This window comes from Symphalangus syndactylus, chromosome X (assembly GCF_028878055.3).
Source record: "Symphalangus syndactylus isolate Jambi chromosome X, NHGRI_mSymSyn1-v2.1_pri, whole genome shotgun sequence".
In the NCBI taxonomy this organism is placed as follows: Eukaryota; Metazoa; Chordata; class Mammalia; order Primates; family Hylobatidae; genus Symphalangus; species Symphalangus syndactylus.
The window spans coordinates 149,292,892-149,364,980 of NC_072447.2; positions in this window are offsets into that span (position 1 = coordinate 149,292,892).

Genomic DNA, 72,089 nt, shown 5'->3' on the forward strand with positions numbered 1-72,089 from the left:
CCAAGACTCTGAGACGAAAGAGTGAATAAAAACTAAAAGTTTCCATAGTTTCTGGAAAAATGGCTGATTCCAGGGATGAAACAGGAAAAAATAAAAGATGGTCCAGGAGCATTTTGTAGTGCCTGAAAGCGATAAAAACAACTGAGGGTAAGACAAAGTGGCACAGGGACAAACTGAAGGAGCGCCCAACGTCCAAACCAGAAGAATTTCAGCAAAAAAATTAATAAATTAAATAAACTAATATTGGATTATAACCCAAAATATAAAATGAGTAGCCATAAGTTCCTACTGATACATATTAATTTTTGAAGGAAGGAAGGAAGGATGGAAGGATGGATGGCTAGAAACTGTCACAGCCAAGAGGAGTTTAAGGAGACATGGTGACTAAATGTAATGTTGTATCCTGTTGTATCAGATTCATATTAATGTTTGAGGGAAGGAAGGAAGGAAGGAAGGAAGGAAGGAAGGAAGGAAGGAAGGAAGGAAGGAAGGAAGGAAGGAAATCTTCTGTAAAGAAAAATTTCAAATAATTTAGGTAGATACTTCCCACTCCAATGAGGGAGATCAGCATGACTTCTCACCCTTAACTGTGGACTGTGCATATACTTCCAAAAAGTGTAACATGCCAAGGAGGGGGAAAAGAGTGGGGTAACCTGACAAACAGCTATCTCAGCCAGGTGATTAATATCAACTTCAATAGTGATATTATATTCTTATTATATTCTTAGTATGTATGTACCTTTTTTTTTTTTTTTTTTTTTTTGATGGAGTCTCGCTCTGTCACCCAGGCTGGAGTGCAGTGGTGCAGTCTCAGCTCACTGCAACCTCTGCCTCCCGGGTTCAAACAATTTTCCTGTCTCAGCCTCCAGAGTAGCTGGGACTACAGGCACATGCCATAACACCAGCTAATTTTTTTGTATTTTTAGTAGAGGCAGAGTTTCACCATATTGGTCAGGCTGGTCTCAAACTCCTGACCTCAGGTGATCTGCCCGCCCCAGCCTCCCAAAGTGCTGGGATTACAGGCGTGAGCCACTGTGCCTGGCCTACGTATGTACCTTTGATATGATGTAATGTTAGTGGTGTTTTGCCTCTGTATTCTTCCTCCTCAAAATTCATAAGGCCAATGTAATCATGAGCATAACATCAGAAAAACTCCAGTTGAGAGACATTCTGCAAAATACCTGACCAGTACTTCTCAAAACTGTCAAGGTCTTCAAAGACAAGAGAACACTTGGAAATTGTCACAGCCAAGAGGAGTTTAAGGAGACATGATGACTAAATGTAATGTTCTATCCTGCATGGGATCCCAAAACATAAAAAGTACATTAGATAAAAACTACGAATATATGAATAAAATATGTGCTGTACTTAATAATAATATATCAATATTGGCCCACTGGATGTGACATTTACCATACTAATGTGAGATATTAGGAATAATGGAAACTGGACATGATGTGTACAGGGACTCTGTGTTACCTTTGCAACTTTTCTGTAAATCTAAAACACTGAAAATTTTTCTCATAGCTTTTCAATAGTAAATTTGCTGTCAACAGAAAGAAATCGAGGAAAAGGAAAAAATATTAAAGAACAAGCCGAAAAGGAAATGAAAAAAATAAAATACTGTTGGTGATAATGTAAAATGATGCAGCTGCTATGGAAACAGGATGTAAAATGATGCAACTGCTTTGGAAACAGGACGGGCGTTGCTCGAAAAAATAACAGAATTATCATATGATCCAGAAATTCCACATTTAAATATACATTAAAGAGAATTGAAAGCAAAATCTTGAAGAGATATTTGCACATCCATATTCAAAACAGTATTATTCACAATAGGCAATATGAAGCAATCCATATGCCCATCGACAGATGAATGGATAAATGAAGTGTGGCATGTACATATACATACATTGCATATTATTCAGCCTTAACAACAAAAGGAAATCTTGTCACGTGCTACAACATGGATGAATCTTGAGGACCTTATTCTAAGTAAAGTAAGTCAGGCACAAAAAGAAAAATGTTTCATGATGCCCTTTACATGGAGTATCTAAAGTGGTCAAATTTATAGAGACTGAAGTAGAATGGTGGTTGGCAGAGGGCAAACCATGACGGGGGTTTAATGGATGCATGTTTCAGCTTTGCAAGATAAAAAGGTTCTGGAGATCTGCTGCATAACAAAATAAATATATGTAACACCAGCAAACATTACATTTAAAAATGGTTGGCCGGGCGCCGTGGCTCAGGCCTGTAATCCCAGCCCTTTGGGAGTCCGAGGCGGGTGGATCACAAGGTCAGGAGTTCGAGACCAGCCTAGCCAATATGGTGAAACCCTGTCTCTACTAAAAAATACAAAATATTAACCAGGCGTGGTGGCACACGCCTCTAGTCCCAGCTACTTGGGAGGCTGAGGCAGGAGAATCACTTGAATCCGGGAGGTGGAGGTTGCAGTGAGCTGAGATCGTGCCACTGCACTCCAGCCTGAGCAACAGAGCGAGACTCTCTCTCTCAAAAAAAAAAAAAAAGGTTAAGATGGTGGATTTTATGCTATGTGTTTTTTATCATAATTTCATAATTTTAAATCCATTTCAAAATAAAATAAAATGGATCACTGCAAGGGCAAACGCTATGACCAAATGTTATGAAAGAAAATTGTAAAAAGTCTTCTGAGTGACATAAACAATAAATATAAAAGGAAGCAATACTCTGTGGCCTTGGCTGGGAAATTGCAATGTTGTTAAAGCGTGTTTTCTTCAAAAATAATGTAAACAACAAAAGTATAAAAGTCAAAATTTATTCTGATTTACGGGGAGAGGAAGGACTCGACAAAACATTCTAAAATTCATTTGAAATGATAAAGATTGAAGGATATGCAGAAAGTACTAAAAATAAATAACGAGGCAACACATATTTTAATGCATGTGTTTGGGTGTGTATATGTGTGTGTACATATGTATATATGTAAATATATGAGAAAATGTGATTTACTGTCTGGCTACTGACTTATTTTTGATACTGTGCTGATTTTAACAGAAATACTTAAGAGGCATTTCAATATGAGATATGTACTTTTTACTCTATTAAATAGCCATTCATCTATCTCCTTTTTATTAACAATTTAAAAGTAAGAGATTTTGAATTTTATCACAAATGCCTTTGGCATCTGTAAAGATACAAATTATCATGATTGCATCATCTTTGGTCTCTCAATTCAAATATAGTGTAGCTAGATTTTCTTTATTTCTTGATTATATCTGCTAGTTACTTACCTGCTTTTATTTTTTAACAGCAAAGTATGAATTCTTGTATATTTTCATTTTTATTACTCTTAAAAATAAATAGTTCTTACTTTTATGTTGATTAAAGCAAGCCGATCTTCTGTTTCTTGAGTTAGTATATTTTTATTTTTCCAACTTCTTGAAGCAAATGTATAATTTATTCCTCTTCATATTTTCGTTTGGAAATCTTTAAAACTATTTTTCCAAGATTGTCCTTGCAGCTCATATTATATACACTGTGTTGTTTCAATCACTATTATTTTCAAGCCATTTAGCAACGGCGGTTTTGATTTCCTTTTTAATTCTATTAACATGGGGGAGATATTTTAACTTTCCAAGTGGTTGTATTTTGTTGCCATTAATTTCCAAATTTTTTCAATATGTCATTAATTAATATTTACATGTTGGCCTAATATAAGATCAATGTTTGTAAATTCTTTGTGACTCCTGAAGGAATAAGTATTTACTATTTGTGACTTAGAGTGGTAAATATATATTTAATAAATTGCATCATTTTTCATATTAGTTACATTCCTTTTGCCTGCATTTTGTTGTCAGACATGAAATTATCTATGTTTATGAGTCTCCCAACAGTATATATATATATATATATACACATATATATATATACACACATATATATACACATATATATATACACATATATATATACACATATATATATACACATATATATATACACATATATATATACACATATATATATACACATATATATATACACATATATATATATACACATGTATATACACATATATATATATACACATATATATACACATATATATATATACACATATATATATAGTGTTTTGATCAATTTACTCTTATGTAGTTTTGCTTTGTATTTTTTGATATTGTGTTTTGTTTATTACAAATATAAAATGCCTATAAAATGTCCTTTGTGAATTTATTTTTCTATCGTTAAAATAACCAGTAAATTCCCATTAATTTTTATTTATATTTATTTTTTCAACTTTTATTTTATTTTATTTTATTTTTTGTTTTTTGAGACGGAGTTTCGTTCTTGTTGCCCAGGCTGGAGTGCAATGGTGCAATCTTGACTCACTGCAACCTCCGCCTCCCGGGTTCAAGCAATTCTCCTGCTTTAGCCTCCCAAGTAGCTGGGATTACAGGTGTGTGCCACCACGCCAGGCTAATTTTGTATTTTTAGTAGAGATGAGGTTTCACTATGTTGGTCTCAAACTCCTGACCTCACATGATCCACTCGCCCCAGCCTCCCAAAGTGCTGGGATTACAGGTGTGAGCCACCGTGCCTGGCCTGAACTTTTATTTTGGATTTAGGGGGCACATGTGCAAGCTTGTTACATGTGTATATGGAATGATACTGTAGTTGGGGTTCCAAATGATCCCATCATCCAGGTACTGATCATAGTACTCAATAGTTTTTCAACCCTTGCCCCCGTCCCTACACCCTCTAGTAGTCTACAGTTTGTATTTTGCTCATTATGTCCATGGGTACCCAGTGTTTAGCTCTCACTTACATGTAAGAATATGCAGTATTTGGCTTTCTGCTACTGTGGCATTTTGCTTAGGAAAATGGCTGCTAGCTCCATCCATGCTGCTGTGAATGACATGATCATGTTTCTTTTTATGGCTGCATAGTGTTCCATGGTGTATATGTACCACATTTTCATTGTCCAATTCACAGTGGATGGGCACCTAGGTTGATTCCATGTCTTTGTTATTGTGAATAGTGCTGTGATGAACATATGAGTTCATGTGTCTTTTTGGTAGAACAATTTGTTTCCTTTTTGGTATATACCCAGTAATGGGATTGCTGAATCAAATGGTAGTTCTAAATTTTTTGAGATATCTCCAAATTGCTTTCCACAGTGGCTGAACTAATTTACGTTGACACCGACAGTGTATAAGTGTTTACTTTTCTTCACAGCCTGGCCAGCATATGTCATTTTCTGACTTTTTAATAATAGCTATTCTGCCTGGTGTGAGATGTTATCTCATTTTGGTTTTTATTTGCATTTCTCTGATGATGAGTGATGTGGAGCATTATTTCAAATGCTTGTTGGCTGCTTACATGTCTTCTTTTGAGAAATGTCTGTTCATTGATTTTGCCTTTTTTTTTTTTTTCCCGAGATGGAGTCTTGCTCTGTCATCCAGGCTGGAGTGCAGTGGCGTGATCTCAGCTCACTGCAACCTCCGCCTCCCAGGTTCAAGTGATTCTCCTGCCTCAGCCTCCCGAGTAGCTGGGATTACAGGCACCTGCCAGCATGCCCAGCTGATTTTGCCCATTTTTAATGTCTTTTATTTGCTTATTCAATTTTTTAAGTTTTATATAGATCTGGATATTAGACATTTGACAAATGCACAGTTGGCAAATGTTTTCTCCCATTCTGTAAGTTATCTGTTTACTCTGTCAACAGTTTCTTTTGCTGTGAAGAAGGATTTTAGTTCAAATATGTACTACTTGTCAATTTTTTTTTCTTTGCAACTGCTTTTAAAGACTTTGTCATAAATTATTTCCCAAGTTTGGTGTACAGAGTTATGTTTCCTAGGTTTCCTTCTAGGGTCCTCATATTTTGAGATCTTACATGTAAATCTTTAATCCATCTTGAGTTGATTTTTGTATATGGTGAAAGGTAGTAGTCCAGTTTCATTCTTTAGCATATAGCTAGCCAGCCATACCAGCATCATTTATCGATTAGTAAGTCCTTTCCTCATTTCTTGTTTTTGTCAACTTTGTTGAAGATCAGATGGTTGTAGGTGTGTGGCTTTATTTCTAGGTTCTACTCTGTTCTTTTTGTCTTTGTGTCTGTTTTTGTAGCAGTACTGTGCTGTTTTGGATACTGTAGCCTTGTAGTATAGTTTGAAGTCAGGTAATGTGATGCCTCTGGCTTTGTGCTTTTTGCTTAGGATTGCTTTGGCTATTCTGTCTCTTTTTTGGTTCCATAAAAATTTTAATAGAGTTTTCTTTTCTAGTTCTGTGAAAGATGACATTGGCAGTTTGATAGGAATAGTGGTGAAACTATAGATTGCTTTGGGTATTATGGCCATTTAAATAATACTGATTTTTCCAATCCATGAGCATGTGTTTTTTTTTTTATTTGTTTGTGTCATGTATGACTTTTTAAGTAGCATTTTGTAGTTCTTCTTTTAGAGATATTTTACCTCCTTGGTTATATGTACTTTTTCTAGTAACTATTGGGAATAACATTGTATTCTTGATTTGGCTCTCAGCTTGAATGTTCTTGGTATAGAAAAATGTTACTGATTTTTGTACATTGATTTTGCATTCTGAAACTTTACTGAAGTAATTGGTCAGTTCGAGGAGGCTTTGGAAGAGTCTTTTTTTTTTTTTTTTTTGAAACAGGGTCTTGCTCTGCTGCCCAGGCTGGAGTTCAGTGGTGTGATCTTGGCTCACTGCAACCTCTGCCTCCCAGGTTCAAGCGATTCTCATACCTCAGCCTCCTGAGTAGCTAGGACTACAGGTGCGTGCCACCATGCCCAGCTAATTTTTGCATTTTTAGTAGAGATGGGGTTTCCCCATGTTGGCCAGACCAGTCTCAAACTCCTGACCTGAAGTGATCCACCTGAGCTGGCCTCCCAAAGTGCTGGATTTATGGGCGTGAGCCACCATGCCCAGCCACGGCAGAGTCTTTATGGTTTTCTAGGTGTAGAATCGTATGGTTCATGAAGAAAGACAGTTTGACTTCTTCTTTTCCTATTTGAATGTGTTTCCTTTCTTTCTCTTGCCTGATTTCTATAGCTAGCACTTTCAATAGCATCTTCAATAGAAGTGGTGAGCATGCGCATCCTGTCTTGTTCAAGTTTTCAAGGGAAATGCAACCAGATTTTGCTCGTTCAATATGAGGTCGGGTGTGGATTTGTCATCAATGGTATTATTTTGAGGTATGCTTCTTCTTTGCCTAAATTTTTGAAGGTTTTTATCATGAAGGAATATTGAATTTTATTAATAACTTTTTGGGATTCCATTGAGATTATCATATGGTTTTTGTTTTTAATTCTACTTATGTGGTGAATCACATTTATTCATTGGTGTATGTTGAACCATGCTTGCATCTCAGGAATGAAGCATACATGATAATTGTGGTGAATTAACTTTGATGTGTTGCTGGATTCAGTTTGCTAGTATTTTTATGAGGACATTCGTGTCTGTGATCAACAGGGGTAGTTGCCGGTATTTTTCTTTTTTCATTGTGTCTTCTTTACCAGGTTTTGGTAGCAGGGTGATGCTGACTTCTTAGAATGAGTTAGGAAGGAGTCTCTCCTCCTTGGTTTTTTTTGAAGTTTCAGTAGAAATGGTGACAGCTCTTCTTTGTATATCTGGTAGAATTTGGCTGTGAATCCATCTGGTCCTGGACTGTGATTGGTTGGCGGAGTTTTTTTTTTTATTACTAATTTAATTTCAGAACTCAATATTGGTCTGTTCATGGTCTCAATTTCTTGCTAATTCAATCTTGGGGGATTGTGTGTTTCCAGGAATTCAGCCATGTTCTCTAGATTTTCTAGTTGGTGTGTTTAGAGATGTTCATAGCAGTTTCTGAGGATCTTTTGTGTTTCTATGGGATCAGTTGCAATGTCACCTTTGTAATTTCTGATTGTGCTAATTTAGATCTTCTCTCTTTTTTTCTTTTTAAATATAGCTAGTGGCCTATCAATCTTGTTTATTTTTAAAAAGAAGCAACTTTTGTTTTCCTTGATTCTTTGCATGGATTTCTGGATCTCAATGTCATTCAGTTCCACTTTGATGTTAGTTATTTATTTTCCTCTTTAAGCTTTGGGGGTTACTTTGTTCTTGTTTTTTAGTTTATCTGGGTTTTATATTAAATTTTTAATTTGAGATATTTTTAACTTTTTGAGGTAGGCATTTAGCTGTATACACTTTTCTGTTGATTCTGCTTTTGTTGCATCCCAGAGGTTGGTATGTTGTGTTTCTGTCTTCATTTATTTCAAATAATTTTCTGATTTCTGCTTTCATTTCATTTTTTACCCAAAAATCATTCAGGAGCAAGTAGTTTAATTTTTATGTAATCGTGTGGTTTTGGATCTCTTCTTGATATTTATTTCTATTTGTATTCCGCTGTGGTCTGAGAGCATAGTTGGTGTGATATGGGGTTTTCTTTTTATTAATTTATTGAGACTTGCTCTATTACCACCAAGCATGTGGTCAGTCTTGGAGTGTGTTCTGTATGCAGGTAAATAGAATGTATATTCTATAATTGATGAATCAAGTATTCTGTAGGTATCTATTAGGTCCAATTGGTCAAGTGATGAATTTAAGTTTAGAAATTTGTTAGTTTTCTGCCTCAATAGTTTTACATATGTTGACAGTGGGGTGTTGAAATCTCTCGGTATTATTGTGTAGCTGTCTATTTCTATTCTTAGGACTAGAAGTACTTGTTTAATGACTCTGGGTGCTCCAATGTTGAGTGCATATATATTTAGTATAGGTAAGTATTTTTGTTGAATTGAGTTTTTTATCATTATGTAATGCCCTTCTTTGTCCTTTCTTACTGTTGTTGGTTTAAAGTCTGCTTTATCTGATATAAGAATAACAACCTCTGCTTTTTTTTTTATTTTCCATTTGCATAGTTGCTCATTCTCAAACTTTTTATTTTGATCCTACGGGTTTCATTATGTGTGAGATTTGTCTCTTGGAGACATCAGATGGATGGGTTTTGTTTTCCTATCCAACTTGCCACACTGCACCTTTTAAGAGGGGAGTTTAGACCATTAACATTAAAGGTTCATGTTGATATGTGAAGTTCTGATTCTGTCATAAAGTTGTCAGCTCCCAATCTCTGCTGCCTTGAAAAGCTTATACTGGGAAATCTGCTGTTAGCCTAATGGAGTTCCCTTTGTATGTGATCTGTCCTTTTTCTGTAGCTGCCTTTAAGATTTTTTCTTTAGTGTTGACCTTTAACAGTCTAGAGACTATACACCTTGGTGATGTTCATTTTGTATAATAATTCACAGATGTTCTCTGGATTTCTTGTATCTAAGTATCTGCGTGTCTGGCAAAATTAGGGAAATTTTCTTGAATTATTCCATTAAGTATGTTCTCCAGGTTGTTTGCTTTTTCTCCTTCTCTCTCAAGAATACCAATAATGACTAAGGTTGGTGTCTTTATATTATGTCATACATCTCAAAGTCTTTGTTCATTTTTTAAAAAATTCTCTTTTCTTTATTTTGTCTGACTAGGTTTTTTTTTTCAAAAAACTGGTCTTCTAGCTCCAACATTCTTTCTTCTACTTGATTCACTATATTGAAAAATCTTTTTAAATTGTATTTTGAAATTCCTTAAGTGAGTGTTTTAATTCCAGAAGCTCTGATTGATTTCTTTTTAGGATGTTTATCTCTTCCTTTATTGTTTGTGTTGCTTTAGAAGTTTCTTTGTGTTGATTTTCCACCTTCTCTTGCACCTTGTTGAGCTTCCTTGCAGCCCTTGCTTTGATTTCTTTATCTGTCAGTCATTTCTGAGCTGTTATTTTCATTTTAGTTAGGCATTATTGCTGGAGAGCTGGTGGTATTCTTTGTTGGTGTCACTACATTTAAATGTTTCATACTGCCAGAAGTTTTGTGCTGGTTCTTCCTCATCTGAAGATGCTGGCTTTTCTTATTTTCTAGATTTTGTAACTATTTTATGTTGATGAAATTTTTTCTATTTTTTCTTTCTCTCTAATATTTTTGTGTTTTTTTCTTACCCTTTTCCTCCATCCCTAGGGAGTGCGACTATAAAGAATGCTGGGGAGGGTGTTTTGCCTTTGCTTCTGTAGTCCTATGCACTTCTTTCAGCAGATTTTATATTGGCTGTATATAGTTCAGCCTACAAGTCAGTAGATGGTGCTTATAGTAAGAGTCAATGCTACTGAATGTACGTGTGATTTTTGTTTACTTGAGGAAGCCCTCTGTTGCCTCAGGCAATGGGCTGACTCTTGGAATGCACAGTCCTCTGAGCTCCCTGCTTAGCCCCAGGGGGTGGGAGTCATGATGAATGGGCTGGATGGGGCAGCTAGCCTACAAGTCCCCCAGCGGCCGGCCTAAGCACCTGCACTGAAGGAGAATTTAGTGGATGGCAAACAAGCAGCCAAAGTTTTGCCTAGTCATGGAGCTGGAAAACCTCCTCATCTTTAAGTTCTCTGCATGGGTGTGGCAGCGGTCCTCTGGTAGGGGCACCAGCTGCAGGGAGTCTGTCCCTTGCAGACCTCTTACCCTGTGACAGATGAATAAAGTACACTGACACACAGATATTCTGCTCTGCTAGTCCAGCTGAGGGTCCAAGCCACTTACAGGCTCCCTGCTGAGTCCTGTAAACAGTTGCCACTGGGCCCAGATCAGCTGTCAGACTCACATGTAATCAGTAAGATTAATTAACAAAAGCTTGAGTCAACACCATTAGAGGGTAAATGATATTGTGGACTTCCCGAGTAAAAAGCACTTAAGCACCTGCAGTACATCAAAGATTAGTTTTAAGATTATATGAGTAAACAAGCTAGCTAGGTAAACCACTCTGTCTTTCTATATTACTGTTTTCATTTGTTTAAAGGTAAAGGGATCAGGCCGCCTTCAGCCAGATCTATTACCGAAGTTATGCAAACTTCTCGGCCTTCCAAGAAGATTTGTGTCTATTTCTATAACTATCTCTAATATTTTTCCCACCAGCCTGATTGAATCCCAATACATGGGCATTGGATTCAGCCTAAACTCCTAATCCAGGAGAGTGGGTGCTTCAAATGCCTGGAGGTCTGCCTGGATGTAGAGTGGAGATGGCCCCTCTGCCCCAAGATCTTTGCACAGACCAAAATGCATGCATGGCCATGCTGCCAGGTTTTCAAATAATGACTAACTTTGTATTTTCCAAGATTAAAAATGGAATCCTGTTCTCAGTCCCTGGTATGAAAAAATGTCTGCAGCCCTTTCCAGTATTTTTCCCTCACAGCATCTCAAAGTCTCTTCTCAAGTTAGCTTCAGGGCTTGGGAGAAACAATGCGCCCTCCCTTAGCCTATGTTGCTGCGATCTCTGTAGAAAAGTGAGTCATAAACATAGTGGATTAAGAAAATGTGGCACATATACACCATGGAATACTATGCAGCCATAAAAAATGATGAGTTCATGTCCTTTGTAGGGACATGGATGAAACTGGAAACCATCATTCTCAGCAAACTATCACAAGAACAAAAAACCAAACACCGCATGTTCTCACTCATAGATGGGAATTGAACAATGAGAACACATGGACACAGGAAGGGGAACATCACACTCCGGGGACTGTCGTGGGGTGGGGGAAAGGGGGAGGGATAGCATTAGGAGATATACCTAATGCTAAATGACGAGTTAATGGGTGCAGCACACCAACATGGCACATGTATACATATGTAACAAACCTGCACATTGTGCACATGTACCCTAGAACTTAAAGTATAATAATAATAAAATTATTTAAAAAAGGAGAAAAATAAGAAAAGTGAGTCATAGAGGGAGGCTTTCCATCTCTTTCAAGTACTCATGTTTCACTCACTTTTATCAGTCAGGTGCTGTCACAAGGGCTGTTTGCTGGCATTCTTCTCCCCAGGAACTGGATTAGCCATCATAATTCTGGTGGATTCCTATTTTCTTCTTCAATTAAAACTCACAGAATTGATTTTAGTGCTTTATATTGCTATTTACAAGTGGCTGAGGCATGCTAATAGTCTGTGACAGAAGTAGTCACGCAGAAATCTGGGGCAGAAGCAATCCAGGTGGATGAACAGTGTGTGCAAATGACTTAAAGGCAAGAGAGTGCATGGCAGGACATAGAACCAGTAACAAGGCAAGTGGGGCTAGTGCAGAGTGAACAAGAAAATCATAGTAGAAGATGAAATTTAAAAGGTCATGGGGAAGTTTTGTAAGCTAATGCATAAAACCTTATTTTTAACTCAAAATGAGATCGAGAGGCAGAAAGAAAGCAGGGTTTCAGCAGATTGGAAAGATAACTTGACTCACGTTTTAAGAATCACTCTAACTGCTTTGTTGAGAATAGACTGTAAGGGGGAAAGGATGGAAGTAATGAAACCAGTATTTACTTCATTAGTTAGTTGTTTTTACAAGTTGATAACACTTACTTACATTTAAATAAAAATAAGTCAAATTTTAGGATTAGTTCTGTTTAAGTAGATTGAGTGCTCCTTACCAATCTTCCCATATCATTACATTTTTATGCAAGCATAGTTTCTCAGTAATTTATCAGGTTGCTGAATTACATCTCTGGTTAATGTTTTTCATTAATGGCACAGTGATAATATATTTCTTGAGCCCTTGCAGATCTTCACACGTAAGCCTTTGCACATGAGCCCAATGACCGGTTGGTTATAGCACTCATTAGTTACTAACTTTACAGACTCAAAACAACTTAGATTGTATTCCACTACCTTTTAGCATACAATGTTGCCCAGGAAAATCTAAAGTCAGCCTATTTTCTTTCCTTAGGTAAACATAATTTGACTGTTTCAATATTTGTATAATTATTTGTTTAAACTTGTACTTTAGTAATATCACACAGGTGAATTCTTGGTCAACCTGTATTATGTTTACTTGGAATACTCTCTCTCTCTCTCTCTCTCTGTGTGTGTGTGTGTGTGTGTGTGTGTATACATGAAGAATTTTAAGGACATATTGCCAAGTGAAAGAAGCCAGTCTGAAAAGGCTATGGATCATATGGCAACATTCATATGACATTCCATAAGAGGTAAAACTACAGAGAGAGTAAAAAAGATCAATGGTTGCCAGGAGTTTTGGAAGGGAGAAAAGGTTGAACAGATGAAGAACAGAATTTTTGGGGGTGAAGATATTATTGTGTATGATACTGTAATATTGAATACATAACACTATGCATTTGTCAAAACTCATAGAACTTTATATAATGAAGAGTAAATCTTCATGTATGCAAATTAGAAAAATTATTTGGGAGGCCAGGGGAGCCTGAGATGGAATGCAGACTGTGTTGAATTAATTTACTTCTATTAGAAATATATAAATTAACCTAACTGAAGGAAGTGGGAGAAAAGGCATTGATCTAAGTAATTTTGGCAAGGTGTAGAGTTTGTAAGATTAAAAGCAAAAGAAACTATACATAATCACTCTGTTCTGGTTGGTAAAGTTGTGTCCCATAGTAATGCAGGTTAACAATTCTGAAACGAGTATACATGCAAAGTGGAATTTAGCAATTAAGTAAATAGATGGCAAGTATTATATTAGGAGCTAGGTTTCTCAATACTGAAGTGGGAGGTTATGGACAAACAAGAAGAGAAAGCTAGAATAATCTATGTAATATTGGATTAGAGTTGGAGACATCATTACTGAGAGTCAGCTTAATCTAGATACAGATTGATACAAAAGAACATATTTTTATAAATGTGTGTATACATGGGTTAGTATGCATATGCATATGCTTTTTGCTCTGTCAGCTGAGAGGGCCTAGAAGCAATGACACCCAAGTAGCAATGAAGAAACCCAATGCCCAGATTGTGATTTCTACTAGGATTCTCTAATAAAACAAACCAAGGCTCCTGGGAGAAATGGTTGAATCCATGGCTGAGGCAAGAAATATACAGACTGATCCTCAAGCATCTTGTAGTGTCACAAAGTAAGACAGTACTTAAAAATAAAATAAAAAAATGATGAGAATATTTCAAAGGGACACAGTAGTCAATTGAAAGAGCTCTCAAAAATCAAAGCTGAAATAATTTGAGCAAAAAAAAATGTAACATAATATTGGATTATAACACAGAGGAAAATAGATATCCAGAGTTCATACTGATATGAATGAATGAATGAACGAATGGGGGCAGAATACAGAATTCTCTCATGCAGAAGAATTCTAAATAATTTATGTTAATACTCCCCTCTCAAGAAGATGGAGCGTAACTCCCCACTATGTGTTTACTGCATATAGTGACTTCCTTTCCAAGAATATAACATGGAAAGAAGGGGAGAAAGAGTAACTTCACAGTGGAGAAAGCTGAGAAACACTACCTCAGCCAGGCGATCAAGGTCAACTCAACAGTGACAGGTTATGTTGTTATGGTGTGATGAGAATGGCAGTTTATTTTTGTGGTGTTCCTCATCAAAAAAACCTCCCTCGAAGGTCATTCTGAGAAACGTCTCAACAGAATTAGGGCAAACTGTGTAGGTCATCAAAATCAAGGGAAGTCTGAAAAGCTGGCATAGCCAAGGTGGAGCCCAAAGAAACAAAGTGAGTAAATGTGTTTTCCTGAATGAGATCTTGAAACAGGACAATGACAATAGGCAAAAGCAAGAAAATCTGAATAAAATACGTACTTTGGCTAATCATACTGTATTAATACTGGTTCTTTAATTTTGGCATTACTATGGTAATGTTAAACATTCACAATAGGGAAAACTGTATTGAGTATATGAGAACTTGCTGTGCTATTCATTGCAACTTTTCTATAAATCTAAAACTATGCTAAAATAATTAATTAAAATAAAACCCTGCACCAGTGGCCGTCTGTACAGTATGAAAGGCCTGTCCTGTTTTCTTGCCATTCAACGTGTCTTTCTCATGCGACAGAGCTAATCACATTTATGTGATGTTGGGATCAAACGTTGTTCCTCAGCTTGTGGCTTTTGGTTTGTGGATGCATTTTTATTTATGTTTCAGAAATTGATCTTTGGTTATTAGCTGCAAAAAAGACTCTCAAATGTCACTTTTCATTTTTCTACCATCTACTCTCTCCCTTAAAACTCAGAGTCAGAGATTTCATATTAAAAATTAAAATGGCTCTCTGAGACTATGTAGTCACTTTTTAAGTTCTGCTGTTACTGCCAATCTGTAATTGTCAAACAGGTTTCAAAATATTATGGTTTACACACACCTATGTCCCCAACCATCAGTGCCTCAAAATTTTTATCCCTTGTAGTCTCAAGCAATGTACTAGACTTTTGAGCAGTAATATTTTTTTCTTTCAATATGACCAAATATGGATTTTACCTGACAATGCTCTTCGAGGTAACTTCCTGGCTTTAGTGTAGATGTTTTCTCCCATAGGCACACCTCATGTTACTGTACTTCACTTTATTGCACATCACAAATAGTACTTTTTACAAACTGAAGGTTTGTGGCAACCTTGCATTGAGCAAGTCTGTAGGTGCCTTTTTCCAACAGCCTGTGTTCACTTTGTGTCTCTGTGTTACATTTATTTTCACAATAAGATAAACTTTTTCATTACTATTATATCTGTTATTGTGATCTGTGATCAGTGATCTTCGATCTTACTATTGTAATTGCTTTGAGATACCCTGAAACATGCCCATATACGATGAACTCAATAGATGAATGTTGTGTGTGTTCTGACTGCTCCACCAGCCAACCAATTCCTGTCTCTCTCCCTCTTCTTGTGCATTCCTATTCCCTGAGACACAAAACTACTACAACTAGGCCAATTAATAATGCTAAAATGGACTCTAAATGTTCAAGTGAAAAGACCATACATTTCTCATTTTAAATCAAATGCTAGAAATGGTTAAGCTTAGTGAGGAAGGCACTTTGAGAGCCAAAATAGATTAAAAGCTAGGACTTTTGTGCCAAACAGTCAAGTTGTGAATGCAAAGGAAAAGTTCTTGATGAAAATTAGAAGTGCTACTCCTGTGAGCACATGAATGATAAGAAAGTTACACAGCCTTATTGCTTATATGGAAAAAAGTTTTAGTGGTCTGGATAAAAGGTCAAACTAACCACAACATTCCCTTAAGCCAAAGCCTAATTTAGAGCAAAATCTTAACTCTCTTCAATTCTGTGAAAGTTAAGAGAGGTGGGGGAGGTGCAGAAAAAATGTTGGAGGCTAGTGGAGGTTTGTTCATGAGGTTGAAGGAAAGAAGCCATCTACATAGTATAAAAGTGCAAGATGAAGCTGCGAATATCGATGTAGAAACTGCAAGCAATTATCCATAAGATATAGCTGAGATAATTGATGAAGATGGCTACACTAACCAACAGATGTTCAATGTAGACAAAACAGCTTTCTATTGGGTGAATATGCCATCTAAGACTTTCATAGCTAGAAATATGTCAATTCCTGACTTCAAAGCTTTAAAACAGTCTGTGTATTACTTTGTTTTCACACTGTTATCAAGAACTACCTGAGACTGGGTAATTTATGAAGAAAAGAAGTTCGATAGATTCATAATTCCACAGGCTTAACAGGAAGCATGACTGGGAGCCCTCAGGAAACTTACAATCATGGTGGAAGATGAAGGAGAAGCAAGCACATCTTACCAAGGTGGAGACAGAGCAAAGATGTAAGTGCCACACACTTTCTTTTTTTTTTTTTTTTTGAGACAGAGTCTCATTGGGTCACCCAGGCTGGAGCGCAGTGGCGTGATCTCAGCTCACTGCAACCTCCGCTTCCCAGGTTCAAGAGATTCTCATGCCACCCAAGTAGCTGGGATTACAGGCGTGAGCCACTATGCCCGGCTAATTTTTGTATTTTTAGTAGAGATGGAGTTTCACCATGTTGGCCAGACTAGTCTTGAACTCCTGACCTCAGGTGATCTGCCCACCTTGGCCTCCTAAAGTGCTGGGATTACAAGTGTTGAGCCACTGCACCCGGCCCATGTACTTTCAAACAACTAGATCTCATGAGAACTCTCTATTACAAGAACAGTAAGGGGGAAGTCCACTCCAATAATTCAGCCACCTCCCACTAAGCCCCTCCCCTGACACGTGGGAATTACAATTCCATATGAGATTTGGATGGGGACACAGAGCCAAACTATATCAGGCTGACTCTCTTGTTAGGGGCTAATGCAACTGGTGACTTCAAGATGAAGGCAATTCTCATTTAACATTCTGAAAATCTGAGGGCCCTTAAGAATTATGCTAAATCAACTTTACCTGTGCTCTATAAATGGAACAGCAAAGCCTGAATGACAGCACATCTGTTTTCAGCATGGTTTACTGAATATTTTAAGCCCACTATTGAGACCTGCTACTAAGAAAATTTGTTTTTCAAAATATTACTGCTCATTGACAATGTACCTATTCACCTATGCACCTGATAGAGATGCCAAAGTAGATTAATGTTGCTTTCATAAGTAATTTTGAGTTTCAAGTCTTATTATTTAAGAAATAATGTTTGTAAGGCTTTAGCTGCCATAGATAGTAAATCCTCTCATAGATCTTGGAAAAGTTAATTGAAAATCTTCTAGAAAATATTCAGCATTATAAATGCCATTGAGAACATCTATGAGTACTCATGGAAGAAGGTCAAAATATTACTATTAACAAAAGTTTGGAAGAAGTTAATTCAAACACTCACGGATAACTTTAAAGTGTTCAAAAGTTCAGTAGAGAAAGTAACTGTAGATGTGGTGGAAATATCAAGAGAGCTAGAATTAGGTTTGGAGCCTGAAGATGTGACTGTTATGCTGCAATCTCATGGTAAAAACATTTAAAGCTGCTAAAACAAAAAAAAATGTGCAGTTAAACAAAATTTTAATGGATGAGGATTTACTTCTTATGGATGAGTACATCAAGTGGTTTATTGAGATGAAACCTACTTCAAGTGAAAATACTATGAACATTACTGAAATGACAACAAAGGATTTATAATATCACATAAACTTAGTTGATAAAGCAGCAGCGGAGTTTGACAGGATTGACTCCAGTTTTGAAAGAAGTCCTGTTATGGGTAGAATGCTATTGAACAGCATTGCATACTACAGAGAAATCTTTCATTAATGGAACAATCAATCAATGTGACAAACATCATTGTTTTCTTATTTCAAGAAATTGCCACAGTTACCCCAATCTTCAGCAATCACCACTCCGATCCATCAGCAAGCACCAACATCAAGGTAAGGCCCTCTACCACAAAAAGTTATGACTCACTGAAGGCTCATGATCATTAGCATTTTTAGTAAAAACCTATATTTAATTAAGGTACATTGATTTTTAGACATAATGCTATCGCACACTTAATAAGCTACAGTATAGTGTAAACATAACTTTTACATGCACTGAGAAATAAAAAAAATTGTGACTTGCTTTATGAAGATATTTTTTTTACTGTGGTAGTCTGAAACCAAACCTGCAATATCTCCAGAGTATACTGTATAAATTTTGTTTCTTTAAATTTGTTTTGTTGTAGTTCAGGAGGATTTGGGAAAGAGTTGATTGAAAATGCGTTTACACCACAATCTTCTCCAGTTTATGGACTGTATGACATACCGTATCACAAAATATTTAAATGTTCATTTAAATATAGACATTGAGACTATAAAGTTTTAAATGTTATATTTTAAATACTATGACAATAATGTATAAATAAGAAGTCCTTGAAAACAAACATTTGATGACATTTTAAGTTATTTTTAGGGTAAAAATGGAAAGTATTCTTTTTAACTCAACAGTTGTGTACATTTTGAGGCATTTATTTTACTTCTCTTTATTGCCATATTATTTCCAAAATGCTGTATTGCTTTAAACTCTTAGTATCCGTATTTTGAAAGTGAGTACTTTATTTATTATTAATGTTATGAAAGCAAGTTTCTTAGATTTGAATGTTACATCACTGAATAGACATCCTGTAGGGTCTTCTTTGCTCTTTACGGCTTAGATGCAAATTTTTATAGTCTTTTAATATCTTTTACATTTTCATTTGGTGCTGTGAACATTGAAGTAAGTGAACTATCCACCTTAATCTTTTATGGTTTTATTGCATGTATCTCTTGCATTTTTAAGTTTATTTTCCCTTAATTTTAAATAATTGTACAAAGCAAGTGATTTCTAAAATTTCCTTATTATGTAGACTCAGGATTTTTTAAGTGTGGGTGTGTTTTCTTTTTTTCTTGACCATAAAGTATTTTCAAAGGCCCCAGATTGTTGTTTATTTCTGTTTCAGTAATTTTGAAATAACAAGAGTTCCATTCAAATCTATGGTTTTGAATTAGACAATGTAGATAGTTTATCTTCGATTATTCCTCAGGTTCTACCTGGGTTCTCTTAGCATCCTTTCTATTTAATGTTATGTTGAGTTTTTGCTTGATGTAATTTGCCACTTACATTATTTCTGAAGTCTACTGTACTTTAATAATGCAGTCCTGCTAGTCTGAGGAAGAAGTATTTTATTTCCCTCTAGTGCCTATTTATCTGATTCTACAAAACGATACTAACTACTATGGCCCAGCTATCTGTTTGTACAAAATTATTTTAGTACCTGGATACTTTGAAAGAGCCTATAATGTTTTCCTCAAAGAAAACCATGCAAGACACACTACAACACACAGATTGCCTCTCTTTCAGAATTTTTTTCAGTGTCAACACATTTGCAGGACAAACTTTTAACTTCAGAATGCTGTGAGACATGTTTTATATGTTCTGCTCTCTACCTCACTGATTTTCAAAGCACAAAAAGAGACAGGGAAATATTAATGGGCATAATGGAGGCTAGGAGAAGATACAGCCTTACAGCTCCTAACAAAGCAGTTATGATATTGTGGACTTATTGTAGAGAAGTTGCCTACTTCATTGTTTGAAGAGATCCCTAGTCAATGGAATATGCATTCAATAGAATGTAATTGGAAATGTCTTTCTACCTTCTGTTACCTTGTCCTATAATTATATCTCAGTCCCCATGCCTACATTGTGGAATTTTTTTCTGGGTTCTGTCAGGACCTGAATTAATATTCCTGATTTGCATGTCTAACGTAACTTTAGATATTTCTATGTGCTTCTATAAATACTTCATTTGAGATTCAGGAATCTACTTGTCACTTTTATGTGAAAGTCAAAGAAAATTATTTTAAAGTCAATACACAATGCATCAGATGAGGCCATTGCAAATGGCACCACTGTTACAAGTATTTTCTGGACCAGAGGAAGAGAAAGTAGGTCGATGAAGAAACAAGTTTAAGACTACAGCTTTATATATAATCTTAGGATATCTAAAGAAATTTTTTTGCAACCTGGAAAAATAGGCAAGTTTGCCTAGGTCCCATGCAAGAACTATAATAACTCATTCTGGACCATTCAGTCATTTTTTAAGTCAATGTATGTGTATCAGGATTTTACATACTGTAACTATTAACTTGTCAAAATATACTTTTATTCTCAATTGTCATATAAAGTATCTGCTCACCAAAAACCAAAATAGCCTGTATTCTTTTAAAAAATGTCACAGGAGGGTTCGTAAATGGCAGAACTAGAGGTGCCTGCTAAGATGGCCGAATAGGAACAGCTCCAGTCTGCAGCTCCCAGCGTGATCAACACAGAAGACGGGTGATCTCTGCATTTCCAACTGAGATACCTGGTTCATCTCATTGGGACTGGTTGGACAGTGGGTCCAGCCCATGGAGGGTGAGCTGAAGTAGGGCAGGGCATCCACTGCCTCACCAGGGAAGTGCAAGGGGTTGGGGGATTTCCCTTTCCTAGCCAAGGGAAGTCATGACAGATGGTACCTGGAAAATTGGGACATGCTTGCCCAAATACTGTGGTTTTCCAAAAGTCTTAGCAACCGGCAGACAAGGTGATTCTCTCCCGTGCCTGGCTCGGCAGCTCCCATGCACAAGGATCCTCGCTCACTGCTAGCGCAGCATTCTGAGGTTGATCTGCGAGATGGCAGCCTGGCTGGGGGAGGGGCGTCTGCCATTGCTGAAGCTTGAGTAGATAAACAAAGCAGCTGGGAAGCTCGAACTAGGTGGAACCCACCGCAGCTCAACAAGACCTACTGCCTCTGAACTCCACCTCTGTGGGCAGGGCATAGCTGAACAAAAGGCAGCAGACAACTTCTCCAGACTTAAATGTCCCTGTCTGACAGCTCTGAAGAGAGCAGTGGTTCTCCCAGCACTGCATTTGAACTCTGAGAACGGACAGACTGCCTCCTCAAGTGGGTCTTTGACCCCCGTGTAGCCTAACTGGGAGACACCTCTCAGTAGGGGCCAACAGACACCTCATATAGGCAGCTGCCCCTCTGGGACGAAGCTTCCAGTGGAAGGATCATGCAGCAATATTTGCTGTTCTGCAATATTTGCTGTTCTGCAGCCTCCACTGTTGATACCCAGGCAAACAGGGTATGGAGTGGAACTCAAACAAACTCCAACAGACCTGCAGCTGAGGGACATAACTGTTAGAAGGAAAACTGACAAACAAAAAGGAATAGCATCAACATCAACAAAAAGTTCATCTACACCAAAACCCCATCTGTAGGTCACCAACATCAAAGACCAAAGGTAGATAAAAACACAAAGATGGGGAGAAACCAGAGCAGAAAAGCTGAAAATTCTAAAAATCAGAGTGCGTATTCTCCTACAAAGGATCGCAGCCCCTCGCCGGCAATGGAACAAAGCTGGATGGAGAATGACTTTGACGAGTTGACAGAAGTAGGCTTCAGAAGATCGGTAATAACAAACTTCTTCGAGATAAAGAAAGATTTTCGAACCCATTGCAAGGAAGCTAAAAGCCTTGAAAAAAGATTAGACAAAAGGCTAACTAGAATAAACAGCATAGAGAAGACCTTAAATGACCTGATGGAGCTGAAAATCATGGCACAAGAACTTCGAAACACATGTACAAGCTTCGATAGCCAATTTGAGCAAGTGGAAGAAAGGGTATCAGTGATTGAAGATCAAATTAATGAAATAAAGTGCAAAGACAAGGTTAGAGAAAAAAGAGTAAAAAGAAACAAACGAAGCCTCCAAGGAATATGGGACTATGTGAAAAGACCAAATCTGCATTTGATTGGTGTACCTGAAAGTGATGGGGAGAATGGAACCAAGTTGGAAAACACTCTTCAGGATATTATACAGGAGAACTTCCCCAACATAGCAAGGCAGGCCAACATTCAAATTCAGGAAATACAGAGAACACCACAAAGATACCCCTCGAGAAGAGTAACCCCAAGACACATAATTGTCAGATTCACCAAGGTTGAAATGAAGGAAAAAATGTTAGGGGCAGCCAGAGAGAAAGGTCGAGTTACCCACAAAAGGAAGCCCATCAAACTAACAGCGGATCTCTCAGCAGAAACCCTGCAAGCCAGAAGAGAGTGGGGACCAATATTCAACTTTCTTAAAGAAAAGAATTTTCAACCCAGAATTTCATATCCAGCCAAACTAAGCTTCATAAGTGAAGGAGAAATAAAATCCTTTACAGACAAGCAAATGCTGAGAGATTTTGTCACCAGCAGGCCTGCCTTACAAGAGCTCCTGAAGGAAGCACTAAACATGGAAAGGAACAACTGGTACCAGCCACTGGAAAAACAGGCCAAATTGTAAAGACCATTGATGCTATGAAGAAACTGCATCAACTAATGGGCAAAATAACAAGCAAACATCATAATGACAGAATCAAATTCACTCATAACAATAATAACCTAATAAAGAAGAAAAGAGAGAAGAATCAAATAGACACAATAAAAAATGATAAAGGGGATATCACCACCAATCCCAAAGAAATACAAACTACCATCAGAGAATACTATAAACACCTCTATGCAAATAAAATAGAAAATCTAGAAGAAATGGATAAATTCCTGGACACATACACCTTCCCAAGACTAAACCAGGAAGAAGTTGAATCTCTGAAGAGACCAATAACAGGCTCTGAAATTGAGGCAATAACTAATAGCCTACCAACCAAAAAAAGTCCAGGATCAGACAGATTCTCAGCCAAATTTTACCAGAGGTACAAAGAGGAGCTGGTACCCTTCCTTCTAAAACTATTCTAATCAATAGAAAAAGAGGGAATCCTCCCTAACTCATTTTATGAGACCAGCATCATCCTGATACCAAAGCCTGGCAGAGACACAACAATAAAAGAGAATTTTAGACCAATATCCCTGATGAACATCGATGCAAAAATCCTCAATAAAATACTGGCAAACCGAATCCAGCAGCACATCAAAAAGCTTATCCACCAAGATGAAGTCAGCTTCATCCCTGGGATGCAAGGCTGGTTCAACATATGCAAATCAATAAATGTAATTCATCACATGAATAGAACTGACAACAAAAACCAGAAAAGGCCTTTGACAAAATTCAACAGCACTTCATGCTAAAAACTCTCAATAAACTAGGTATTGATAGGACGTTTCTCAAAATAATAAGAGCTATTTATGACAAACCCAGAGCCAATATCATACTGAATGGGCAAAAACTGGAAGCATTCCCTTTGAAAACTGGCACAAGTATGCCCTCTCTGACCACTCCTATTCAACATAGTGTTGGAAGTTCTGGCCAGGGCAATCAGGCAAGAGAAATAAATAAAGGGTATTCAATTAGGAAAGGAGGAAGTCAAATTGTCACTGTTTGCAGATGACATGATTGTATATTTATAAAATCCCATCGTTTCAGCCCCAAATCTCCTTAAGCTGATAAGCAACTTCAGCAAAGTCTCAGGATAAAAAAGCAATGTGCAAAAATCACAAGCATTCCTATACACTATTAACAGACAAACAGAGAGCCAAATCATGTGTCAACTCTCATTCACAAATGCTACAAAGAGAATAAAATACCTAAGAATACAACTTACAAGGGATGTGAAGGGCCCCTTCAAGGAAAACTACAAACCATTGCTCAAGGAAATAAAAGAGAATGCAAACAAATGGAAGAACATTCCATGCTCATGGATAGGAAGAATCACTATCGTGAAAATGGCCATACTGCCCAAAGTAATTTATAGATTCAATGCCATTGCCATCAAGCTACCAATGACTTTCTTCACAGAATTGGAAAAAGCTACCTTAAAGTTCATATGGAACCAAAAAAGAGCCCGCATTGCCAAGACAATCTTAAGCCAAAAGAACAAAGCTGGAGGCATCATGCTACCAGACTTCAAACGATGCTACAAGGCTACAGTAACCAAAACAGCATGGTACTGGTACCAAAACAGATATATAGATCAATGGAACAGAACAGAGGCCTCAGAAATAACACTACACATCTACAACCATCTGATCTTTGACAAATCTGACAAAAACAAGAAATGGAGAAAGGATTCCCTATTTAATAAATGGTGCTGGGAAAACTGGCTAGCCATATGTAGAAAGCTGAAACTGGGTCCCTTCCTTATCCCTTATACAAAAATTCATTCAAGATGGATTAAAGACTTAAACATTAGACCTAAAACCATAAAAACCCTAGAAGAAAACCTAGGCAATACCATTCAAGACATAGGCATGGGCAAGGACTTCATGACTAAAACACCAAAAGCAATGGCAACAAAAGCCAAAATAGACAAATGGGTTCTAATTAAGGAGCTTCTGCCCAGCAAAAGAAACTACCATCAGAGTGAACAGGCAATAAACAGAATGGGAGAAAATTTTTGCAATCTACCCATCTGACAAAGGGTTAATATCCAGAATCTACAAAGAACTGAAACAAATTTAGAAGAAAAAAACAACCCCCTCAGAAAATGGGCAAAGGATATGAACAGACACTTCTCAAAAGAAGACGTTTACGCAGCCAACAGACACATGAAAAAATGCTCATCATCACTGGTCATCAGAGAAATGCAAATCAAAACCACAATGAGATACCATCTCACGCCAGTTAGAATGACCATCATTAAAAAGTCGGGAAACAAAAGATGCTGGAGAGGATGTGGACAATTAGGAACGCTTTTACACTGCTGGTGGGAGTGTAAATTAGTTCAACCATTGTGGAAGACAGTGTGGCGATTCCTCAAGGATCTAGAACTAGAATTACCATTTGACCCAGCAATCCTATTACTAGGTATATACCCAAAGGATTATAAATCATGCTACTATAAAGACACATGCACACGTATGTTTATGGCGGCACTATTCACAATAGCAAAGGCTTGGAACCAACCCAAATGTTCATTATGATAGGCTGGATTAAGAAAACATGGCACATATTCACCATGGAATACTATGCAGCCATGAAAAAGGATGAGTTCCTGTCCTTTGTAGGGACATGGATGAAGCTGGAAACCATCATTCTCAGCAAACTATCGCAAGGACAGAAAACCAAACACTGCATGTTCTCATAGGTGGGAATTGAACAATGAAATCACTTGGACACAGGGCAGGGAACATCACACAATGGGGCCTGTCGGGGGCTGGGGGACTGGGGGAAGGATAGCATTAGGAGATATGCCTAATGTAAATGATGAGTTAATGGATGCAGCAAACCAACACGGTACATGTATACCTATGTATCAAACCGGCACATTGTGCACATGCACCCTAGAACTTAAAGTATAATAATTAAAAAAAATGTCACAGGATTGGGCCCAGTGGCTTGTATCTGTAATCCCACCACTTTGGGAGGCTGAGATGAGAGGATTGCTTGAGCCCAGGAGTTGTAGAACAGCTTGGGGAAAATAGTGAGACCACATCTCAAAAAAAGGAAGAAAGGAAGGAGGGAGGAAGGGTGGGTGGGAGGGGAGTGGATTACAGTTCATCTAAAAGTAAAGTTGTAGGTAGTATGAAAATTCTACTATTTCGTGTAAACTGAAATATGTAGCTTGTAAAATTTGGTTTGGAAATTTAATTTCATACGATTGAGAAAACTCTTAAATAGAGGAGTAGATCACCTCAACAAGGAAAGGAAATGGATTGCGTTTTTTTTTTTTTTTTTTTTTGTGATAGAGGGAAGAGTATTTTATTAGTTTGGAATTAATGGCTTGTCTCAGTGATGGAGTCTTTTTTTTTTTTTTTTTTCTTATGGAGGACAGGAAGGCTGTGAGGAATATTTTATGCACAGTAAGGCTGTCTACCCTCTGTGTCGAACTGAAGAAGAAAAATGGAGAAACTCAGCCTTGTATGAGTTCCCTTCTCCCAGAGGCCGGGAACGTCCATGTGTGTAGTGCTTTTGATTAGATCTGCTGTTTTGCCCATGGCTGTTATCCGTAAAAACACTCTTCTCATACACATCATTCAAGCCTCTGTACATGATGCAGTTGCTTCTTTCTTTCTTTTTTTTTTTTTTTTTTCCCATCAAAGCCAAACAGGGTGGTGTTTTTCCTTAGTAAAACCCCTCTTCTTTTTGGCTCTATGCCTGGCTCTTCCCAAGGTGCTTGGAAAGAAAGGAAAAATTCAGAATCACAGGAGCCACTCTTTATCTACTCCAGGCTGACTGCATGTTCTCCTCCTTTGCCTTGAGAAGAACATTCACTATTTCTCTCTTGGAAAGGATTGAGATGTTTCTGATTTTAGAGTTCTCCTTAGAGAATGGTATCATGATACTTAAAATTAACTATTATAGTGTATGTGAATTTTCAAAACAACTTTGGAAATTAAGGAAATATGAATTTAGCTGTTCTGTCTACTAGCTGTATTTTAGAGACATCCACGGCATTTTATTTTAAATCACAGTATAAAACAAGCCCTAGATTTTATTTCTGATATTACAGTAATGAAGTACGTGCTGGGCTTATAGGTACAGTAAAATTATACATTCAAGTTTTATAAATACTATCTATTAAAGAGGGCACACACTCAAAATCTACAAAGGGGTTACTAATTCACTTTCTCAAACATGACAGAGTAGTTTAGGATAGGAGCATATGTCACTCATTAAACTGCAAATATTGACACCAGAGGACATCTTATACAAGTATACATAAGTGTAATCAGTAGTATATTCCACAGGTGAGTTTTATTTTACTCAATCTAAGCACCAGAGTTTAGTGATGCTGCCAGCTTCTCTGAGGCTGAACTTTGAGTTATGGAAATTATGGCTTTTACAGCAAGCTGGTACCAGTGGCTCTCTGCAATTATCAATGAATGCAGTAACTACAAGGTAATTGTTACTCTAGGCAGGTAGAATATTTTCCCTTAGATAATACTAAATAATCTACCCAGCTAGCTAGCTAGCTCTCTAGCAATAATTATAAATGAAGATCAAATATGTGGTTTTGAAAAATAATGAAATTATAATAGCAAATAGTTCCATAGTACTTCAAGCACTATTCTAAGAAGTTTGAAAACACTAACATTTATTCTTTATAATAATGCTATGTGGTAAAGGCTATTTTTATCTCTGTTACAACAGATGAGGAAACTGAGTCATAGAACAATTAATTGAGTGATGGAGATAAGATTTGAGGCCAAGCACAATGTCTTGAGTTTACACTTAACCATTTCATTGGTTGCCTCTGACATTCTCAGTTGAAACCCAGTGACATAAATCATTGTTGTTAACTATTGATATGGTTTGGCCGTTTCTCCACCTAAATCCCATCTTGAATTCCCACATGTTGTGGGAGGGACCCGGTGGGAGGTAATTGAATCATGGGGGCAGGTCTTTCTGGTGCTTTTCTCGTGATAGAAAGTCTCATGAGATCTGATGGTTATTATAAGGGGGAGTTTTCCTGCACAAGCTCTTTTCTTCTCTTGTCTGCTGTCATGTGAGACGTGCCTTTCACCTTCTCATGACTGTGAGGTCTCCTGAGACACATGGAACTCTAAGTCGATTAAACCTCTTTCTTTTGTAAATTGCCCAGTCTTGGGTGTGTATTTATCAGCAGCGTAAAAATGGACCAATATAATTATAATCAAACAAATCAGATTTCTATTTCATGCAACATTTTTCATATTATTTGCACATACTATTTATTTGTCACTAAGCCTACAAATTAGGCAAGATAGGTGCTATGGTTTGAATGGCCACTCCAAAACTCAGGTGTTGCCAATGTGACAGTATTAAGAGGTGGGGTCTTTAAGAGGTAATTAAGCCATGGAATCTCCTCCCTCATGAATACAATTAAGATCTTTATAGAAGAGAATTCATGCAGCTTTGGGATTTCTTGCTCACTGACTTCTACCATGTGAGGACACAGCATTTCTTCCCTTCAGAGGATGCTGCATCAACGTATTCTCTTGGAAGCAGAGAGCAGCCCTCACCAGACAACCAAACCTGCTAGCAGCTTGATCTTAGACTGTCTCCAGCAGTGTGAAAAATGAATTTCTGTTCTTTATAAATTACTTAGTCTGTAGTATTTTGTTGTAGTAGCACAGACTAGGAAAATAGATATTATCTCCATTTATAGATGAGAATATAGAGAGTCTAAAGCTCAAAATCATAAGCCATAACTTTGGTTGCATAGCACTAGGATATTTGACACTGGATGGAGAAATAACCCATAAAAAAGAAATCAAGAAGATACATTTTATTCTCATTTAATGTTCTTTTGGTTGACAAATATATTTACAGGTTACAATGTGATGTTTTCTTATGTTTATACATTGTGAAACAAATCAAATGAATTAACATTTCTATCACCTTTGATATTTATTATTTTTTGTTTTGTGGATATTTAAGATATTTAAGATCTACTCTCTTAGCAATTTTTTTTTTTTTTTTTTGGAGATGAAGTCTTGCTCTGTTGCCCAGGCTAGAGTGCAGTGGTGCAATCTTGGCTCACTGCAACCTCTACCTCCCAGGTTCAAGTAATTCTCCTGCCTCAGCCTCCCAAGTAGCTGGGATTACAGGTGCTGGCCACTGCTCCTGGTTAATTTTTGTATATTAGTAGAGACAGGGTTTCACCATCTTGGCCAGGCTGGTCTTGAACTCCTGACCTTGTGATTCACCTGCCTCGGCCTCCCAAAGTGCTGAGATTACAGGCATGAGCCACCGTGCCTGGCCTCTCTTAGCAATTTCAAGTATACGATACACAATTATAAACTACACTCAACATACTGTACAATACAGCCCAGAATTTATTCATAGCAACTAAAACTTTGTACCCATTGACCCATGCTCCAGCCTCTTTTAAAAATATTAAGATATCAAAATAATAACATATCCCATGTTTATTTGGAATTTAATGCTTAACAATCAAAAGTATCACTTGTTAATAAAGAGATTTATCTATTATCATTTATAGAATGCTTTCATCCCACATTTTTTTCACTTTGTTCTTCATAACAACCTTATTGTGATAGGCAGGACAGATATGATGTCTTGCCTTAGGTGAAAGCAACTGAGTTAGCCAGAATTTGAACCAAGGTTTGGACATTTCACTCACCGTGTCCCTACCATAATACCTGGGTGCCTCTCTCTTCATTGCTTTCTTTCATCTTTTTTCATCTTTTCCCTCGTGGAATGGAATGATGTAGCCTTTATTACTTTGGATATTAGTATTTGAACAACTCTGGCAGAAGTTATACTGGAATTTCTGATTGTATTAACTTTACATTTTAAAGTATATTACTTATAGCATATTATTTGCTCACATATCAAAGTGTCTTGTGTGCAGGTAGTGTTCATTAAATGCTTCAGTAAATGAATGAGTGAAGGACAGTTCAATTTGTTATTGTAAATGCTTCTAGGCTTATGCTAAGTTTTGACAGAGCTCAAGTCAGCATTTCACTTCTATATGTGTTAAGTCTAAATCACTTGGCCAACTTTCTCTTTTATTTCCAAGTTTGTGAATTACCTTTGTTTCTTCGCTGCAACATGCTCAGTATTTTAAAAATTGCAGTGTGCAAAATTATAAATTTATCTGCGGTATCACAAAATGTCAACTACGTGATGTTTTTATTAGCGTATCTAATCTCACTAAAATTAAGTTGGAAATAATGCCCATTGTTCTCGGGAATTTTTTTCTTTTTTTTTTTTTTGTGAGACAGAGTTTCACTCTTGTCGCCCAGGCTGGAGTGCAATGGTGCAATCTCGGCACACTGCAACTTCTGCTTCAAGCAATTCTTCTGCCTCAGCCTCCCAAGTAGCTGGGACTATAGGCACCCGCCACCACGCCTGGCTAATTTTTGGGGTTTTTTTTAGTAGAGACAGGGTTTCACCACATTGGCCAGGCTGGCCTCGAACTCCTGACTTCAGGTGATCTTCCCGCCTCGGCTTCCCAAAGTGCTGGGATTACAGGCGTGAGCCACCGCACCCAGCCCTCTCAGGAATTTTTAAAGCACTTCAAAAGTTTGGAAAGTATAAATGCTAGCAAAGTGAGATATATGTGTTTCCAACCATTGTTTAATATTTATCTGTAAAGAATGACTACACCATGGCTTGAAATGAAATGCAGAAATACTTCATAGAAAATACCACTTATTTATTTATTTATTTATGACAGCATCTCACTTTGTTGCCCAGGCTAGAGTGCAGTGGCACAGTCTCAGCTCACTGCATCCTCTGCCTCCCAGGTTCAACTGATTTTCCTGCCTCAGCCTCCGAAGTAGCTTGACTACAGGCACGTGTCATGCCGCCTGGGTAATTTTTGTATTTTTAGTAGAGATGGGGTTTCGCCATGTTGGCGAGCCTGGTCTCGAACTCTTGACCTCAGTTGATCCGCCTGCCTTGGCCTCCCAGAGTGCTGAGAAAATACCACAATTTTAAATAAGGTCCTTTACTGCCTGCATTTTGGGCAGAGGACAATGTAGATTTGAATCCAAATTCCAAGAGCTTTCTTGAGAACAATCACAGAAACTGTAGCTTTATATATGCTTTAGAGGTCAATTTCTCAATGGGGTATTATTCTCGTTTAGATATAAATCATGACAAATGCTTAACCTTAAGATAGAAGTTTAACAAATTAAAGAGCATTTCATTTCTTCATTTTTAGTTATTGTTAGGATTAAATCAGTGAGTTTGATAGATGCCAGCTTCACTTTCTATTTGTGCTATTGTGTATAAGAGAGATGATTAAATTTTCCTTACTATATTATTACAATTTTTATATTCTTTTCCATATTTTTTCACCAAATACTTGCTATGAGTGATGGTATTTAGGTTTTTACATCATGGCAACCTAAATAAAAAACTAATTTATTGTGGACACATTTATTATTATGTGCAATATGTGTGCTAAGTACCCTTTTAGCCTATGCACAGCCTAGCAGTTTCAGCATTACATCGAATGATTCTCCTACTCTATTCTGGATTTGTTATTTATCAATTTAAAAAAAAAATTAGTTACAGGTTGGGTGCAGTGGCTCTCACCTGTAATCCCAGCACTTTGGGAGGCTGAGGCCAGTGAATCACTTGAGGTCAGGAGTTTGAGACCAGCCTGGCCAACATGGCAAAACCTCATCTCCACAAAAAAATAAAAAAAATAAAATTAGCCAGACTTGGTGGAGCACGCCTGTAGTCCAAGCTACTTGGGAGGCTGTTTCAGGAATCGATTGTACCCGGGAGGTGAGCTGAGATCATGCCACTCACTCCAGCCTGGATGACTGTGCAAGACTATCTCAAAGAAAAAAAAATTTAGTTATATGTATTCTCTAGCATTTTTAACAACTGTTAACTATAGTAATTTACAAACTTACATGCAAGTAGAAAGTACATGACCATCAACACATCACCTAACCATCAACTTTTATGTATCTTAATCATTTTTTTCATTGATAAAACAAGAAACTCACACCATTAGCAGTCAACTCCCAATACTCCCACTCTTCCAGCCCCCAGCAAAAATTAATCTACTTTCTCTCACTATGGATTTGCCAATCTAAACACTGTATACAAATAGGATAATATACAGTGCCTTTTTGTCTCCTTCCTTTATGGAGCATAATGTTTTCAAGGTTCATCCATGTTATAGCATTTATTGATACTTCATTTTTTCTGACCAAATAATATTTGTTGCTTTTACATATAGTATTTTGTTTATCCGTCCATCATTTGATGGACATATGAGTTGTTTCCACTTTTGGACTATTGTGAACAATGTTTCTATAAACATTCATGTACAAGTTTTTACATAGCTTCATATTTTCATTTCCCTTAGGTATATAGTTAGGAATAGAATTACGAGGTCATACAGTAACTCAGTGTTTAGGTTTTTGATAAATTACAACACTGTGTTACAAAGTGGCTGTGTAATTTTACATTTCCAGTAGAAATATATGAGAGTTCCAATTTTCCCACATTTTTGCTACGACTTTATTGTACATCATTTTGTTTATAGTCAACCTAGTAGGTGTGAAGTGATTTCTCATTGTGGTTTGAATTCTCTTGTCTTTTCGTTTCATTTCATTTCTTTTCTTTGCTCTGCTTCTCTTCTCTTCTCTTCTCTTCTCTTCTCTTCTCTTCTCTTCTCTTCTCTTCTCTTCTCTTCTCTTCTGTTCCTGAGATGCAGTCTTGCTCCGTCACCCAGGCTGGAGTGCAGTGGCGCAGTCTCAGCTCACTGCACCCTCTGCCTCCCAGGTTCAAGCGATTCTCTACACCTCAGCCTTCCCAAGGGGCTGGGATTACAGGCTCCTACCAACATGCCTGGCTAATTTTTGTATTTTTAGTAGAGATGAGGTTTTGTCATTTTGGCCAGGCTGGTCTCAAACACCTGACCTCAGGTGATCCACCTGCCTCATCCTCCCAAAGTGCTGGGATTTCAGGTGTGAGCCACCGCACCTGGCCGACTTTTTATTTCTTTAATAACTAATGGCCTTCAGCATATTTTCACGTGCTTATTGTCCATTGTGTTTATACTAGTAGTATAGCTACTTGATATAGTTTGAGTATGTGTCACCTTTAAATCTCATATCAAATTGTAATTCTCAATGTTGGAGGTAGGGCCTGGTGAGAGGTGATTGGATAATGGGGGCAGATTTCTCATGAATAGCTTAGCACGATCCCCTTGGTGCTGTCTTCATAATAGTGAGTTCTCCTGATACCTGCTTGTTTAAAAATGTGTAACACCTTCCCCCCACTCTCTTGTTCCAGTCCTCTGCATGTGAGACATCCATCTGCCCCCGCTTTGCCTTTCACCGTAAGTAAGAGCTTCCTGAGGCCTCCCCAGAAACTAAGAGGATGTTGGTGCCATGCTTCCTATATGGCCTGCAGAACCGTGAGCCAATTAAACCTATTTTCCTTATAAATTACCCAGTAGCACATATTTCTTTATAGCAACACAAGAACAATCTAACATACCTTTCTATCTCTCTTTTTTGTGTTGTTTGCATTATATATCTTTTTCCATTCTTCTACTTTCAAACTTTTTGTGTCCTTGAATCTAATGTGTGTCTCTTATGGATATCAAGTATTTGGATCATGTATTTTTATCCATGCTGATAATACTTTCCTTCTAAATGTAGTGTTTAATCCATTTATATCTAATGTAAATACTGATAAGGTAGATTTTTTGTTGTTGTTTTGCTAATTATTTTTATCTTATGTCATATTTATTCCTCTATTTTCCTGTAGTACATTCATTTGTGTTACACAGACGTTTACTAGTGTGCCATTTTAATTACCTTATCCTTTTTTTTTACTGTATTTATTGAGTTATGTAGTTAGTGGTTCCCTTGGGGATTATAGATAACACATTAATTGCACAACTTGTAACAACCAATTACGTTCTTATACCGATTAATGCCAGATTCATACGAAAACCTAGCTCCGTACCCTTCCTTCTCCTTGTCCTGTTAGTGTCATATAAATTACATTTTTAAACATTGTAATCCCATCAACCCAGTTTTATAATTAGTGCCTTGTGCAGTTGTATCTTCAATTATATAAGAGAAAAAGGTTCACAAATAAAAATATGTTTACACTGCCCTTTATACTTACTTATTACTTACCTTTATTAGTGTTCTTTATTTCTTTATGTGGATTCCAATTACTATATAATGGCCATTAATTTCAGCCAAAATGACTTTCTTTGGCACTTATGGAAAAGCAGTCTGCTAGTGATGAACTATCTCAGTTTTTGTTGATCTTTGAAAGTTTTAATTTCTCTCTCCTTTTTGAGAAACAATTGTGCCAGATATATTCTTAATTGACAGTTTTTTTTCAGAACTTTATATCATCTCACTACATTCTTAGCTTCTGTAGTATCTGATGAGAAATCAGCTGCTACTCTTATCGAGTTTCTTTTGGTGAGACATAATGCTGATACTTTTATTTCGTTTTCTGGACATGTTTTCCTTTATTTTTTAAAATATATATAAAATGTCTAGTTTAAAGATTTCATCTTAAAGTCCTTAATGACAGCTTTCACATCCTCCCCTATTTATTGGTCACATTTTCTAGTTTCTTTATGTGTCTCTTTTTATTATTATAAAGAGACCGTGAGGGAAAACAACAATAATAATTTATTGAAGGAATAAAATATAGTCTTTTAATTTGTATTTGATAAACACAAAGAATTATTCAATAAATGAGTTGTTTCAACAGTATTTGTAGTCTGCTGTGTGCCATAGGTAACTATACAAACTGGAGACAGAGATAAAACAAATCGCTATCTTCAAATAACGTACATTCTAGTGGTGAGACACAACCAAGTAACTAGGTAAATTTATATCGCAAGCCAGGTGACGTAACTACTAGAGAGAAAAATGAAGCAGGATAAGGAGATTAGGAAATGCTTCGGATTGGGGTAGGTTAGGGAATGCTTGGCCATTTATTTTAAAGTCACACCCAGTGCATGCCTCACTGGTAAGGTGACATTTGAGCAGAGTCCAAAAGGAAGTGAGGATGCATAAATCTAGGAAAAAGCACTCCATTTAGCCAAAACAACAGGTGCAAATTGATATAGTTTGGACATCTGCCTTCTTCAAATCTTCTATTAAAATTGGACCCTCTGTGTGTGTTGGAGGTAGGGCCTAATGGAATGTGTTTCAGTTATGGGGTTGATCCCTCATGAATGTCTTGTCATTCTTGCAGCACTAAATGAGTTCTGACTTTTAGTTCCCATGAGATCTAGTTGTTAAAAAATAGTCTGGGACTTCCCTCCTCTCTCTCACCATATGACATACCTGCTCCCCCTTCACCTTCCTCTATGATTGGAAGCTTCCTGAGGTCCTTACCAGCAGCAGATGCCAGTGCAATGCTTCTTTTACAGCTTGCAGAATGGTGAGCCAAATAAATCTCTTTTTAAAACAAATTACCCAGACTCAGGTATTTATGTATAGCAATGCAAAATGGACTAATGTGAAAAGGTTCTGTGTTGAGAGCATTCTCGGAAAATTAGAGAAACAAGAAAGGGACTGGTGGGCCTGGAATAAACTGAGCAAAAGGAAATCTTGCTAAGGAAACCTTAGCAAGGGATACCAAAGAAATACCATGTATAGACAACTCTTTTTCAAAAGAGTTTTCACAAAAGGGAGCAGAGAAGTGGTTCAGTAGCTGGTATGAAAGTGAGGTCAAAAGAGAGTTTATTTTTAAGTTATTACAGTATAAATATCTGAAATATTGTATGCTTGTGGGAATACTTGATTGGAGAGGAAAAATTAACGATGTAGAAGAACAAAGAAATTGTAGCAAGTGAGGCTCATGATTAAGTAAGTGAAGATAGGGTATAGCGTACTGCCAGGTCTGAGCAGCAGCAGGCCCTGGCTGAGCGATGGATGAAAAACTGTACGCAGACACAGGTTTTTTGCCTGGCCGAGTGGCTAGGGGACCGGGCTGCCCACAGACACTGAGGAGGGTGTCGTAAAGAGTCCCAGCAACTGCAGCCCCAACAAGCTGCTGCAGGCATTTATTTAGTACAGATTTAATGACAAAGGCTTTGAGTCAACACACTTGTGGGTTATGAACATGGTTGCACCTCCCCTGCCCCCCTCAAGAGAGGGCAGTCCTGTGAGTGGATGATTAAAGCCCAGGGACAGGTTCCAAGGCCTAAGTAAACTAACTTACCTAGATCAATTCCTTTATACTTCCTTGTTATCCACCTTTTGCTCTCAAGCTCCACATAAGATAATTTGGCTGCTTTTAGCCAAATTATCTTTTGAAGCTTTTGCAAAACCTCCCGGCCTTCCAAGAAGGTTTGCATTTTTCCTATAATTTCTCCCACCACCCTGACTGATCTCCTACAGTGTACAAGGTGAGAAAGTATTACGTAAGCAAAGACATTTAGAGGTATCAAATATCTCTAAGAGTGGATATGGAAAAGGTCACATATATTTATTAATTTGTAAATTCTTCTGGTTGCCAGGCATTGGAGCATGTAGACTGTGTCCTGAAAGATGAATAGGAATTTGTCATATGGAGAAACCTTGGAAAGTGTGTCCCAAGCAAAATGGACACCATGTAGAAAGATATAGAGACATGAATAGGCCTTGTGTTCTGGAGGAACTGCAATCTTTGAAATATTTAAAGCAAATGCTATGAATGAGAAAGTACAGGATATGACTATAAGAGTAGGCCAGGTCACTAATAGAAGGATTTGGACACTTAGGAATTTTAAAAAGTACATTCTACTTGTCTTGCAGCAAAATTATGTATTAAAATAACATATGTTTCTATTTACAATCTTATGTTCTTGAACTCATCACATTTTTCCTTTATCTATCATTGCATGATTTTCATAGCATAACATTTAAGAGTATAAGTCTTAAGATGCTATAAATACAAGTTTCAGTCTAAGTTCTATTAATAGCAGTGAGAGCTGTGAGGCTCTAATTCCTCATCTGTAAAATGAGAAAAGTTATCATTTCAGGACAAGCTACATCATAGACTTATGTGGAGTCAATGAAATTATGCAGATAAAGTCTTAGGCATCACCTGGCCCATATAGGAAGTAATAAATGAAAAGTTCTTACTATTTCTATATTTGTATTTCAGTAGCAGTAAACACATCGGTTTCATACTTAGCTTCGACACAGGCTCTTTAATGCATTCATTTCACTGGGAATCACTATTTTGTTGATTACAAAAGAAGTTATTACCACCTAAAGACCAGTAAAGCCAAGTTGCAGTTCTGTAATACACAAAATGAATGGGACTTAATGTCTTCTGTTATTCATTTAGTTCTCAGTTTGTTCATGAGTCATGGACTCACGGAGTGTAGTGTTTCTTACTGGAGTTGTGACTAGATTAATAAAATTGACATTTCAAGAAAACTGAAGAAGAAAAAACTTTATTTTTACAAAAATAAAAATCATTGTGTTGGTAATATTTCTAATAACTTTCTAGATGCACAATTTTCAGCAAGTTTGATAGCATCAATTGTATTTATCCCCAATACAAGCATCAATGATATATGCTACGCTACTAAGAGCTGCCAATGTTGTGAAACTAAACACAGAAGCTAGGATTAGTATTTTGATAATTCATGTATCTAAATAAAGTACAACGATGATTAATCTATTAATCTAGGATGTAACTTTTACTTTGGTATTCCAACATAATAATAAATGACTGAGACATGGTCAGTTTGAAATTATGAATAAAAAATGCTTTCATTTTTACATATTAGTTCTTACCTTCTCCTTTAAACCCTATTATATTTACTCATGTGACTTTGAATCTTTGGGTTACAATTGTCTTATAATATTTGTCTCCTCAGTTTGCATTGAGAAAAACAAAAGTGTTGTCTGACATTGTAATATGGCTAGTTTTTCATCAAAAGTGATCTGAAGGCCGGGTGCCATGGCTCCCACCTGTAACCCCAGCACTTTGGGAGGCTGAGGCGGGCTGATCAATTGAGGCAAGGAGTTCGAGACCATCTTGGCCAACATGGTGAAACCTCGCCTCTACTAAAAATATAAAAATTAGCTGGATGTGGTGGCGCATGCCTGTAATCCCGGCTGCTCAGAAGGCTGAGACATGAGAATCCCTTGAACCCGGGAGTCAGGGGTTGCAGTGAGCTGAGATCACACCACTGTACTCCAGCCTGGGTGACAAAGTGAGACTCTGTTTCAAAAAAAAAAAAAAAAAAAGGATCTGAAACTAGCAATAATATACTACTATTAGATTGATGCAAAGTGACTGTGGTTTTAACTTATTTAAATCAATATTATAATATTGTACACATTTCAAATGCCTGCTCTGCTCAGAAGGAGAATATTATCTTTGGAGGTACTTCTGAATAAAATATCAATTTTGTATTATTAATTTTAATTTTATACATGGTATGAAGCATTATATACAATGTTAAGGACAGTGCTTAACATATGAGTAAAACATTTATTGACTCTAATGCTCAACATGACATGCTGTATTCATTTATAATGCTTTGGTGATCATATGCTATCTTTTTAATAAATTATTTCACAATCTTGATAACTGGTGTCAAGATTACTAAGCTAAATTTGGTAAAAAATCACATTCTTCATCTGGAAAATTAGAATATCATGTCTATCTCTAACTTTCCAAAATCTCTCTTGTTTTTATTGATTACTCAAATATCACTGTCAATTGTTAAGCAAACACTTGCATATATTCTTTCAGTCCCTTGAGACATGATTTAGTTTGGCTAACAGATACATTTAGAACAGCTCTTGTACCATCTCATAATCCTTTTACTCATTCTTTTCTTTAATTGGTTTTCAGTACAAGCAACACTATCTTGATAGAGAATACAACATTAAATTATTGAGTGTAGAAGCAGTAGGATTGAACTACTGCTGCTCTATTACTTATTTGTCATGCATCCAAACAACCACCAGCAGCAAGCCACAGAATATTCTTTATTTAATGAATGAGATTGTCTTGGTAGATTGTGGAAAGCAAGTATAAAACAAATGTCAATGCCTGGAAATATAATTTTTAAAGAAAAGACGAAGAGCTCACAAATAAGGTGGAGAGACATCTTCAAAGTAGCAAGTACTGATAAAACTCATGATCTTGTCACCTGGCAAAGTTTTTTTTTTTTTTTTTTCTGTAAAAGACCAAATAGTGGGCCAGGGCGTGGTGGCTCACGCCTGTAATCCCAGCACTTTGGGAGGCTGAGGCGGGCAGATCACCTGAGGTCAGGATTTTAAGACCAGCCTGGCCAGCATGGTGAAACCTCGTCTCTACTAAAAATGCAAAATTAGCTGGGTGTGGTGGCATGTGCCTGTAATCCCAGCTATGAGGCTGAGGCAGGAGAATCACTTGAACCTAGGAGGCAGAGGTTGCAGTGAGCCAAGATCATGCCATTGCACTCCAGCAACAAGAGTGAAACTCCATCTCAGGAAAAAAATAAAAAATAAAAAATAAATTTTTTAAAAAAGGCCAAATAGTGGATACTTTATGCTTTACAAGCCAGATGGTCTCTGCCACACCTATACAACTCTGCCATTGTAGCCCAAATAAAGTCATATGTAATATAGTACAAAAATAATGGACATGGCTGTGGCAATAAAATTTTACATACAAGAATAGGTATAAGGCTGAATTTGGACCCTGGGCAGTGGTTTGTTGACCCTTATGGTAAACCATGAATTTGTAGTGACATAGTAGAAAAAATGCTAGCTGTACCTAAATGCCTATTCTTGCTTCCTTTTTTTGTAATAGCTAGGCATGTAGTTGCCCAGAATAATTGTTACATATCTCAGGCGAATTTGCAATTAGGTGTGGACATGGCATGAAGCTCTTGCCTGCAGGATGTAAGTTGAAATGTCATAAGCAACTTTCTAGACATGTCAGTAAATGAACAAGGCACACCATTATTTGCCCTGCCTTCTTCCTGCTAATTGAAATGTGGACATGTTGGCTGAGCTTAAGTGACTATCTTGAATCATGAGATTGAATTCATGGTTTTAGATTGACTTTGTGTATTTATCTTCAGACTCATTTATGTGGAACAAAGATAAACTTGTTTATGCCATATTGTTTTTGTCATTTGGGTCACTTGAAGTTGAACATAAGGCAAACTAAACCATTCATTGTATTGCGTCATATTTTTATTGTAAAACTCAGTATCATGAATTATGAAAGAGAGGGTAGATAGTTGGTTTGATCCAAGGTTTAGCATGTGTAAAGTAAGCGTGGAGGAAGTATAACAGTAAAACTGGAAAAAGAACTTAAGGGGATTTTTTTTTTTCTGTATGGATATGCCATTGCAAGTCAGAAAAGTTGTCTTACATGGTTTATTGTGCTTTTGTGCAATTTTATTCAGTGCTCTTTGCTTCTCACTTCATTCATTCCTATTTTATATTGATATTATCTGATACTTTTCTTACCATGTTAGCTGCTTCTTTCTCTTTGTATATAGGGATGAATAGGACCACTTTTCATACTATAGGCATCTCCTATAGAATGTCTTCCTGTTAAAGTTCTTCCATATAACACTGCATGACTTTTAATATCCAGACTTCATGGCATGTATTTCTTTGTCAATAAAACATTTCATTTTTTGTGTGTGTGCTGTTTTTATAGGGATTTTTTATATTTACATTAAATGCAATATAATATTTTAAATGGAACTTTTAGGTTACACTCCAGATACAAATCTGTGGAATGTCAGAGCCATATATAGATATCTTAAAAACTATACTAAGTGTCAACAAAGGTTATCCAAGTCACGAAAGTAGATTGTGCAAAGAGAAGCCATGTTACTGCATACACCACAACTTTACAAAACCATTTTAGTATTTCAAAATAGTTAACAGAGTAAATTTCAAAGTATCACCACAAAAAAAAATGTTAAGTGAGCAAGGTGATGGACAGGTTAATTGGCTCGATTTAATCATCCACATGGTATACATATATCAAAGCATAACATTGTATTTTATAAATGCAATGAAATTATGATTTTTCTGTTAAAATAATAGCAATAATACAAACATTTTAATTATTTGATAATCAGAAATGTTTTAACCATTTTACATACTACATGATAGCTCTTATTTATATATGTGCTCAGAAAGTTGATTATGAGTTTGGGTTTGATATTAAATGCATTATATTTTTCCCACTTAAAATAATGAAAAATTAACCCCTGGTTAGTGTTTTTGGGTAGAATGATTTTCAATAATAGATTACTGGTATAAAGTCAGGGATGTCTGTTCTTGAAGGCTTTTAACAATCAATGCTTCCTTGAACTATGATTTTATTTAGTATCATCAGTGTTAGATCTCCTTATCTTTCCACTTATAAACTCACTAGATATTTCAATATTTTGTAATCTTAATTTTACTGCTTCTACCCTAGCATTACTTCACCTGAAATTATCCTTTATTTATATAATGTCCACAAAACTAGTTGAAACATGGCAGATTCGTTCAAGCTGTGGTGTGTTGGTGATTATCTGACAAATAGCTGGTTGACTTTACTTACTTTTCAAGGAAATGAGTATGTAAAAAAACAAACAAACAAGTAAACCTAAAGTATTGGCAGAGCTACCAGTAGAGACCATCTCTACCATAGTTTGAGGTGCTGTGTTGTTCAACAATAACATAATTTTGTGGCCAAGACTGAAGAGAAGAACTGCTGCTAATATATCTGTCTGAGCATAGGAAATACCACAGTATTTGTATACAGAACTCTTGTTTGAGGCTGGGCGCGGTGGCTCACGCTTGTAATCCCAGCACTTTGGGAGGCCGAGGCGGGCGGATCACGAGGTCACGAGATCGAGACCACGGTGAAACCCCGTCTCTATTAAAAATACAAAAAATTAGCCGGGCCTGGTGGCGGCGCCTGTAGTCCCAGCTACTTGGAGAGGCTGAGGCAGGAGAATGGCGTGAACTCGGGAGGCGGAGCTTGCAGTGAGCCAAGATTGCGCCACTGCACTCCAGCCTGGGTGACAGAGCGAGACTCCGTCTCAAAAAAAAAAAAAAAAAGAAGAACTCTTGTTTGTCTGAATTGCTCAAGACACCTCTAAAAATGGACTGCAAATCTCAACTCCAAATGAAAAATAAAACCAGAAAATTTTTTTCTATTCAATTCTCATTTCTGTGTGTGCTGAATAACTGATATGTATGTAATAAACTATAATAAATTTCCTAGGGAGAAAATGGTCCTTAAAGTCCTATTTTTTTTAGCTCACAAAATGTCTTTTACTTTCTCTCAGTTCCTTCACACTAGGATCAAATGCAAAATAAAAATCCTGATGTCTTCGGTGACTTTGAAGGCAAAAAAGAATGTTCATTCCTAAAAATAATTCACGTAAATGCCAAAGCATAAAATCAGTCCTGAACATAGTATTTAAAGATGGCCCTATCCCACTTTTGTAAATATGAGAAAGAAGTTATCAATTTTGCTGTGGAGACTTCTTGAATAACTTGTTGGGTTGTTCAAGAAGATTGTTCCCTCAAAGAAAAAAAGGCGACATCTAGATTCAGGCTCAGTGTGCAAGCCAGTCTAAAACACAAATTAAATCATTAGAGAAATTCTTATCTGAGAGTTAGAGAATAATCTTCAAACTCCCACATGGAGAGCAGAGTGGACTTAATGGAAATTTCACTAGCATTTTTATTTTCCCAGGTGAAATTAACAATCATAATTCTGTCTTTAACGTTACTATTATTTAAATATGAAACAACAGCAATTCTTTTTAATAATTATGACATTTAAAATAAGACATAAAGATAAACATGTATTAATTTTATTTTTTTATTTCTATTTTCTTACCTTTGAGAATACAGTAGTCTCCAAGGGAATCCTTAGCCGAAGACTGGGGCATTGTTGAAAATGTTATTATAAAAGTGATTATTATTGCTAGGCTGGTATTGTAAATTATCTATGGACTATCACATTTTATCTCAATCAGGGTTTTTCCTAAGACACTTTCTTTTACATTTTCTTAGGTTTTAAAAATGGTAGGCCAAATCACTGAAAATATGGTATTGGTAGACACCCTGAGAGAAAACCAAAGTCATGAAGCCACTACCCATGCATTTGAAATAACATTTTTTATAGTTATGCCTCTTGTAATTACAGTATTTGGCAACTGATTAGTCCCTTTCACAGCCTAAAGAATAAGTCTAAAAAGGCCATGCAAATTTGTGATCAATAAGTCAGTGCTATTTATTCAAAATTATCCCGTATTGTTTTATATCAACTTGGAATTTTGGTATTACTTGCTGTTGACTTAACATGAAAGGTTAGAGCAGAGGTTCAGAAAGTCAAGATGCCTAGATGACTCCTAGAATACCTCCGACTGCCAATGATGGCAGAGTATCTGCCAGAGCTTCTTTGGCTGTGCACACCTTCTCCACTTTTAACAAATACACTTATTTTGGTCTGAAGTCCATTTTGAATTAGTTTTTATACACGGTGTGAAGTAGAATTTGAGGTTCGTGTTTTTCTCTTTCTCTAGAGAGATACCCATTTGTTGAAAAAGCTACCTTTTCTCCATTGAATTACCTTGGAACCTTTATTAAAATGCTTCTATCTATATATAGCTTGGTCTTGTTCAAAAATCCCTATTCTATTTTATTGGTTGATTTATTTCTCTCTGCACCATTACCTCATTGTCTCATTTATTGTAATTTCATAGTAAGTCTTGAAATGGTATAAATCCCCCAACTTTGGTCTTTTTCAAAAATATTTGGTTAATTTAGGGATATTTTATTCTTACGTAGATTTTTGGATCAACTTGTCAATTTCTAAAATAACCACTGCTGTGGTTTCTTTGCAGGGAGAGTTTGTGTAAATCTATACATCAATTTGAAACCAATTGACCTCTTATCATTTTGAATTTTCCAATATATGAGCACATTGTACCTTTCCATTTGTTTAAGTCTTCTATAATTTCTCTGACTGATGTTTCGTAGTTTTCATTGTAGAGGGTTGGCATCTCTTTTATTAAATTTATCATAAAAAGCTTATATTTTTTATATTATTGAATAGTAGGTTTTCAAACTTTTATTTTCTATTGTGCATTGCTAGTATAGAGAAGTGATGTTGCTTTTTGTACATTGACATTTCATATTGTACTAAATTCACTTATTCTAGTATCTATTGATGTAAATAATCAAGTTGTATTCAAATAATGTTTATTTATTTCTTTGTAATTATGATTAGCTTCTTTATTTTCCTTGCCTTATTACCCTGGCAATACCTCTAGTACAATGTTAAAGAGAAGTAATAAAAAAGAGATTTTTGCCCTGGTACTGATCTCAGGAAAAAATTCATTCAATGTATATTACCACTTACTGTATTAGCTGTGGATTTTTGTAGGTAAAGGGGTTGGTTAACTTTTTCTTTAAAACAACATATAATAAATATTTTAGTCTCTATCGGCTATATGATCTTTGTTGTAGCTCCCAAACTGCTGTTGTAGCGTGAAAGCAAACATAGATGATATGTATAAAAATGAGTGTAACTGTGTTCCAATAAAACCATTACGTTTTTACAAAAACAATTTTAGAATTGAATTTGGCTAATGGTCCGTTGTCTGCCAACTTCTGTTCCAGATTTATTTGAGGAAGTTCTATTCTCATTCATTGTAGTCTTATTAAACTTTTAATATCTATAGAGGCTCTTTGATTCCTGACATTGATAGTTTAATTTTGTTCTCTTTATTTTTAGTAGTTTTACTAGGGTTTTAAAAATTGTATTCATATTTTTAGAGAACCAATACATGTCATAGTTATTTTTTTCCTACTGTTGATCAATTTTATGTGTTTGGTTTTTGATTGTATGTTTATTGTTTTCTTCATTATACTTATTTTGGCTTTAATTATATCATTTTTTAGCTTCTAAAAGTGAATACCTAGATCATCGATTTTATATAACTTTCTTTTCTTTGTGGAGGCTAAAGCAACTCCATCTTGGATGCTAATCCACTACATTTGTTACTGATTAACTCCTATTTCAAGAAGGCCTCTAAGATTTCCAGTGTTATCTATTGTTCCTTGTGTAAGAGCACTTACTTTCAGTAAATCCTGCCTTTAGGTCAAACAACTTTGATGTTATCATACTTCAGTTGTCCTACATACACTTCTAAACTACTTCTCTCTGATGATACATAAGGCCTTGGTCCGGGGGAGAAATGGCGTAAGAATCCACCAACTTGTCTCACCACCACCTGGGACACAGACCATGGCTTCTGTTCATAAGTCCCTATTAAATGTTTCTTTATAATAAACTTGATTTATCAGGCCTTTTCTTCAGTCTCTCAGCTTCCTCATACTTTGGGGCAGGTTTGCATAATCCTGTCCACTGTGAAACATTCTGATATAGGTATGTTGAAAGCTACACATTTTCCTTTCAGTGATGTTTTAGCTGTACCTTGTACCTTCAGCTGATATGTTGTGTTGTAGCATATGGCTTGAAATATTTGTAATTACTTTATGACAACGAAAGGGATATTTTAAAATGTACAGTTCAATAATATTAAGTATATTCACATTGTTATACAACCATCACCACCATCTATCACCAGAATTCTTTTTATCATGCAACTGATATTTGTAATCATTAAATAACCTCATTTTCCCAACCCCTGCCCCTGGTAAATGCCCTTTTACTTTTTGTCTCTATAAATCTCACTACTCAGATACCTCCTATAAATGGAATTATATAGTATTTGTGTTTTTGCGACTGGCATATTTTACTTAGCATAATGTCCTAAAGGTTGATTCAAGTTGTAGCATGTATCAGAGATTTCCTTTCTTTTTAAGGCTGAATGAGATTTTATTATATCTATATACTACAGTTTGTTCATCTGCTTATTCATCAGTGGACATTTGGGTTGCCTCCAGCTTTTGCTTAATGTGCATAATGTTGCTATGAACGTGAGTGATCAAATATCTGAGTTTCTTTTAATTCTTTTGAGTGTATATTCATAAGTGGAATTGCAGGATTATATATTGTAATAATATTTTTGCATTTTTGAGGAGTAATCATGATGTTCTCTATTTTATATTCCCATCAACAGTGAGCAAGAGTTTTAATTTCTCCACATCATTAGCAACACTAGTATTTTCTGTTTGTTTTTGCTTTTCTGGTAATAGCTATCCAAATGAATGTGAAATGTTGTCTCATTGTGGCTTGATTTGCATTTTTCTAAGTAGTGATGTTGAGCATCTTGTCATGTGCTTGTTGACCATTTGTATATCTTCTTTAGGGAAATACCTATACAAGTCCTTTTCCCATTTTTAAATCTGCTTTTGTTGTTAAGTTGTAGTTACTTATATATTCAGACTAGTAACTCCTTATCAGATATATGTCTTAAAAATATTTTCTCCCGGCCGGGCACAGTGGCTCATGCCTGTAATCCCAGCACTTTGGGAGGCCAAGGCAGGCAGATCACGAGGTCAGGAGATCCAGCACATCCTGGCTAACAAGGTGAAATCCCGTCTCTACTAAAAAAATACAAAAAAATTAGCCGGGCCTTGTGGCGGGCACCTGTAGTCCCAGCTATTCAGGAGGCTGAGGCAGGAGAATGGCATGAAACTGGGAGGTGGAGCTTGCAGTGAGCCAAGATCACGCCACTGCACTCCAGCCTGGGTGACGGAGTAAGACTCTGTCTCAAAAAAAAAAAAAAAAAAAAAAAAAAATTCCTCCCACTCTAAGTTGCCTTTTAACATTGTTGATTGTGTCCTTTGGTGCACAGGTTTTTTTTATTTTCATATAGTCTAATTTTATTTTTTTTTGTATTGCTGTGCTTTGGATTGGTGTCATTTTTCTGATTTTCTTTTGAGTTTTCCTTGTCTTTTTAGTTATTTCAAAGTGTGTTGTGTTGGCTGGGTTCACTGGTTTATGTCACTTGAGCTCGGGACTTCAAGGCCAGCTTGACCCCCATGGTTAGATCCTTTCTCTACAAAAAAAAAAAAAAAAAAGGCTATTCATGGTGTCATGTGCCTGCTGCAGTAGAGGTTGAGGAGGGAAGATTGCTTACAACCAGGAGGCTGAGGCTGCAAGGAGCCATGTTCCTGCCATTGTAATCCAGCCTGGGAGAGAGAATGAGAACTTGTATCAGAAAAAATTGTGCTGTATGTTAGTTTAGGCTGCTATAACAAATTACCATAGCTTGGTGGCATAAACAACAATTACTTTTCATAGTTCGGAAGGCCGGAACATCCAAGATCAAGGTGGCAGCACTGATATTTAATGACGTTTCTAATGATTTTGTTATATATATTTTGATATTACTTTATATCGGTGAGGACTCATGGATTTCATGGCTTATCTTAAAGTTCAAACTCTTCTATATTTACTCAGTGAGTGTCTCTTCAATTTGGCTGTTATTTTTGACATGTCTATTTTTTCAGTGGCATGGTTTCTGTATTAGTCCATTCTCATGCTGCTAATAAAGACACTGGATAATTTATAAAGGAAAGAGGCTTAATTTACTCACAGTTCAGCACAGCTGGAGAGGCCTTAGGAAATTTACAGTCATGGTGAAAGGTGAAAGGGAAACAAGGTACCAACTTCATAAGGCAACAGGAAGGAAAAGCACAAGCAAGGGAAATGCCAGACATTTAAAAAACCATCAGATCTCATGAGACTCACTCATTATCATGAGAACAGCATGGTGGAATCTGCCCCCATGATTCAATTACCTCCACCTGGTCCCACCCTTGACACATGGGGACTATGGGGATTACAGTTCAAGGTGAGATTTGGGTGGGAACACTGAGCCAAACCATATGATTCTGCAACTGGCCCCTCCCAAAACTCATGTCCTCACATTTTAAAACCAATCATGCCTTCCTAACAGTCCTTCAAAGTCTTAACTCATTTCAACATTTACCCAAAAGTCCAAGTTCAAAGTCTCATCTGAGACAAGGCAAGTCCCTTCCACCTATGAGCCCATAAAATCAAAAACTAGTTAGTTACTTCCTAGATACAATGGGAGTGTAGGCATTGGGTAAATACACCCATTCTAAATGGGAGAAATCGGCCAAAACAAAGGGGCTACAAGCCCCATGCAAGTGTAAAATCCAATAGGGCAGTTATTAAACCTTAAAGTTCCAAAATGATCTCCTTTGACTCCATGTCTCACATCTAGGTCACGCTGATGCAAGGGGTATGCTCCCACAGCTCCGGGTAGCTCCACCCCTATGGCTTTGCAATGTAGAGCCTTCCTCTTAGCTGCTTTCACGGGCTGGCATTGAGTGTCTGTGGCTTTTCCAGTCACATGGTGCAAGCTGTTGGTGGATCTACCATTCTGGGGTCTGGAGGACAGTGGCCCTCTTCTCACAGCTCCACTAGGCAGTGTCTCATTGGGGACTCTGTGTAGAGGCTCCAACCCCACATTTCGCTTCCACACTGCCCTAGCAGAGGTTTTCCATGAGAGTTCCCCCACTGCAGCAAACTTCTACCTGGACATCCAAGTGTTTGCATGCATCCTCTGAAATCTAAGCAGAGGTTCTCAAACTTCAATTATTTACTTCTGTGCACCCAGAGGCTCAAAACCACATGGAAGCTGCCAAGGCTTGGGGTTTGCACCCTCTGAAGCAGTGGCCCAAGCTGTACCTTGGCCCCTTTTAGCTACAACTGTAGCTGAAGCAGCTGGGACATAGGGTACCATGTCTTGAGGTTGTACAGAGCAGGGAGGCTCTGAGCCTGGCCCAGGAAACCATTTTTATCTCCTAGGCCCCCAGGCCTGTGATGGGAGGGGATGCTGGGAGGGTCTCTGACGTGCCCTGGGGACATTTTCCCCATTGTATTGGTGATTAACATTTGGATCTCTGTTACTTATGCAAATTTGTGCAGAGGGCTTGAATTTCTCCTCAGAAAATGGGTTTTCTTTTCTATTGCATTAACAGGCTGTAAATTTTCTGAACTTTTATGCTCTGCTTCCTCTTGAATGCTTTGCCACTTAGAAATTTATTCTGCCAGATTGTTACAATCTACCCATCTGACAAAGGGCTAATATCCAGAATCTACAAAGAACTTAAACAAATTTACAAGAAAAATCAAACAACCCCATCAAAAAGTAGGCAAAGGATATGAAGGGACACTTCTCAAAAGAAGACACTTATGCAGCCAACAGACACATGAAAAAATGCTCATCATCACTGGCCATCAGAGAAATGCAAATCAAAACCACAATGAGATACCATCTCACATCAGTTAGAATGGCGATCATTAAAAAGTCAGGTAACAACAGGTGCTGGAGAGGATGTGGAGAAATAGGAACACTTTTACACTAGTGGTGGGACTGTAAACTAGTTCAACCATCGTGGAAGATAGTGTGGCAATTCCTCAGGAATCTAGAACTAGAAATACCATTTGATCTAGCCATCCCATTACTGGGTATATACCCAAAGAATTATAAATCATGCTGCTATAAAGACACATGCACACATATGTTTATTGCGGCACTTTTCACAATAGCAAAGACTTGGAACCAACCCAAATGTTCATCAATGATAGATCGGATTAAGAAAATGTGGCATATATACACCATGGAATACTATGCAGCCATAAAAAAGGATGAGTTCATGTCCTTTATAGGGACATGGATGAAGCTGGAAATCATCATTCTGAGCAAACTATTGCAAGGACAGAAAATCAAACACCGCATGTTCTCACTCATAGGTGGGAATTGAACAATGAGAACAGTTGGACTCGGGATGGGGAACATCACACACCAGGGCCTGTCATAGGGTGGGGGGATGGGGGAGGGATAGCATTAGGAGATATACCTAATGTTAAATGACGAGTTAATGGGTGCAGCACACCAACATGGCACATGTATACATATGTAACAAACCTACATGGTGTGGTACCCTAGAACTTAAAGTATAATAAAAAAAAAAAATCTGGGTGTAGGAGCCAGCCATAGTTATGCCAATGAGCTTTAAAAGAGATCGATGATTCAGGTAAATAAATATTTTTTCTTCCAAGACAAAACAAAACAAACAGAAAAAAAAGAAATTTATTCTGCCAGATACCCTAAATAATCTCTCTCAAGTTCAAAGTTCCACAGGCCTCTAGGGCAGGGGCAAAATGCTGCCAGTCTCTTTGCTAAAGCATAGGAAGAGTCACCTTTATTCCAGTTCCCAGTAAGTTTCTCATCTCCATCTGAGATGACCACAGCCTGGGCTTCATTGTCCAGATCACCATCAGCATTTTGGTGAAAACCATTCACCAAGTCTCTAGGAAGTTCCAGACTTTCCCACATCTTCCTCTCTTCTTCTGAGCCCTCCAAACTGTTCCAACCTCTGTCCGTTACCTAGTTTCAAAGTGGCTTCCACATTTTCAGGTATCTTTATAGCAGGACCCCACTGCCTTGGTACCAGTTTACTGTATTAGTCCGTTCTTACAATGCTAATAAAGTTATACCCGAGACCGAGTAATTTCTAAAGGAAAGAGGTTTAATTGACTCACAGTTCATCACGGTTTGGGAGGCCTCAGGAAATGTACAATCATGGTGGAAGGCAAAGGGAAAGCAAAGTACCTTCTTCACAATGTGACAGGAAGGAGAAGTGCAAGCAGGAGAAATGCCAGATGCTTATAAAACCATCAGATCTTGTGAGACTCACTCATTATCACGAGAACAGCATGGGGGAAACTGCCCCCATGATTAAAGTACCTCCACCTGGTCCTGCCTTTGATACTTGGGGACTAGGGGGATTACAATTCAAGGTGACATTTGGGTGGGGACACAGAGCCAAATCATATCAGTGTCTGAGATTACTCAAGAGAGACTACTGGATTCAATATCTAATATGCCACAATTCCTCCAGGTGTGGCAACTCATGCCGCTCTGTACTAGTTGAGAGATCTACCAAACATGTATCCTGCCATGTGAGAGTGTGTATGTAGTCAATTTTCATACTCTTTTGGGTTGTCACCATGCTTAGATACTCATATAGTGTACGTTTCATCCCTCGCCCACTCTGGAACCCTTATCACATATGAAACACTTTCTATCCATTCTTCACAATGCCATATTATATTCCTCTTTCACCTGACATTCCTCAAAAAAGTATACCTTGAATGCTTAATTTAGATCAGTCCATTACATTATACTCATGTGAACACCTCTATTTTATTTATATAGCCTTAACATAAATTTTAAATGTTATATGTGTGCTTATTTATTTTCTCTCTCTCTCACTATATTACATGTTCCTTAAGGTTAGTAACTAGATAGGTTGTGTTTATTTCTGTATTTCTAGCAACTGGTACCTAAACACATAGTAGGCTCTCAATAAACACCTATTTAATGAATGCAAATTGTGATTTAAAGAGAAGAAAACTCAGCTTAATAACATCCAAGACTCTTAAGTTTATTTTGTTACTAAGTTCCCATATTTTTGCTGCCTACGCGTTTCATGTATCTAGCAGAGAACTCAGTTAAATATTACTTCATACAGCTTTCATATCTTTTCTTGCAAAAATTGCCACTATTTGAGGTTTAGAGCATCTGTAATACTAGGGCAATTGAAGAAAAACTGCACTGTGTCCATGCTAAAGACATTATATTCAAGAACTCTAAATAGTTCTGTCTTAGTGGCTGTGTTAGTTTTCCAGAGTTGCCATAACAAAATATCACAAACTGGTAGGTTAAACAACAGAAATATATTTCTTAAAATTCTGGAGTGTGAAAATCTGAAATCAAAGTGTTGGCAGAATTGGTTTCTTCTGAGATCTCTCTCCTTGCCTTGCAGATAACTTTGTTCATACTGTGTCCTCACATGGCTTTTTCTCTGTGTTTATGCATCCTTGTTATCTCTTCCTCTTCATATAAGAACACCAGTCATATTGGATTGGGGCCACATCCCTATGAGCTCATTTATCTCTGCTAGTTCTTTAAAAAAACCCATGTGTACATTATGTTCCCTTTTCTTTTTTTTTTTTTTGCTGTCTACTTCTTGTTCCATGTATCTAGCAAAAAACTCAGTTAAATCTCCAAATACAATTGCAATGGGGTTAGAGATTCAACATATGGATTTAAGAGTACACGATTCAGTTCATAACAGCAGCTGTCTTTGTTTTATTCAGTTTTGACACCATGCCTGCATTGAAAATTCTATATCCTGGTTTTCTGGTTAAATGAACACAAAAATCTATAACACTCAGGTGGAAGTAAAGAAACATTTAAAATTTTTTCAGCATTTTGCAATTGGTTCTTTTTTCATTTTGTTACTAAATGCACAAAGGAGCCTGTATTACCATATTAATAAGAATTTCCTCAAGTATCTTCAAATATATTAAATGCAAATTTTTTTCTGTTTAGCTTATTCATTAAAAAATTGATACAATTCAGAAATAATATTAGCTAATATTTGATTTTCCCTAAAATGGCCAGATTATTTTTAAAAATCTCATTTCCTACATCAATTGCTTCAGCTATTTATTTGAATAGCATGCATTCAAAAGGTACACAGTTGGAAGCTCTGAGTACCTGCAAGATATTTTGAAAGTAATACCTGAGTTACTACCAATGTCTACAAGGTTTCCTTTTGAACTGATGATTGATTTCAAAATATACTTCAAGTATACTTCAAGACTATAGTAATCAAAATAGCATGGTACCAGCATAAAAACAGACACAGAGCTTAATGCAACAGAATAGGGAGGGCAGAAATAAATCCATGCATTTAAAGTCAATTGGTCTTTAGCATAGGTACCAATAAGAGACAATGGAGAAAGGGCAGACTTCAATAAAGGGTGTTGGGAGAACTGGATATTCCTATGCAATAAAAAAGACCTTGACCATTATCTCACACCATATAAAAAATTAACTCAAAATGGATTAAATGCTTAAATGTTACACCTGAAACTGTAAAACTATTAGAAGTAAACAGAGAAAAAGCTCCTTGACATTTGTCTTGGCACTGATTTTTTAGATATGGTACCAAAAGCACAGGAAACAAAAGTAGAATTAGAAAATGGGATTATATCAAACTAAGAAACTTCTGCACAGCAAAGAAAACAACCAACAGAATGAAGAGACAAGCTATGGAACTGGAAGAACATTTTTGCAAATTGTACATCTGATAAGGGGGTTAGTATCCAAAATATATAAAAATTTCAAACAACTCAATAGTAAGAAAATAAATAACTGAGTTTAAAAATAGGCAAAGAACCTGAATAGACATTCCTCAAAAGAAAACATACAAATGGCAAACAGGTATATTAAAAAAAAGTCCAACACCATTAATCATTAGGGAAATGAAAATTAAAACCATAATAAATTATGATTTCCCACCTGCTAGAATGGCTGTATCAAAAAGACAAAAGATAAAAAATGTTAGCAAGGATGTGGACAAAAGGGAACTCTTGTCCAATGTCAATGAGAATGTGCATTGAGTATAACCATTGTGGAAAACTGTGGAAGTTCCTCTAAAAATTAAAAATAAGACGACTATATAGTCCAGCAATTCCACTTCTGAGTACACATTCAATGGAAGTGTAATTACTATGTCGAAGAACTGGCTACAATCCCATATTCATTGCAATACTATTCACAATAGTCAAGGTATAGAATCAATCTAAATGCCCACTGACAGATCAATTAAAAAGAAAATGTGATACACACACGCACACCCACAGAAACAATGGTATACTATTCAGGCTCACAAAAGAAAGCCTGTCATTTATTATAACATAGACGAACGTAGAGGACATCACGCTTAGTGAAGTAAGCAAAGCACAGAAAGACAAATACTGCCTGACCTCACTTTTATGTGGAATCTAAAAAAGTTGAACTTATAGAAGCAGAAGGTAGAATACAGCCTCTTGCCAGGGGCTGAGGCTGGGGAAGAATGGGCAGATGTTGGTTAAAAAGAAACACAGGGCTGGGTAGGGTGGCTCATGCCTGTAATCCCAGCACTATGGGAGGCCGAGGTGGGCAGATTACCTGAGGTCGGGAGTTCGAGAGCACCCTGACCAACATGGAGAAACCCCGTCTCTACTTAAAAAAAAAAAAAAAAAAAAAAAAAAAAATTAGCTGGGCATGGTGGCGCACGTCTGAAATCCCAGCTACTTGGGAGGCTGAGGCAGGAGAATTGCTTGAACCTGGGAGGCGGAGGTTGTGGTGAGTCGAGATAGCGCCATTGCACTCCATCCAGCCTGGGTAACAAGAGCGACACTCCATCTCAAGAAAAAAAAAAAAAAAAAAAAAAACAGTGTTATGGCCGGACACAGTGGCTCATGCCTGTAATCCCAGCCCTTTGGGAGGCTGAGGCAGGCAGATCACTTGAGTCCAGGAGTTTGAGACCAGCTTGGGTAACATAGTGAAACCCCGTCTCTACAAGAAATACAAAAAATTAGCCAGGTGTGGTGGCACACACCTGTAATCCCAGCTACTAGGTAGACTGAGGCATGAGAATCGTTTGAACCTGGGAGGCAGTAGTTGCAGTGAGCTGAGATCACGCCACTGCACCCCAGCCTGGGCGACACAGAGAGACTCTATCTCAAAAAAAAAATAAAAGAAGAAAGAAAAAGAAAGAGAAAAGGAAACAGTTTTAGTTAGCAGATTGAATAATTCTAGAGATCTATTTTCTAGTACAATGACTATAGTTAATAATAACATACTGTGTACTTGATAATTTTTAAGAGAGTAGATCTCAAATGTTCAAATCACAAAAAATGATAAGTGAGATGATGGATATTTTAATTAGATTATTTTCATCATTTTAAAAGGTATACATATGTCAAAACCTCACATTGTATACCATAAATATATACAATTTTTATCTTTCAATTATACCCTAATAAAGCTGGGGGGAAAAACAAAGAAAATATTATTAACTGAAATTGTGGTGATGGTTGCAAAACATTTTGACTCTAATTAAAAAGAAACTGTGAGTCTTAAAATGGTGAATTGTATAGTTTGTAAGTAATAGCTAAATAAATATGTTTTAAAAAGTTAGTCTTTAATCTTTTATTAATCCAGTTTTTATAAATGATTTTCAACTAACAAAATTTCCTCAGTATATTAAAGTCAGAGTTAGACTTATAAGTAGTTGAAAACCAGAGGAAAATAAGTGAAAACATATAGAGGGCTCTCCAACTTCTTGAAACTAAGAAAAGTGAGAATCTTCATAGCTCATATTTTTTAAACTCTCAATTTTCTTGGCTCTAAAGATGCAAACCAAATTCCTGAAGTTCAGTTATCACAGCTAAAGTTTCTCTTTCTGTCAGTCATCTCATGTCAGAAAACATCTTACGCAAAGTAATAATAATAATAGCTTTCTTATGATGACAAGCATAGTTTCTACTTTTCCTAAATCTACAAGGTATTTTAAGTGATTCACATTGCTCACTGCCCATGCTGATAATTCAGTACGTGGATCTTGATTAGCTTTTACCAGGACAAAATAATGTTCTTTACTCAGGGTGAGATTTAAGCACCAAAATTTAAAAAATGAGTCTTGAGTCAGTTTTATAGAATTTCTTTCATTACTTCAATTGCTTTGTCCTGATGAAGTAAATCATATTCTGTAATAAGGATTGGTACTTAATATCAAGTTGTGTGTAAAATTTTTAGTTGCAAAATGACCCTTGAAAAATCATTTTACGTAAAGCTTGTAACAATTAGTGTTTATTAATTGTCAAAGTTGCCTAAATGTCTGCAGTTACAGACAGAAAAATATCTCCAAATCTGGAACTTACAGTTTTGCCTTTCTGTTGAGCTGATTAGCAAATGCAGCTCATGTTTACTCTCCATCAAATAGATTGAGGGTGTTTGTTTTAAATGTTTAACAAATTTCCTCAGTAACCTACTTATTTAAAAATATCTACATTTCCTCCTCTTGTTTCATGTAGACAGAACCTATGATTTTCTATCCAAGAAAGCTTTGGCTATTTTGAATGACCTTTTTCACGAACTTGAATTGTGTTCTATTCCTCTTTGTTTCTCTGTGAATGATACATAAGCTTGGGAAAATGTTGCTGGATTTCTCTGAGCATAGAATGCAGACATTCCCAGAGTTCTCAGAGCTCGGTTACAATGCCTACTTCAGCCTGGCAGTGTGCCTAAGGGGCTGAGGGCCCAAGGCTGTTTTTGAAAGGAAAGACCTAGAGAAGCCAAGGAAGAGGAGAATCCGTCTTTAATTTAAAAGGGAGTCCAGTTTGATCAGTTACACTAGCTTACTGTGTCTACATGTGGTCACAGAATTCACTGAAAAGCTGATTAATCTGAAATAGTCACCTGTTTTTGCCTGGCCAATCACATTAGCCATGAAATAGATATCATTCAGTCACTATTCAAATGCATCTAATTCAGACCCATTGCAAGTTATCTTAAGGAAAATGGATTTTGAAAAGAAGGTCTTCAAGCTGCTGTGTGAAGGAAGGATGGGAGAGGAGAATCTGGGAGGCTTCTGTCTTTCCACGGCAGTTCCGTCAGTTAAGAGCCTTCTCAAGCTACTTTCTGCAATATGTACTGTGTCACATTCTTTTTTTTTTTTCTACCACTACTAATTAGTTTTTAATGGAAGTAATAGCTTCACCTCTCAATTCAGGCCCTTAGATCACCCAGCCTAATGGCCCTGAATATGCAGTGCTTCTTTGTAAGGAATCATATTAATGCTGATTTGGAGCTTGCAGTTTGGAGAGAAAATGAAATTCTCTTAAGATTGGTTTGCTCCACTTGAATGAATAGCTGGCCTTCTCTCTTCACTGGCAATACTTCCCTGATTTGTATTTAAAACTCATTCCTCTACTCTGAGACAAATATTTCTGAAAGTTAAAAAACGGGATTTTGTTAAATTTCTCAAGCACAATTTCCTTTAGCAAATTACAGAATCACAAAATACCAAAGCTGGAAGGAAATTTTAGAAATCATTTACTCCTATCCTTGCACTGTACAGAAAAAATAAGAAATCTTCAGTGAGAAGTTGGGTTAAAATTTGAAGGTCTTGTTTAGCTTGTACTAAGAAATGTGGACTTTGTCCTGGAGGTGATCAGAGGCAGTTGAGTGTTATTGTAGTTTTTGTTTTCGTAGTTTTTGTTTTCGTGGGAGGAGGTCAGAGTTTAGAAAGATCACTCTGGCAGCAGTTTAAAGGACAGTTTAAGGAGGGAGAAACTGAAGCTCAAGGAGAGTAGTTAAGGATCTGTTTACTATTCCTGCTAAGAGTTAATGTAGGACTAAGCTAGGACACTGTGTATCAGGATGAAGACAAGAACATAGATAAGTGCTATTGAAGAGACAGAATCAGCAGGAATTTGTGAATGATTGAATACAGTGGGTGAAGGAGAAAGAGGAGCTGGGAATTATTCATTGGTAGGCAAGCGAAATAGGTGTGCCATTTGATGTGGTAAGGACTACAGAGTAAGGATTTATGAAAATGTTTTGGTTTTGTGAATAACAATATTAAAAACACAACAACTCAATAGTATAATAATATTGAGTTGTAGAGATATGAGAAACACCATTGAGGGATGTCTAATAGTTGTGAAATTAATAGATTTCACCGCTAAACATATATGATTGATATATGTTCTGATCCCCTAAATTATCAAATATATTTGTCTTCTTGGAGTATATCCTTTCATTTATTTAAGAGAGAGCAAAGTCTTAGGAGACTATTTTAATTTTATTTACATTATGGCCTTGAGCAAGTCATTTCACCTCTCTGAACCTAAGTTCCTCATCTAAATGTGGAAATGGTAAGACAGGCTCATCTTTACTAAATGTAAGGCATGGGCCAGATGAACTGATATGGGAAAGTATCTTGAAAACCTAAAAAGTTAATACATATGCAATAAAAGTTTATTTATTATTTATTTTTATTTTTTTTTTTTTGAGACAGAGTCTCACTCTCACTCAGGCTGGAGTGCAGTGGTGCGATCTTGGCTCACTGCAAGCTCTGCCTCCCGGGTTCACGCCATTCTCCTGCCTCAGCCTCCCGAGTAGCTGAGACTACAGGCACCCGCCACCACGCCTGGATAATTTTTTGCATTTTTAGTAGAGATGGGGTTTCACCGTGTTAGCCAGGATGGTCTCGATCTCCTGACCTCGTGATCCGCTCTCCTCGGCCTCCCAAAGTGCTGGGATCACAGGCGTGAGCCACCGCACCTGGCCCTATTTTTTTTTATTAGTATGCAACTTGAGGAGGTGGAACATGTGTAATTCCTGTTACAAAAATTTGACTTTAAGGAATCTTCACATGCATATTCTTCATGCACTATGGAATCTCAGATGGCGTTGGCATTCTAAAGTTTTGTCTGTCAACTGGCTGTCAATGTTTCTAAGAACATCCACACACTTTAATTGGAGTATTCAGTTATCATCTGAGAAACCACTGGGAATACTTTGACATCCAGGTGTTTCCCAGAGCGATCTGTCAACTGAAAGGAAAGAAAATAAAACAACAACAAAAAACGGAGGCAAAATTAACATAAATAGAGTGTTTGTTTTGTTAGCAGTGGAAGTTATCTGAGTTACCGGCAGTGAATCTGTATGGGTCTACAGCAATCTCACTTCTTGCCTCCTCAGAAAAAAGAATTCGACTGAGGGGCATAAGGCGGAAGAAGAGACTGAGGCAAGTTTTAGAGCAGGGGTGGAAGTTTATTAAAAGGCTTTAGAGCAGGAAGAAAAGGAAGGAAAGTACACTTGGAAGACACAAACGGGCAACTTGAAGGACAAGTGCTCTGTTTTACCTTGGACTTAAAGTTTTATATGCTGGCAAACGTCTAGCATCTTGCATCCCATTTCCATTGATTCTTTCCTTACAGTGAGCTGCCCGCATGTGCGGTGGCTTGCTAGCACTTGGGAGGTAAGCACACACAGTGTGTTTACTGGAGTTGTGCACATGCTCCCCTGAGGCATTCTTCCCTTTTCTGATGGAATGCCCCTGGACAGTCATATACTAGTGAAACTCCACCGCGTTGCCTCTTAATGTGTATGCTTGAGCCCACTTGCCCAGTTCCCAAGCTCTTATTGGGAAGATGCTGATCACCACTTTCAGGTGTTTTGATCTTTTTGGAAACTGCCTATCCCTGAAGCTGGCTGTGACCAATCATTATTTTAGAGAGGCAGTGTGACAACTGCCTGATCATAACCTGATAGTTGCCTGACATTGTGCTGGGGTAGGGGGAATCCTCTCCTGCCCCGCTTATGCCTGACTAGCTATCTACTGTAACAATTTGTGCCAAATTTGAGGATTATAACACAGGATCATAGATTCAAGTTGCCCTAAATATATACTTCCATATACAGCAGTTACAAGTGGGTTTTAAAAACAAAGTGCATGGGGCGGGAAGTAAGGATAGTCCCCAAATCGTTTACTAAGAATTTACATTAAAATAGCATAAGTTATTCATTGGCTGTACATTATTCTTTGTATCATCATTTTCAGGAAAATGAAGATAATGAATGAGGCAGCTAGTCAGAGAACAAAGTGCCTTTAAACAATTGCCCCCAGGCTTGGGTGTAGGAGGCAAGACTGAAGTGTCATAATCGTGTATCTCTCTGGGCCTGATAAATTTTGCACACCTCGCATAGCTCAGATTGCTTTGAGCTGTTTTTCTTTTCTCAGATCTATAAGCCTGAGAAAGTATTTTTGCTTGGATGAGAAAAAGGGCATGAAATTTGTAATTTTACGGGGAAACAGCTTACAACTATAAAAGTTGTTGGTCCAAACGTATATTATAGGAACCTGAGCGATTGTAAGACTTTACAAGATAATAGGTTTGAGTGACATAAGTATTAGAAATTATTCTTGCACATTTCTTACAGAAGCCTCTTTTTCTATTTATAGTAGGTTATATTTTGACAAAAGGATTAGAAGGTGATTTGAAAGATGCATTCAAATACTGGGATCATTAGTGGCTACTATGAGTAACTATGCCAATAAATTGGAAAATCTGGAAGAAATGGACAAATTCTTGTACACATACAGCCTACCAAGATTGAACCAGGAAGAAATCCAAAACCTGAACAGACCAATAACAAGTAAGATTGAAGTGGTAGTAAAAATACTCCCAGTATAGGTGGTATAGGTTTGCTATGTGTTGATTTCTATTCCTGTAGACTCTAACTTGCAAACATGGCAAAATGTTTGAGATTTATAACAGGAACACTGGAGGCCAAGATAATGAAATTTATAAATTGGTAGAGAAAAATGAGCCTCTTGGAGGTCATTTTGAATTAGAAGCCCTTTATTTTTGTTTTAGTTATTTAAATAATGTTCTCTAAAACCTGGGGTAGAAAGTTCACTCTCTACAAAATGCTTAACTGGAAACTGCTGGCTTCAATGCCACAAATTGGGTCTCTTGTCCTGTTTCAGATGCTCTCATGCAAATAGGTGAATCTCTTTACCACTCTGACCTTCTGCTTACTCATGTGAAAGATGATGAAGAAATTGATAAGATTATACTAGGGATTCCTTCTAGCTCTAAAATTGAGTCGTATCTTCTCAGAAGTCCTAAAATCCTTTTCAGTTTGGCTTTGGAAAGGTGTTACAACAAAGTGGACAATTTTGTATAACGAGGTAAGGTTCAGCCCTGAATAAAACTAAAATTCTCTGTGTTGCATGAAATGATGGATATAAAGCATTTAAATAGAGAGCTCTTTCCTAGCTATGAACTGGCATTTTCAATTATTACATATTTGGCCATTATTATTTTCTATCTCTTCTGTTTATCGTCAGGCCATAATTGTCAGTTGTTTTCAGATGGGCATCCAGGCATTGTAGATATTTGATGTAACCATTTGGGGAAGAAAATTACAACCATGTAATATTAAGGATGTCTTGAGCATTGTTATCATATTGTATTTCCAGACAAAGCCATATAGAAATACAGTGACTAGGCTAAAATGACACAGAATGTTTCTCTACACTACATTTCTACTCAAAGCATTTCTTTACTACATTTCTTCAGTTTTGTTTTATTTTTGTTCACAAAGCATAATAAGTTAATAAATAAACACATAGACTAGTCTATCTTTCTAGCCTCTGTGGGATACTGCTTCATTAGCTGTAGTCAACATTTTAAAAAAATTATCCACACATTTCTGCTATGTATTTTTCTATTATGTTGTTCTGGTCAGTAGTCAGTGTTTCTGCCTATGTTTCATTTTGCATATAGATGTCTCATTTTACCAGCTAATTGTGAAAAAATTTAGGTTGAAATTTCCCTATTCACTACCCTTTGGTCTGTGCAATATTGACATCAATTCTCCTGTGACCATAATATTACAGTCCAGGAATGGTGGTTAGAAATAGGAAAGGACAGCTAGAAAACAATGTATATCATGTCCATCAACCCAGAAGCAAGAGTCTGGCCAGTGTCAGCACTATGTGAATCACTTGTGGATGACTATCCATAGACAAAATTACAATTAAATTGAATAAATGTAGCATACGCTAAGAGCCATACCTACAGTCTGCGATCTCCTGGAGCTTACAATCTGACAGAAGTAAGACAAGTTAGCGTCTGAGGAAAATTTACTCTGATATGGATAACATCACTAGTCTTCTGTGCTGATTTGACTGATTTCCTATCTGTTCCACCTAAAGCTGTCCCAAGATAGAGAAAGCCAACTTACAGTCAAGGGAATCTATGCAACTGCTACACTGACCGTGCCCACTCTCCAGTTTCATAGGTAATTCAAGGTAGATTAAGACAACACAATTACAAAGGCCTCAATAAAAGACAGATTTAAAGAATTTTGAGACTGGCTTTGTGGAATAGGCAGAATTTTGACAGGCACAAATAATAAGGGAGAAGGAGATCAATTTGTAAGAATGAATAACACTAGGAAATGGAAGGTGGCCAAAAACTAAAGAGTAAGGAGAGATTTCTGGAAGGGGCAAGTGGTGTAATTTATTAATAGCTGCAACACTGGGAGAAGAGCTTTTGTAGCTAGAGAATGACATCATCAGTGAGCAATTTTCTGAAACATGGAAGACAAGTAACTAATACCTGTTGTAGTATGGTTCACACTTGCATTGTCAGAGACAAAGAGAAGGGCCAAGTCCATGAAAATATTATCTCTATCTTTCAGGAAAGCAGAGGTGGGAGCAGAGGCAGAAGTAAGGTCAGGGTCATAGAGAAATGTGGGAGCAGAGTAAAGAAAGAACTGCATTTAATCGGCTACTGGCATATATGACAGTGAGAGGCAGAATAGGAAAAGTTAGAGCTCAAAAATATAATAATTTGACAAATCTGTCTTCTGGTAGGTTGGATTTCAATGAATTGATTTTTAGTACATTGGGCTGCTTCCAGTGCTCAGTGACCATAAACTATTATTTTTACTTTAACTTGTATTTATTAAGGTTGCACAATAGTAGGTCCCCTGCTCATATCCCCCAATAGCAGCAATCATTTCACAGCCATCCATGGACAAAAATGTCTTGGTAGGAGATTTGAGACCAAGGTAGGAGACTGCAAAATCCTGGTAGAGCCCAAGACCAAGGAGGAATGTTTAGAGAGGGCAGGCCACACACAGGTGGGAGGCTCACTGACTGTGTTCCCAGCTACAGACTTGGAAATGGCCTTGTGCCCCCTGTGGTCTCTTCTATATGGTACTGTAACCATAACTATTCATCAGAGTACTTGGGAAAAGTCATGAACACCTATTTTTTTGGTGACTGGTCTACAAATCTCAGTCCCTGTTGTGGACTCTGAAGCAGCGCCATAAGTTAGCTCAAGCCCCTCTCAGCTGCAGAGTAGACCTGCCTCTATAGGAGTCCACCAGAAGACATGTCCTTCTGTGCCCCTAGAGGCAGGACTGCCTAACTTGATCCCAGTGTAGATCTTGAAGTGACCCTGCAACGCATCTCCTGCGTCTGCTACCCATGGTTTAGGAAAGTGTTGCTTACTCAGGAACTCAGCAGGAGGCACACCTATATGTGCCCCCAGAGGAAGGCCTGCACACTTTGGTCTTGGCTGTGAACCATGAAGCAGCCCTTTGACTTGGTTCAATTCTCTGTCATCCATAGTAGAGTGACAGTTCTGACTTCCCAGGGACACACTCAGTGGCACAGTGGGAGCCTTCCCTGGGATCTAGAATGAACCACACCCATCTGTGCACCTGGAAATAGTCCCACCATCTGTAGATCTAAATGCGGACCCTAAAGTGGACACTTGGCCCAATATCAGCCCTACTGATCAAGGTCTTGGAGGCAATCCAGTCCATTCAGGACCAGGCAGCACCCACGCCCACTGAAGCCCCTGGTAATGAAGCCACCACATGTGGACTCCACTGTGGATCATGTAGCAGTTAATTAGTCTGTTCTCAGCCTGCTATAAATACTTGAGACTGTTTAATTTATAAAGAAAAGAGGTTTAATTGGCTCAGGGTTCTACAGGTTGTATAGGAAGTATAGTGGCTTCTGCTTCTAATGAGGCCTCAGGAAACTTACAATAATGGTGGAAGGTGAAGGGAAACCAGGCATGTCTTAACATGGCTGGAGCACAAGCAAAAGGGAAAGAGAAGGGGGAGGTGTCACACATTTTTAAGCAACCAGATCTCATGAGAACTTACTGTATGAGAATATACAGTAACAAGGGGGAATGGTAGTAAAACATTCATGAGAACTCCACACTCATGATCCAATTGCTTCCCACAAGGCCCCTCTTCCAACAATGGGGATTGCAATTCGGCATGAGATTTGAGCAGGGGTGGGAGAGTGGGGGAAGACGGGAGAGGGGGACACAGATTTAAACCATATTAAGCATCTGTGTGACCTGACTCCAACCCCACCTGACTGCATTTTAGGAGGTAATCCTATAAGCCAAGCGACCCAAAGCAGAAGATATTTATCTGCTGAAATCAGTCTCTACAATTTGGAAGAATTGTTTGGTCCTTCAAATGCACAGGCACATAGGTGACGAAGAATCAGGCAAACATGACAACACCAAGGAAACTCATAAAGTTCCAGTAAATGACCCTAAAGATATCAAGGTATACAAATTTCTTGAATAATATTCAAAGTAACTATTTTAAAGAAATCAATTTGATGCAATAAAACACAGATAGAAAACTAAATACAATTAGAAAAACAATGCATAACATACCAACATTACAGTACTAGAATATTCTACATTTGATTTATGTATTTATCATCACCAGTGAGTTTTAAGCTTTTATTTCTTTTTATTATTGTTACTTAGTATCCTTTCATTTCAACTTACAGAACTCCATTTAGCATTTCTTGTAAGGAAGGCATAGTGGTGATGAATTTTCCTGTTTTTGTTTGTCTGTGAATATCTTTATCTGTCATTCATTTCTGAAAGACATTTTTGCCGGGTATAGCATTCCTGGCTGGCAGTGTTTTGCTTTTCATGTTTTGATTATATTATTTAACTCCCCCATGGCTTGCAAGGTTTCCCTTGAGAAGTGTGCTGATAGCTTTATGTGGGGTCCCTTTTGAATGACAAGTCTCAATTCTCTTGCTGTTTTCTAGATTCTCTCTTCGTGTTTGACTTTTGACAATTTGATAATAATGGGTCTTAGAGTAATCTTTAGTTTGTCTTGCTTGTGATAGTTTGCAACTCATGATTCTGGATGTACATATCCACCCCAAGATTTGAGAAGTTTTCAGTCAGCATTTATTTATATAAGCTTTCTGCCATTTTCACACTCTCTTATCTTGTAACTCCCATAATTCATATATTCTTATGTTTGATAGTGTCCCATAGGTTCCTTATGCTTTCTTCACACTTTTTCATCCTTTCTTGTTTTTGTTCCTCTAATTGGCTAATTTCAAATGACCTGTCTTCAAATTCACGAATTCTTCTGTATGATCAAGTCTACTGTTGAAGCTATCTAATAAATGTTTTAGTTAATTCACATGTTCTTCAGCTCCAAGATTTATGTCTGTTTTTTATGGTTTCTATTTCTGTATTAAATTTCTAATTTTTTCATACATTGTCTTTCTAATTGTATTTAGTTTTCTATCTGTGTTTTATTGCATTACATTGATCTTCTTTAAAATCGTTATTTTGTATTATTATGTAGGAAATTTGTTTACCTTGATTTCTTTAGGGTCATTTACTGGAGTTGTATGAGTTTCCTCAGGTGTTGTCATGTTTGCCTTATTCTTTAACATCCATGTGCCTGTGCATTTGAAGGAGCAAACAATTCTTCCAATCTGTAGACACTGATTCCAGCAGATAAATATTTTCTGCTATTGGGTCCCTTGGCTTATAGAATTGCCTCCTGAAATTCAGTCTAGTGGGGCTGGAACCAGGTTATGTGGCTGCTAGATATGGTTTGGATCTGTGTCCCCTGCACCCAAATATCATGTTGAATTGTAATCCCCAATGTCAGAGGAGAAGCCTGGTGGGAAGTAATTGGATCATGGGGGTAGAGCTCTCATGAATAGTTTAGCATCATCCTCCCTTGGTATTGTATGGGGAGTGAGTTCTCAGGAGACCTCGTTGTTTAAAATAACATTTAACTCTAGAATAAGAGTTAAAAGACAAAAAGTATTAAAAATAAATATAGCTACAGTAATTTCTTGGTGGATACATAATATAAAAAATGTAAAGTTTTACTTCAATAGTGTAAAATGTGGGCTGGACGGCAGTAAAATTGTAGCATTTTTTATATGTAATTGAAGCTAAGCTGTCAACAGCATAAAAGAGAATGCAATAGGTATAAGATGATTAATCTTAGCCTCATGATAACCACAAAGCAGAAAACTCTATTAGATCACAAAAGTTAAAGAGAAGGGATTCAGAGTGTGCCAGTACAAAAAATAAATCAGAAAGGAAGTCAGCAAGAGAGGAAGAAAGGAACTACAACATAGTCATGAAATAACAAAATCACAATAGTATGTCCTTGCTAATTACTAATTAATTTATGTAAATGTACTGAGTTAATCAACAGAGTGCTTGAATGGATAAAAATATGAGATCCAACCATATTGTGTTGATGAAAGACTCTCTTTATGCTCAAGGACACGTGCAGGCTGAAAGTGAAACAATTGAGAAAGATATTTCACATAAATGGTAACCAAGAGATCAAGTGTGGCTATACTTATATCAGACAAAATAGACTATCACTCAAAGTCTGTCTTGAGAGACAAAGAAGTCCACTAGGTAATGACAAAAGGGTCAATTCACCAAGAGGATATAACAATTGTAAATTTATATATATCCCACATTGGAATACCTAAATATACAAAACAAATATTAATGTAAGTGAGGGGAGAAATAGACAGCAATACAATAATAGTATGGAGTTTTAACACCCCACTTTCAACAATGGATAGATCATCCAGAAAGAAAATCAAAAAAGAAACATCAGACTTGAATGACACTATAGGCCAATGGACCTAACAGACACGTACAGAATGTTCAATTTAACAGTAGCAGAATATATGTTCTTCTCAAGTTCAAATGGAACATTCTCCAGGATAGGTCTTATGTTGGGCCACAAAACAAGTCTTAACAGATTTATAAAGACTTGAAGTCATATCAAGTATCTTTTCTGACCATCATGGTATGAAACTAGAAATCAACAGCAGTGTAAAAAAAAAAAAAAAAGAAAATTTACAAATAGGTAGAAATTAAATAACTCACCCCTGAACAACCAATGGGCTAAAGAAGAAGTCAAAAGGGAAATCAAAATGTATCCTGAGAAAAACTAAAATGGAAACACAACATAGCAAAACTTATGGGATGCAGTAAGGTCAGCCCTAAGAGGGAAGTTTATAGCCATAAATGCCTAATAAAGGGAAAAAAATCAAATAAACAACCTAAACTTATACTCCAAGAAAATAGAAAAAGAAGAACAAATTAAAACTAAAGTTATCTGAAGGTATACATATAAAAGAATATTATTCAGCCATAAATAAGAAAGAGGTCCTGCCATTTGTGACAACATGGATAAACCTGGAGGACATTATGCTGAGTGAAATAAGCCAGACAGAGAAATACAGACATTGCATGATCTTTCTTATATGTAGAATCTTAAAAAATTGTTTGCCTAGAAGCAGAGAGTAGAAAGGTATTTGCCAGGAGCTGGGATGGGGAAATTGGGGATATGTAGATCACAAACACTCAGTTACAAGATGAATATGTTAACAGAATCTAACATACAGCATCGTGACTACAGTTATAACACTGTATTTTTTACCTGAAGTTTTCTCAAAGAGTAAAATCAAAGTGTCTTCAACACACGCAAACACACACACACACGCACACAAAATAAAACACAGAATAGTAACTACGTGAGATTTTTGTGTTAATTCCTTTTATTGTCGTAGAATCATTTTATAATCTACATGTATATCACAATATCACATTGTACACCTTGAATATATACAATTGTTATTTACCAATTATAGCTCAATAAAACTGACAAAATAATTTACATTTAGTGATGCTTAAGTTTAAACTTCATTTTAATTAACTTTTTCTTGATCATATGTTTTTTCAAATTGCAAATGAAATATGTACTTTTGGTTACAAGTGAAATAACATAATAGATCCCTATAGCTCCACCCCACAACCCATGTTAACCACTCTACTTTCCTCCATGTTCATATAAATATACATATACATGTACACACACTTAATACTAATAGACATATACACAGTTTTTTGAGTCGTTTTATGCTTTTAAACTTTGGATCATATATATGTCTTTACATCTTTGTTTTTCGTACTCAGTAAAGCCTCATAAAATCTTGAGTCAACTTATAGAGCTCTAATTTATTATTTATAAAATTCTGCATAATAGCCCATGGTGTTGGTGCATGCTAAATCATTTCAATTATGTCTCCGTTTTGTGGAGTGGACAGTCTTCAAGCTTTGTGACACCATGTGCAACGTTCTAGTGAATTGTTTTGTGTATTTAGGTATTGGGACTTTTATTTCCATGTGAATAGGGTTATTAGTATCTTTGTTTCTTATTTTTTACTGGATACACACATGTATTATTTCTGCAATTTGAAAAACATCTAAAAAATGCATATTTTTATTTAAAGTGTTATTCCACACCGTTAGAGTCTTAAATTGGGTTCCCGAGAAGCAGACTCTGGAGAGCCACTTGCATTCAGGAGGTTTCTTGGATATTCCATTAAGAATCAACACCTGCAAGGGAGGGGAAAAGGACTGAATAGAGGGAGAAGGTTAACTGTGATGCATGTGCCACAGATTTTCCATCTGATTCGACAAGAAGCTCTGGAGTTTGTCCAGAGCTTCACAGTTGTCCATAATTGAGGCAGGGGAGCTGGCCCTTCATAGCCCTGCACTGACCAATCCTTGTACCTAGCTGCCCTTGGGGAAGAGACATAACCTTGAGCAAAGCTACTCCTTTAGATCAAGGGCAATGCCCAGAAAAGATCACAGCTGTGAGCCATTAGCAGTCAACACTCCTGGCAGCTGGGGAATGAAGTGGCTGAGTCCTGAGGTGGTATCTAGGCAGTACATCACAGCATTCACTACAACCAGTAATTAAAAGTTCAAATGAAAACAAAAAATAATACCAATAATACCTAAAATGTACTGAATGCTAGAAGCATACCAATTTTTCAAAAATCAATTTGTTAGAAGCCAATTTTTCAAATGACCAATTTGTCAAATTACCGAGGATTACTAGGTCAAAGGGTGAGTGTCTCTTTTTCTTTTAAAAAATGATGCCAGATTGGTTTCCCAAATAGCTGTATGACATTCACTTCCATCCGCAATGTGAGAGAACCAGTTTATCTTATTTTGCTGCCAGCGTTTCTGATAACTATTTTGAAGAGTAAGTGCGTCAAGGAGTGTATCTAGGTATAAAGCAGTAGAGAATGGCCTAACTTCTGGAAAACTGGGAATTGCATGCCTAATTTAAAGACTTTGAAATTCAGTTATTTAGAAGACTACAATGTTGGACAAGCAAAATAGATCTTCAGGACTTTCCTCAAAGCTGATAGTTTGGGTCCTTCTGTTTTAAAAAGAATATATATTGTGGAATAGAAAATTCCATTGCTAAGTGAATAGAGACTTTCCTTGTTTTATAACAAAGAGATAGCAAGAATGTTTAAGGCAGTCACCTATGATGTTTGTTTTAATTTGGGGCAAGATTAGGTATCAGAGAGTTTTCAGATCTTATGATGAACCAATATCTTCATTAAAAATGTTTTCAGCCAGGCGTGGTGTCCCATGCCTGAATCCCAGTACTTTGGGAGGCCAAGGCGGGCAGATCACCTGAGGTCAGGAGTCTGAGACCAGACTGCCCAACATGGAGAAGCTCGGTCTCTACTAGAAATACAAAATTAGCCAGGCGTGGTGGTGCATGCCTGTAATCCCAGCTACTTGGGAGGCTGAGGCAGGAGAATTGCTTGAACCTGGGAGGCAGAGGTTGTGGTGAGCCAAGATCATGTCATTGCACTCCAGCCTGGGCAACAAGAGTGAAACTCCATCTCAAAAACAAACAAAAAAACAAAAAACATGTTTTCTAGGCCAGCATGGTGGCTGATGCCTATAATCTCAAGACATTGGGAGGCTGAAGTGGAAGGATCACATGAAGCCAGGAGTTCAAGACCAGCCTGGACAACAGGGAGAAACCCCGTTTCTACTAAAAATAAAAAAAATTAGCCAGGCATGGTGGCACGTGCCAGTAATCCCAGCTACTCAGGAGGCTGAGGCACCAGAATCACTTGAACCCGGGAGGTGAGGTTTCAGTGAGCCAAGATCGCACCACTACACTCCAGCCTGGGCAACAGTGAGACTCTGTCTCAAAAAAAAACCAAAACAAAACATGTTTCCTCAAAAATCTATGGAACAGATATATTTTATGGTTAAAAAAGCACTTTCTGTTTAAGATGTATTAAAATTACATCTTTAGCACTCTTGAATTATAAAAATTTATGCAATATCAACTTCTCTGCCCACTAGTTGCTTTGTTTTTCAAATGGAAATTCACTGAATGCCTACTATATTTTAACCACTATGCTAGCACTTGGGATTCAATAGCAAACTGGGGAGGCATGGAGCTTACATACTAGTGGGAGAGACATAGAAATAACCAAACAAGATAACAAAAGAATAATTTCTAGTTGGAATAAATGCTGTGAAGAAAATGGCAAAAGATAGAGAGGCAGCATGTGAAAAGTTAGCATGTTACATTCTGCCAGGGGAAACAGGTGGGCAAAAAAAGATACTAGCAAAAGGGGGCCGAGTAGGAGAGCAAGGGAAAGAGAATAGACTCTGGGGCCCATCTCCGCTCTGTCACTGACTGGTTTCATAACCTTGGACAAGCCATTTTACAGCTTCCTGGCTGGACTTTCTTATTTGTGAAGTGATATTACTGGAATCTACCTGAAAAAGTTGTGAAAAGTAGGTGAATTATAAAATGGAAAGACCATAGAATGCTGCTGGGCACATAGTAAAATTATCTTTCATGATTATAACTTGCAGAGTTGATGTATGAATTCACAGACTCACCAGCTGAAAATGAAAGTGTGAAATGAAAGATGAGGAAGGCAACATTTTAAAGAGACTGCAAGTATTTGTTATACAAGAATAGTGCTTTCTGCAGTTCCATCTACCATTGTCCTTCTTATACTTTGTGCAATAGAAATAACAAAGTAAAATTTCTAGGTCCCACACCGCTGTCTCATGCCTGGGCCTGGAATGCTCTCCTTGTTTCACTTTTATCACCTCTGACCTCGTGAATCACCTTTCCAATTTGAGGTTCAGATACCACCACCTCCAAGAAGCCATGTCTGTCTCTCCCTCCTCTCAGACAGCATATCAGATCTCTCTCTGTATGAGATCTACACACTGCATATTATGGAATTCTGTGTTCTGACACTGTTCCCATCTGTTTCCGTGGCTCTTTCTCATAAGAACTGTGAGTATCTCAATGACAAGGATTCTGTGTCACACCCATCTTCTCATCTCCAAAATTTAACATGGTGATTCATGTATAGTAGGTTTTCAATAATTATTTGTTGAATGAATGAGTGCATAAATGAGTATTTTTATTGACATCATTCATAATTTTAGCAGACTTTCCACAATTGCACAGATGCACAGATGAATTAGTGCTACAATAAAGAAAAAAGCAAGCAGTAAAATTGCCTATGAGAAATATTAGTAGCAACATTAATTGCTAGTTCTTTGTACATACTGTATTTAATCTGCTTAACAGCCCTATCAGATAATTCCAATTATTATCCATATTTTCAGAAGTAATGAATATGAGGCTCAAAGGGTTAAGCTGCTTGTGCCAGATTATATAGCTAATGAAACCATGTATTGCTTTGTATACTACTTGAGCTTTCACTAGCTAGAGTGGTACTGTTTTGGAACCATGATATTTGAATTAGGTTATGACAAAATAATGATAGAAACATTTTAACATGTTATGATTAAGTAATTTTGGGAAACACTGCATCTTCCTCTTGAGGATGCACATTAAAAACTTCAGAAGTCCTGAAATAAAGAATTCAATTGCTTTTCTTAACATAGCTTAGCTTAACTGATGACAGAGCTTTATTTTTTTTCACAGAACAATTGTTATTCAAAAAAGATACAGAGGAATATACTTGGAGAATTACTCACTAATATATGGAAACAAAACAGAAAATTTAGTCTCATATAATCATGTATAAAATATACTCAGTCTATTTAGTTCCTAAACTCTATTCTAGAGTCAAGATTGTTTCTACTAACTGAAATTGTTTAGATAAGACTATGGCAGTATAAAGACAGGCTATAAGCAAGGAGGAGGTGACACTTGACATAAAAGTCTTACGTAAAGTTATCTGTGCACTGCTGTCTGCAAAACATTAAGATATATTTTAAAGAGACAATGCTTACCACGTTATCTATGTGTTTGATGAAAATGACAGCACAATATTTAGGGTAAGATATGCCCCTATCAGAAAAATAAACTTATGTAGCTTTTTAGCATATACTTTTTTTAAAATTGAAAAGCTGCTATATATTATTGCAAAGAACTTAATGGTATTTTAGGTTGCACGTACATAGGACAAATGACAGAAATAATTGATGATCATTTAGAAAAATTCCATTAATGAAGAGAGTAAATCTGTGAAAATAATGTCATTTGGAGACCTTTTGAATTCCTGGCTAACCATCTTTGTATTGATTGTTGCCACATGATGTCAGTGCCTGGGTTTAGTGTTATAATTGTTTTGGCATCAAGTGCTACTACTTGGCCTCGAACTAGGGAGGAAAGATTAGGTGTGGGCATTACATGGAAGTGAAATGTTTGCACCAAGTGAAGGTCAAATTATATTATGGCATGTTGTATAATTTAAGAGTTGAAAATGTCTGGACAATAGAAAAATTGTGGGAAGAATGGAATCATCACACAGTCCTTGGTATCATAGGCATACAAAGCCCAAAGATGGAGGCCAGTCAGTGCCATATTCATTTCGTGTGGTACTCTCGTTTTCATAGAT